The sequence below is a fragment of the Pinus tabuliformis genome, chromosome 5_2, assembly GCF_031772625.1.
Source record: "Pinus tabuliformis cultivar Carrire ecotype Pingquan chromosome 5_2, CPIR1, whole genome shotgun sequence".
Lineage (NCBI taxonomy): Eukaryota > Viridiplantae > Streptophyta > Pinopsida > Pinales > Pinaceae > Pinus > Pinus tabuliformis.
This window is the reverse complement of record NC_142306.1, coordinates 573,155,907-573,227,995: the sequence shown is the minus strand read 5'-3', so window position 1 is coordinate 573,227,995 and position 72,089 is coordinate 573,155,907.

Genomic DNA, 72,089 nt, shown 5'->3' with positions numbered 1-72,089 from the left:
ATCTTCAACCTTGAAGTAAAGGTTTGGATCAAATTCACTCCTAGTGAACCTCAGCTTCATCAGATAGCTTTCAATCCTCTCACACCAGGCCTGGGGTGCTTTCTTCGAACCATAAAGAGCTTTCTGCAACCTATATACATGAGATTCCTGGTCATGAACCTCAAACCCCTCGGGATGTTGCACATCTGTGGTCTTACTATTACTAGAGGGGAATGGTCCCCTTGTAAGCTTTCCCTTGATACATCCCATACTTATACCTTCATTCTCATCTTTGAATTTAGGCATCCCTGTCACCATCTATCTCATATTGGGTAGGGCCTTGTAATGAAGATGGGAAAACCTCTATTGCCATAATTCAGATTGTAGAGGTGTGTTACAAGAAATGGTCCCCAATGGACTTCTTGCAACTTGATATCCCTAAACCCAAGAGTAAAATCATCTTTAAAATTCCTTCTCCAAACACATACCTTTCCAAATCACTGCCACTTTGTATCCTTTGTCTTCCATTGCTGAAATGGACATGAGGTTCTTCTTGAGATCAGGTACATATAGAACTTATTGTAAATGAATCATGTTATCCTGATTCAATTGAAGGGTGACATTCCCTACACCCTTTATGGGATAGGTGGAATTGTCTCCAAGAATTATCTCCAAGTTTGTTTCCTTCTCTATCAGATTAGAGAGAGCTTCCTTGTATCTGGTGAAGTTCCTTGAAGCGCCACTATCAATAAGAAAATTTCTCAAAGTGTCTGGAGGAGAGGTAGTGAAGAGGGATGATATAAGATAATACTCCTTTTTATTATCAGAAACAACATTTGATTCTTCATACCTAGAGTTCCTTGCTTTCTTGAAGGGTCGACAATTTCCTTGATGTCCTGCATTCCTTTTTCCTTTACCATTGTACGTGTCATTCCTTCGATCATTGTTGATGAAGTTTCCCATGGAGTGAATGTGATCATCATCATGTGATGTGTCGCTTCTATTTGGACACTCCCTCGCATAGTGGTTAAACTTATTGCAAACAAAGAACCTGCCTTTCCTTCCACCCTTAGATCAGGGCTTTCCATTGAAGTGACCTTTATACCCTTTATTATTTCTCCTTTTGGCATGAGTGGAGAAAGTAGTGGGGTTTCCTTTATTAGAGGAATTTATTGCTCCACCATTCTTATTTCTTCCTGAATGCATCTTGACATCAATTCTTCAAATCCAAGAATTCGATCATTATTGAGTATAGTGGTTCTAAATATATACCACTCAGGTGGGAGTCCTCCAAGGGTAGTGATAGTAAGTTCCCTATCAGGAATGACTTCTCCAACTGATATAAGATCATTCTTAATCTCAGTGATCCTTAAGAAGTAGGATTGGATATCATCGTCCTTGAGATTCTTAATATTCTTCAACTTATTTTTTAGGAACAAAATTTTATTTGCATCACTAACCTTGAACATGTTCACCAGTCTATCGTAGATCTCCTCAGAGGAGTTTAGATCAGAGATGTAAGCCACCAGATGCTTGTCAATGGAATCTATGATAATATTCTTTGCTTTGACTTCAACCTTGATGTACTTTTTCTTTGTAGAATCCAGTGCATTTGATGGAGGCTCAAGGATTTTACCCTTCACATAATCCAACACTTCTTGTTCTTCCAATGTCAGATAAAGAGACATCTTCCATCCGTGATAGTTAGAATTTTCACGGAGCTTGTCTTTAGTCAGGAAGTGGGATGAGGAACCCATTGAGCCTTTTTTCCTTTCCAAATGTCTTCAGTGATTGCTCTTTCACTCTTGCTTGGGCTTTGTCTTCACCTCAACTTTGATACCATGTTAATTTTTGGTATGTTCTATGCTTAAGAGAAATTTACTTCAATTTTTCTTATAGGCCCAATATAAATTTCCACATTAGAAATCACATTAGCATGATAGTAAAATGTAGATAGAACATAAACATAAACAACAGAAGATAGGCCAAGACAAGAGGACACAAGATGTGGCACCAGCTAGGGACAAACCCCAATGTGGGGAACCGTTGATTAATTCTTCTTATATTCTTTAATACTTCAGCAGAGAGAGAGAAAGTAAAAACATACAAAATAGATATTTATGACAACAATAGAAATTCCATCATTCTATTAATGATGATTGTTCAAAGATGCAGCCCTAAATTCTCATGATAGTCTTCAAACAATCATTAAGAGTGTTGTTGCATATCCTTTGAGGAGCTCATCAAACTAATGGACCTCCACATAATAATTTTGCAACATTCCTCTAATTGCTTACTGCTCCTACTATTTTGGTTAGGGCATAATATGCAGCCCTTAACCTTCCATGATGTCAACAAACTAAGCCCTTCTAGGGCTACGGTCCAACTAGGAGAGTCTCCCCTTTATCCATGCTACCTCCTGCAAGCAATGTACACCTCAATGTTGCCTTGGAACAACCTTAGCTGCTTGCTATGGCTTGCAGCCTAGCAAAGCAGCTAGCTTTAGTTGTGGTCTCCTTCAACAAGTCCAAACAAGTCCTTAACTCATGCCTAGAACAAATTCCTTAGTCACGCTATCACCTACAACAAACACATTGTCTTTCCAAGCTACTTAATGCTGTTAAGGCTCCTTCTAAACTACAGATAAGGGTTCCTTCTTACTGTGGCCTAGGGCTCTTTTTTGACAATAGTTAATACTCCTCTTGGCTATGGATAACAGCTCTTTTTTACAGTTGATTAGGGCTCCCTTATAACAGCAGATTAGGGCTCTCTTTTGATAGTGGATTGGAGCTCCTCTTAGTTGGGGATCAGGCCTCTCTTTTCTGCAGATTTAGGCCTTCTTTGACTGCATCCAGATCTCCATTCCACTGCAGCTATATCTCTTCCTTAACTGCTACTAGGGCTTTCCTTCAACTATGGCTAAGTCTCTCCTCCACCTGCAGCTAGGGTTGCAGCTAGGTGACCTTAGATGACTGCGTCTGAGGCCTCTCTTTAGAATGTGTATTAGGCCTCTCTCTTGTTATGGCTATGCCTTCTTTTGACTGTAGTTAGGGCTACCTTTAAATATGGCTAGAGCTCCTTCAAGATTGTGGCTAGGTATCCCTTCATGACTACATCTAGGGCTTCTTCCTTCTCACTAGGACTGCAGCTAGGTCTCCCACATGACCTCTCTTGCTACCAAACCCAAACGAGTGCAAAGAGATCATGAGAGATGTGTGTAACAAATGCCTTGAGGCCTCCTCTATTTAAATGCAATGTTGAGGTTGAGCTGGGGGTTATTTGGTTGCTAGCCGACCTTGACAAATTGTCAAATAATATAAATAAATTCATATCTCCATAAATACATGTCAGAATCAGATGATATTTAGATCAATCCTACACCTCTTGGAGAGAGGAATCCATGAAAAATATCAGCCACCATAAATAAGATGACGCACATGGAGTTTGGCCCTAGTTTCCAATTTTAACATGAATGAGCTAAATGCCAAGGGAGTGAGGAATATTAGAACACTGCACCACTGTGAAGTTTCGATATTAAGTGTCTTTGATAAGACGATATAGAGAGTTAAAGGAATATGGGTTAGTAGCTACGAGGTTGAATGTAGGAGTAGAGGAGTTGGTCTCTAGATTAATGACCATTGTTAAGGATCATTGGGTCAAGGTAGCAAGGACCACAATCTTCAGGAAAGACTGTTGGGTCTGCCTTGAGGTAAGACAAGCCATCTCTATGCTTTGATGCACGTCTTAGTGATTTAAGTGGATGAATGGGTCGGCTACCAAAGAACAAATGCAGGTCGACAGAGTTGGTTCATGGATTTAGATGGAATAACATAAAAATCTAAGACAAGGCAATGAGGACAATTGTCGATAGATAAGCCATGCCAAAGTATAGCCAAGAGTCCTAGAGAAAATTTAAAGGATGGAAATTTACCTTAAGGATTAGAAACCTTGGCGAATATTACAAATCCATAATATGAAAACTATACAATGCTTGGTGATATTTTAGTAAAAGTATTCAAACTTCTAATGATTTTATATAGTCTCTATAAAATTTTGGTGATTTTTAAGTCAAAATATTTTTTTCTTATAAAATTTGGGCGAATCATTTTTAGGCAAAAAGGGAATTGGAAAATCTTTATTTTGGAAAAAGCATGGAAAATTAGCTCATATGCGAATATTAGCCCCTAAAATTTTCCTTGGCCAAGACTATGCGAAACCATGAATAAACATGGAGAGCCTCAATGATAGGAGTGTTGTACATAGAGAGCACTGTGCCCGATTGGATTATGTAGGTGGAGTGAGAATTAATTCTTAGCATGGAGAAAACAATGAGGTGACCATTCTCTTGGTTAATGCAGTGGCAAAGATGAAGTCAAACGTAACAATGTAATGGAAGATCCATGCCAAGGTACACTCACGCATTATGAATATAGAACAGGAGTGGTAGTATCGATTGACGGAAAACAGAGGAACAAAACCCAAGAGCTTAGATGAGCAAAGGGGTCTGAACCAGCATAGTTTCTAGAGAGATAAGCAGAAATGCTTTGTGTGAGTGAACTATTGTGTAAGGCTGAGAGAGAGCCTGTTCTCCAGTGAAAATTTGAGAGTTCCCATGTGGAGGTAAGAGACCCGAAGTGCTGCGTTATTGTGAGTAAGGCTGAAGTTTCATGTTCTCTGTGAGTAAGGCCAAACTTGCCTGTGCTATGTGAGAAAGGTCGAAGGTGCTTGTTCAGAGAAACAAGGTTGAGAGCTGAGTGTGTGTTGTGGAGAGTAAGAGGCCAAGAGCTGAGTGCATGCGGATGAAGAGAATATAACATAGAGTTGTATGGATTGTGATGAGTGAATGTTTTTTAGTAGATCACTGTGTTGTTGTACAATGAGTAGTGTGAGTGGAGAGAACAGAGCTGATATAAGGTAGAGTGGTTGCCAAATTACATAGAACATTGAGTTCCTATTTGAGTCTGGGTTGGATCCTACATACAAAAAGTTGGTGCTTCCATCTCTTGTTGGTGCCTCTTGCAAATTGGTGCTTGCATAAATCCAAGGATTTGCAAGTTGGTTCTTGTAACAAATTCGTGAATTTGGTGCTTCACATGGTTCTTCTGGTAAGCTGGACAAGTGTCTACAGAAAGAGGAATTTGGTGCTTACTACTAGTAAGTGCTAGCAAAAACAATCAAAGGGAGTTGGTGGTTCCTGTGAGTAGGTTCTCGTAAAATAGATTGATGTAATAGAGTATGTGCTCTTATAGTGTATGAGTTTTTTTTTTTTCTTTTTAATGTTTCCACATAAAACCTTGTATCTCATGTGTATGATGTTTATGGTGTGTATGCTTGTATGTTGATTTCATATTTCTGCCATATTATGTGTTACTTCTCATTAGATGGATGGTTTCCAAGTTTCAGTAAGAAAATAAGATTGGCATAAAAAGTTTAAAATTAGCCTTAATATTGATTCACCCCTCCCAATATTATCATTGTTTCCAAAAAAATATTTTTCCTTTTCACCGTAAAACCACTTAGTCAAATACTTATCCTTAAAATGTTTTTTAAATTGTTCCCAAGTGAATTCTTGTTCATCGATACCTCGAACCGTTTTAATCTCCTCCCACCATAAGGTGGTCTTTCCTTGCTACTGGTGCACACTGCCAACCTGACCTTCAAATTATCATCATATTCATACATTTGAAAATATTGGCTCATATTGACGAGTCGTGCTTTCACCGCCTCCTTTTCTCGATCATAATTTTAGGCTTTGATTTTCTTGAACTCCCCTTGTAACTCTATTTTATATCTTTTAGGTCCTTTCCCACTGGAAACATTATTAGATACTTCTTCATTACTTGCTCAACCTCCCTCAAACTCCGGATGATCTTTTTGCTGTTTGTGAATCTATTCTCTATTACCCTCATCTTGACTGTGATTTGGATTTCGTTGGTGTTTCTTATCAAAGATACTTTTTACGATATTTCATTGTTCTAATGCCACATTTCATTGTTTACCCTTAAATTCATCATTATGTTTGAAGCTGATGCACAGTTTCTAGTAGCATGGAATTTGTGTTCAGACCTTCTCTACCTAGTTGAACACACATTTCTTTGTTACCTTCTGGTATAAATGCTACTTCTAATCTTCCAGATGATCCTCCTTGTCAGGTAAACCCTGCTCCCTGTCACATATTGGATCAACTTAATTTCTCTATGCACCATATATCAATTTTTTTATTTCACATGAACCCTTCAGATCTTAGTGTAGCAACGAGAGATGATCTGATACCACCTGCCACATCTATTTACTCATAAACAGAAAAAAAAATTACACTCACTCTCATTTTCTTAATATTTACCTTATCCCTACTTGTTGTAAAAACTTATCGAGAAGTATGAATAAAGGATCTTAACTCATGGTGCATTAATATCATTGGTCAGATTAAAAATACTAAGGCCTTGATATTTGTTCATGGTTTCCGATTTAATAGTCTGAAGGTACATGATTTTTTTTTTTTTTTAATTTCTGAGTGCTCTAATGTTTGTCCATTACCATGCGAATGGTTATTGCTTGATACTTAAAAACATTAGGAGTTGGTATTCAATTTATTTAATTTGTAGTGGAGGCCAATTGACATGACACCTCCTAGCTGCCACATGTTCTCGAGACTTTGATCCTGCCATCTGGTGGCTCTTCAATTGTTGATTTTTACCCATGCTCATCCGACGATGGTTCGTACTTTACGCTGGTTATGGGTAACCAACTCGTTTTTTTTCCTCTCTGGTGAGTCATTCAAGGGTTTTTCTGCTTTATGTTATGCCTCTCCAACTTCTTGGGAAATTAGGGTTACACCATGTTGTGAGTGAACAATTCCATCCTCCCTTCACCGCTACTATGTTTTACCTCATCATCACTTAGTTATTGGATTATGGCAGTCTTAGTTTCACAATTTATTACTAATTACTAGTAGTTGTCATGTGTTTTTTTTTTTAAATTTATCACTCTGTGTGTCATAGAAAATTGTTTGAGTGTGTTTTCTACATGCATATCACTGAGGCTCCATATTCTCAGTGCTTCGCTCATGAAGGAGGTGATATTTTGAAACCATACCTTCTTTCGTTTAGTGAAGTGAGTTTGTAATTAAACTACTTTGGTATTATAGTGTAGGTATGTAATTTTTCTAAATGCATGTTTGCAGGATTAATTATCCAAGCATCAACATCATTGGTTCTCAGTCGACTATGGTCTTCTTGGAATCAAATTTGTGTTCCTAGGTGCATGTGGTTCTTTCCTTATTGAGGTTCATGTACCATATTATTTCTTGAACCAAGTTAAGGGTTTACCTTGAACACATGTATTTAACTATGCTTATTTATTAGAGTATCCTTCTCGGGTGCCCAGTCTCCAGCTTCGTTTTGGTCACAATATTTTTCTATTATCATAATTTTGTTGTTGTGTTGCCCACAAGAGTTGGGTTTTATGAGTTTGTGCTTGAACAGGGTTGTGATTTTGTCGACATTTGATAGTATTTAACTCTTACAGGATTTTTACCATACCCCAAAGGCAATTTTACTTTGTGTGCCTATTGACACTTATGTGGTTCTTAATGTAGTTTCTTTTCGGTTTATATTATGTCAACTAATTTTACATGTTTTATCCTTATCATTTTCTTGGTTTGCTTAGGTATTATTATTTTGGTGTTCTAGTTGGATATAGAAGTCCCTTCATCAGATTTATAAATGAGTTAATGAATAGTTTGGCAGGATATGGTTAATTGTTTATATTTTTAGACTTTCAATCCATTGCCTATATGCTACAACGTATCCAAACCTCTGAACCTAGAACCACAACCACCTCTTAGCGGTCCATCTGTGATTGGCTTGAAGGTAAATATTGGAATCTCGATTCCGGTTTTTCTTATTCGAGTTAAGTTAATTTAATCTTTCTTTCTGTTAAGCTTTTGGTGTCGTTCTGGTGGTTTTTTATCAAGTTATGTATATGCATGAGTTAAATATGTGAGAGCCCTCTACAATACTTCTTTGTCTTGAATTAATGTATTTATGCCGTTCTGTTCTTTTTCCATGAGTATGAGACTCTTTAAAACAATTTATTTCTCTAAAACAAATTCCTCTTATTTTTTCTTTGAATGTAGCTTATTAATTCAACATAGGGTTTCCTTGTACATGAATACCTAATGGAAACCTTGAAATTAAGAGTGAATTATTTTCAATTTACAACATCTAAATAAATTATTTTTCTCACAAAAATGCCCATTAACTCTCATTATAGAGTGGACCAATTTCTTCATGTTATTTTGTCTCATAGTTGTGTCATTACCTCATAGAGATGGACCCCTTATGATTTCACATATAAAACACACACACACACACACACACACACATTCTTGACATAGAAACTAGACTAGCTAATCATATACATTGATACTCAAAGATATTGTCTTAATGACTATTATATGAAAGTAAATATCTAAGTTCACTCAGACACTTATCTGTTAGCTGAGACTTTAGGCAAGACCTCTCCACTCATCCAATGAGGAATTGGCTATCACATTGAGTTCCTCCCCGTGCTTGTTAATTGGAGAACATTTATCTTAAGGAGAAATTATCAATTCACTAGCATCAAGGCTCTTTTCAGTAGAGCCTACAATTTTCTTCTTTATCTATAGACCAAGTCTAAGATCTCGAGGTTTCCACTAGCTTTAGTCCAAGCTCAGGAATACTCCATAAACAACCTCCTCCACAATTCTCTTTCTTCTCCCTTCTCTCTCTCCCTTAGTCCTTCCACTCTCCAGAGATAAAAGAAAGGCACAACTAGCCTTAACTCTTAACTAACTCATAAAAATAGAATTACTCAAGTCTTATCTCTAAATTCTAAACTCAACATGGAAAATAATAATTCCTTATTAATTAAATTTATTCCAAGTTCAACATTATTCTTTTCATAATTGACCAAGTTCATCTAATAACTGAAAATGATTACTAATATTTCTATGTCACAACAAATCTTATTTATATAATATCATTTATAATATAATATTATATTACATTTTAAATCGTATTCCAATATATACACATATTTAAGTTACTATAGGTATTACCTACTTAAGTATAATTACATTACAAGTAACTAATATAATATTATAAATATGTTTATTTATTTATTTTATTATTATATATTTTGTGTAAATATAATTGTCATTTATATTTTAATTTTACTTGTTTTAATAATAATCATTATAATTTATATATGTATTGTTGTATTATCTGTATTTTTATAGTATTGATTTTGTTATAATAATAATAATAATAATAATAATAACATAACTATCATTTATATTTTCCTAAATAGAAATATAATTATTTTATACACATTTTTTTTAGGTAGACCTAATTCTAATTTATATAATATGATTTATAGTATTATATTAGAAATTATATTTCAAAATAAAACCAACATAAATATAATTAAATTATAGTTCATTATGATAAGGTTTTATATATTTTTATTTTTAATATTGTAATTTTTTTAAATATAGCTCTTATTTATATTTTCATGGATTGAAATATAATTGTCATTTATATAATATAGTTTATAAGATAATATAATAAATATTATAAATCATAATGAAAAATTAACATTTATGTGTAACTATCATAGATTAATTGTTATTTTGGATCTATCAAACATCAAAAAAATCAAATCTAGAATTTGAGATATTTTATGGCTCTCTGAAAGTGATAGATCAAGAACTCCACATATATCAAGCCCCTAGAGAGATCAAATCTCTGAACACCCAAACCTCTATTTTGTGTGTATAATTTTAGATATTTGATCCACTTGAGCTTGATACATCCTAATTTAAGATGGATCTAAGATCATTGAGAGAGAGAGAGAAAGATTCCAATGGATATATGTTTTTCTTCTTCCAAATATGATTAAGGCACATTTTAACATTTTGATATGATTGAGCCATCTATTAACATTTTGACGTGTAGAATGTGAATCTTAACTTTAGTATTTACTAGAGAGAGATATATGCTCTATATGATATGTATATGGGGAGCTAAGATGGATACTTATGAGGGCCTATATCCATCTTAACTCATAATCTATCAAGCACAAAGATGAACAAAGATATCATATTGCAAACTAAACTTTTGTGTGCACAAGTTGAGGAAAGGTTAGCATCTTGATATATTTGATCCATCTAGGTGCTTGATATATTTAGAGTTAATATGGATTGAGGCTAGTTCCACTTGGGGTGACACAAAATTTGTTAAATATCTAAGTACTATGATAACTTTATTTTAAATTTATTGAGTTACCTGAATGGAAAGGAAAGTGTTATCTCCCATAATATTTCTAGAAATATTTACTAGTCAAATAAATAAATGGTTATTGAAGTTAAGAATATTATTGATTATTTTTGAAGTATCTATGATTGATTTCTTTATCTATTTAATATAAGTCACTAAGATTATTTACTAGTCATAATGGTAGCATATTACATTAGGAAGGAATAGTTGACTTCATTACATTATAAAAGAGGTTATTGAATACTCAAACATGTACTAAAAAATTCACTAACTTAACACTCAACAAGAGAGTATTTGATTTTAATTTTGTAAAAGTTTTAACAAACTATGTTATGAGATATAATTAAATCTTCTAATAGTTTGATTGAAATCCACGTTGTGGACTTTGACTACAAGATTAGAAGAAAACTAACAATTTTTAAAGATTGACTTCATGTATGCCTAGGTATAAAAACCCTTTCAACACTTATTTATGTGAAACATATAATATTTATCTAGAAATTAAATAAAATGTACAATAAGCTAAAATAATACAACATTTGAATAAAGTTCAATCAAGGAAGAACCCTTTAGTAAGAAAAAGTTTAAGGAGTACCTACTAAAGCTAAAAAATATTTCATTTAAACTGTGGCTTGAGGCAATATGAATGCAGTTTAAAGTAGCTAGATGTTAGGGTATTATGCTAGGAGAATGGTTGTTCCCATAAGACAAGACAAATTTTATAGGTAAAATCTAATGTTTACATAGTAAAACGAGAGATTCAGGTATATAAAAGGAAAAAGAAGACACATCTACATAGCAAGGGAAAAGCTCCACTAAAATGAGTTATAGAATTAGATAAAAGTAATATTTTAAATTATACATTTTTGCAACTAGACTTAATCCTATAATTAAAAATTAATAAAATTTATTGGTGCAAACTACTAGTAATGATTTTAGTGTTATTACCATTATAAACTATAAATAATAAAATTATAATAGATAGAAAAGAGAGAGAACATTTAATCCAAAGCATATTGGCATGACCATAACAATGATAAAAAGAACAATATTACATTTTATAATGGAAATCATTTGAATTGTTTATATACAAGATTTTAAGTGAGAAGCATTAGCCAAAATTTAAAATACTTACACCAGTATATAAGAAGCTAAATATAGGTTACATTCATATAATTAGTCATAATCTAAGTACTACATCCCCAACCAAGGCAGGAGAATTTGGGCCAATTACAATCCCAACAAAAATTTATACAAATCCTACTTGTAATAAGAGAAGGTTGGCTTGGTTATAAGGGTCCTTTCTGTATGCAGATTTTGAAGGAAAGGCCTATGCAATAGAGAAAGACTTGTACATAAAAGTGAATCATGTCCATGTCAATATAGGGAAAAGACTTCTACTAAAATAAAACCTTCATTATCCTATTAATAATGACCACAAAATAAAAGGAAACCTGCACAACTATTTGAGTTAGAAGAATTTTGTGTTTACTGAGTAAGCACACAAAACCATTGCAGTTAACTTCCTTATAAAATAAAGGTGAAAATAAAACGAAAATATATGAGAGATAATGTACTAACAATTCCAGGATTTGAAATATTTAAGCAAAACAAACAAAATCCCTTGAATCTTACATGTACTACTATACTGGGAGAATCATAATGAACCACTGGGTTAGGGTCCATGCCAATGAAACTTTCTTTGTAAAGCCACAACAAGAAGGGGCTGAGGTTACCAATACCCTTCAATATTTTGTGTACATAAGCTATTTGTAGAAAGGAAACTATACAAACCATTGAAAAAATAACCATATCAATGGGGAAAATAATATAGGAGTTGAATCACCTAACCAAGGATAAAATATATATCCTCACAGAGTAATCATTAAAATCACCACAATGCACTCCACCTACAACAAATATCAAAGGTATGTATAGAGAGATAGGAAAGTACTATAACCCTTGTCAAAGTGAAAGTGAGATGAAAAGAAAACATCATGTCACTAGCTTGAGCTTAGGGTATGTTCATGCCAATCTTGCCAAACATTATATCTACCCTCTACCACCATAAGGGAGGAGAAGGCTCAGAGAGACAAAGGGTTGAGGGAATAGCCCTCAAAGCCATCTTTGGTATAAATTAACAACCTTAGAAACCCAAATCTACATAAATAAAATAAAGAGATAATAAATGTAATTTAGAAAAAACAATGTAGAATGAAATTAGTGGAGGCAAAAACATAATAAAACTAATCATGTGATATATTAGCTGTTAGCGCAGAGTTTAACATAACATAATACTTTTATTAATTTAGGCATCAACCTGCTTAAACTTTCTCACTGCAAATTCATCACAATGTGTCCCATTATATAACTGTGGGATCACTAGACTCCATGGAAATAACAGTGTATAAGATAGAGACTATGAGTGAGCTACAACTCACTTACATTGGAGAACAATAACTTGGAGAACAACATCTAGTAATGCACAAAGATCTAGAACATTTAGTGACAACTAAGAAGACAACTCAACAAACCTATCACATTTCCAAACTCTTCAATTTCTACATTATTCTAACATCCCCACTTAATGGAGAAATGGATTTGCTATAACATAACAATGCCTACTAGTCTAAGTCTCATCTAGGCTTACAAATATGACTCAAATATTGCATCTTGACTTTCTTTGCTTCAACAGGTTGATGAAATTTCTTCTTAGATTTCGTGCTCCAAACTCTCACACTTTCATCCTGTTGATTCTTCTTCCTATTCGAGATCATGAACTATGGATATTGCTTCTTATTGCAACTAGGATGATCCTAGTCCATTTCAACTCTTTCTTCAACAAGTTTATTTTCATCAACAATAGTTTCCTATTTACTTGAGTGTTGCCTCATGAGTTCATAATAATATCTTATTTCCTCTGATATCCAATGTATCAAAATACCATGAACTTCTTCAAATGTATCTACCACTGTTTCCATTTCCATATCATCTGAATCATTCATTGATTTACCATTTTTCTCATTTTCAAGAGCCTTCACCATTAAGCATGTAACACCAACTACATCTTTTAGACCTTCATCAATCAGTTCAAAGGAATTTTGAAGCCATTATTCAATAAGATTTATCTTTGCATCATATTCAGAGATCTTGAAATTCATTTTCATAACATAAATATCCACCATCAAATTTTGCTAATTATTTCTTCAATTCATCAGTTGTTGTTGACTCATCCACAACTTTTTCCTCTGCAATCTCTGCACCTAGCTGTAGATCTGCTACTAAATTTTCACCTTCATCTTTATCAATTTTCTCACTGTACTTTGTTTCAAGAATGTTCCAAAATATTTTTGCAATGTTTACTTCACCTTATTCATGCAAAATACTAGACGCTATGTTTTCGTACTCACTGTACTTTGTTTCAAGAATGTCCCAAAATATTTTTGCAATGTTTACTTCACCATATTCATGCAAAATACTTGACACTATGTTTTCATAGAATGCTGCTATAATAAGAAACAAACTATGCACCTCTACTCTTATCATATAATTTTCTTGAACAAATTCCCATAAATCTAATGAACCAAGTAGTCCCTCCATTTTAATAGCCCAAAGCTTAAAATTTTTACCTGAAAAAGATGAAAAAACTAGCATTAATGGCTTCAATATTGCACCAGTTTCTTGATATTCTTTAGGCTGATTCATGTCTTCATTAATCATGGGTTCCATAGTTGGAAACGTTCCATATTATTTTGCCAATTGTACCCTTTGATTCTTTGACCTCAATTGTTTTAGTTCTCTCTCGAAGTGTTTATTTCTACTTTTGCAACCCACCATTTCCTTTTCCAACTTAAATAAATAAAAACAAATACATATCAACAGTGCACCACTTTAATCTTATCACGTGAATAGATATCAAATAAATATCAATGGAAAAATACTAAATAATCCCATATCAACCCACCAAATATCCAAACCTCTTTTTCTTTTAAGTCTAATGAACCAAACAGTCCCTCTATTTTAATAGCCCAAAGCTTAAAATTTTTACAAAAAGATGAAAAACTAGCATTAATGGCTTCAATATTGCACCAATTTCTTGATATTCTTTAGGCTGATTCATGTCTTCATTAATCATGGGTTCCATAGCTCGAAACATGCCATATTATTCTACGAATTGTACCCTTTGATTCTTTGGCCTCACTTGTTTTAGTTCTCTCTAGAAGTACTTATTTCTGCTTTTGTAACCCACCATTTCCTTTTCCAACTTAAATAAATAAAAACAAATACATATCAACAGTCCACCACTTTAATCTTTTATCACTTTACTAGATATCAAATAAATATCAATAACAAAATACTAAATAATCCCATACCAACCCACCAAATATCCAAACCTCTTACTTTTATTTATATATATATATATATATATATAACGCTTTTTACCATATATATTTTTACGGCACCAACTTCCCAAAAGTCCTCAATAACCATAATAATTTATATACCACCACACTTACCTTATATCTCCATATAATAACAAACTCAAAATAAGGAATACAGATAATAAAAAACTCAAAACAAGGAATACGAATTCACTTAAACCAAAGAGGCTTTGACTTTATGGATTGGATCGCTTTGAAAATAAAATCAAACTTTTCACCTTGACATAGTGGGTAGAATGTGGGTGAATGAAATATTCACTTTTACGTGAATTACAATGCACATGCTCGAGCAAGCTGAATTACACTGTGACTCCAGCAGTTGCATTCATAGATCGGAGTTCTCCGACTCTTATGATAGATTGGCAGATGGGATACCTCAACAGACTGGCCCTCTACAGACGCAAACAGATCTCCACTAGTATCACAAATTAACATCTTCCCTAACCTGAAATTACTTAAACAAATGAAGTTTGCAGTTTCAAACAAGTCTGCAAAACCCGCGGCTCCTCCTCCCAAAGCCAAAAAAAAGAAATAGCCGCCACCTTTATCATCCAAACCTGTAGCTCACTAAGCGGTGTGCGCAACCAAACCGGGTAGAAATGACTGATAGTTTAACCAGCAAATCTCCGACAAACAAATTAATGAACTTTCAAACACTGTTGATAGATAACTTAGATAACCACTGATCCACGTGAAAAGACTTAATTTCAAGAAAAAAATCAATGGTTAAACTTTTTTTTCCCGAGAGAAAAATCGATATAGATTATATTAAGGATATATAAAAATCTGGATACATATCAAAATCTGTGAGACTCAGCTGGTTAACATACAGCTGAAACAGATGACAGATTAAGTGACGAATGCGACAACATATAAACCTATCATTACAATTATGATCAAGCTGGTGGATCCATCCTCAAGATAACAGAGGCACTTCAATAACGAAACAGACCTGTCCCAAAAAGAAGAGTTAGTGTTAAACTTATAACTTGAAAACTTCTCAAACCTGTGCCGCCTTCAATATTAAAAGTATTAAAGCCCTTATTCTCCATGATTGGAAATTGTGGAACGCCATTCCACTTTACACAACCACTACAATTCTCAATTGATGGCGTTGTCTTCAAAATTGATGGGTTTACATGGATGACAAGGGATGATGCAAGCACGATTTCCTACAAAACACCTGCTACCAACAAATTACCTTCACACCCACGGCTCTAACGCAACTTTCATATAGCAGTCCCCACTCTGCATTTAACAAGATTTCTTTGAAACTTGATACACCATATCGCAAATGATGATGCACATAACTTGACTAAATTCTTTCCAAGGGAAAACATACAGATGGCTTCCACCGCTACAATGTCACCCACATAACTTTAGAAACTCCTCAATTGCAATTACATGCATGGCTCTGACGCAACTTTCATATAGCAGTCCTCACTCTGCATTTAACAAGATTTCTTTGAAACTTGATACACCATATCGCAAATGATGATGCACATAACTTCACTAAATTCTTTCCAAGGGAAAACATACAGATGGCTTCCACCGCTACAATATCACCTACATAACTTTAGAAACTCCTCAATTGCAATTACATGCATGTCTGATCCAACCCACCGATAGTCAGCCTCCTTAAATTTTCGTATCACGCGCAAGAGATCCCTCAGAGTGGCCTTCAATTCCTCTAGTGTCCTTTTCCTCTTACTTTTTCTGATCCATGTCATAACGATGAATGTCACCATCGATTTTATTAATTAATTCTCACATCCAGATCTGCAACAGCTACACCCAAATCTGGAATAATCACAGGTAGGTCCAAGCTCGGCACGAGTAAAACACAAAATTATTTTGCAGATATGACCGATATCTGTCACAGATGTCATAGTTATTTGGTGAGGTTCCACTTCCGGGCACCCAAACAAAAACTTCCCTCAATAATCCTGTGTACCGAGTAAAAGGATCTCAGATCCAAATCTACAGACCAAACTTGGATCACTAGCTCAACCCAGAACAAATATAACAATCAAATGTTTCAGTTCTTGGCCACACATTTAAAAAAAAAAAAGGGGTCCACTTTCAGATACAAACACCAACTCAACCTTCGAGCCAGAAAGCACAAACAGATTTTAGCCTTTAGGGCTTCAATACCATGTTAGAAAACACATAGTTTAACACAAAGAAATACTTTTATTAATTCAGGCCTAAGGGTGCTTACACTTGCTCACTGTCAATACATGACAATGTGTTCCATTATATAATTGTGGGATCACTAGACTTGATGGACATAACAAGGTAGAAGATAGAGACCATGAGTCAACTACAACTCACTTACATTGGAACACAATAACTTTTTGAGAAACATCTAGTAACTCACAAAGATCTAGAATATTTAGTGACAACTAAGAGAACAACTCAACAAACCTATCTCATTTCCAAAGTCTTCCATTTCTACATTATTCTAACATTAACTATTAGTCTCCTAGAACACCCATAAAACACCCATAGAATTTTATATCTTGGAAATGATAACCTAACCAATAGTGAGAAGAAGTGAAAAACCAAGTTAGGAAGGGAAAGTGTGGGCAAACAACAAAACCTTGATGTTGCAAAGTAGAGTGTTGACATACAACAAGCAAATTGTGAAATGAAAATGAAGTAGGGCTAGAACTCCTATTCAAAATAATCCCTTAACTCATATATATATCTATATATATATTTCAATTCAAATTAAGACCTTTTAGCATTATTGCATGTCTCATTGGCTCCCAAGTAAACATAAACAATAATGGAGTCTTGCTTTATCTCAATCCATGGTTCCAACCAACACCCACATATATAAATATAGCAACACCCCATGCATCCTGCAATATATTGATGCCTCATGTAGTGCTCTACCAAGCCTAAACACACACGCATCAAACAATCATTAACTCTTCAAAATCCAAAAGATAAAATAGTGAATATTTAGATAACAATTAAGAGAAATTAAGAAAATTCTAGGAGAATCCAAATTTTTCAAGAAGGAGAGCCAAAAAGAAATAGATTAAGACAAAACCTCCACTCCAGTTCAAACAACAAGTGAGTGAAATAAAGCATGAGAGAAAATACCTCCTCATACTAGTTATTGCTCTTGAACTCTTGCACCAAAAGAACAATAATGTAGTGGAGCAAGCCATATTGATTGTGAGGAGATTGCCTCTCTATTGTCATTTGAGATTATCAAACCAAATTTATCCTATTTTTCCTTAGATGTCATTGTATCATTCCCTTTGCATAAAAAATGGGCCATTCAATAACCATGGACTGTGAATATTACATGTCAAGTGAGATCATCAAACCAAATTCTCCTACTAGTCCTCTCATGTGAAATTTTGTCATTCATTATGCACAATAAAACTGTCATTCAATAACCATGGATCCTTAATATTAGTGGTGGTGCATGACCTTGACCTCAACGTGAAGAAATCATTTAAAGGAGTACCTTCAAATGAAATTGTTGTGCAATATATGCAAAGATAAGGATGGTGGGTGATAAATAATACCATGAGAGCCTAATTTCATTTCCCATTCATTAATGCAACTTGGGGTTGAGACATTATTTTCCAACTTATCCTCTTCCAAACATCCCATCCAAGGAAATTCAATGTCCACTTTAATTTTACATCATATTTATGTAGAGGGAGACACATTAAGTTTTAGTGAAAATTTTCTATTTTCCTCATCTTTTAGGATTCATTCCACCCTAAACATAGAAATTACATATAATACTTTAAAAAAGATATTGATAACAAAAAAGTGCTAACCATAGATAGAATAGTGCAGGCAACATAATTTTATATCAAATTTATATAAAGCATAAAGTAATTGAAAGTAAAAAAAATAATTATGTTTTCACTTATCATTACAAAAAGAATGTATTATATTTTATTATTTAAGAATATTTTATACTCATTTAAATATCAACTATAAATAAAATATTTCAATTTCTAGCTAGAAAAATAATGTTATATCAATTGCATATCTAGAAATCCCAAGAGATTAGATTAGTTGGTAATTCTTAGTATTCTCCATATGTATAATTTAGAGATATGCTTTGTGCCTTAATAATACTAAGGAGATGTCGATATAAAAATATATTAATAACCAAAAAATATATTTTAATGTAAACAACTAATTATAACTAAAATAATTAAATTACAAGATCCAACAAAATATTTCAATGTCCACTATGTATATAATATTAAAAAAAATTGTACTTAACATATTTCAACTTAATAAGTAACTATAAAATAATTTAGTAATTTCAGTAGCTATGTTGAATAAAATATTTTTATGTATGCATAAATATACATAGTATTTCAAAAACAAAAAAATGTTTGTTGTATTGTTAAAAATGAATAATATGTGTAATTATTTTACACTCCACATATATATATATATATATATAACATGATTTATTAAATATTGAAAATGATGAAATTTAAAAAGAAAACATTATAAATCCATATTAATATAGGATTTATCAAGTATTGAAATGAATCAAATATTTTTGGAATTTTTCATTTTAAAATAAGTTTTCACCTCAAATTATTTGATCTCTTTCCCCTTTGGCAAATATAAAAGTAAAATGTATCTAATTATTAAAGCAATTAAAAAAAATCCAAAAACTATGAATTATAAATCTTCTCCACAATTTCTAAAAATATATAAAACATTTAAAAAAACATTTTTGTTAGTATATTGGAATAAAAAAGACCTGTAATTATTTTTATACTAAATATATATCTATATATATATATAAACCCTGATTTATCAAATATTGAAAAGATCAAATTAAAAAAAAAAAAATTATAAATCTTTATTAATATAAGATTGATTAAGTATTGAAATAATCAAATATTCTTGGAATTTTGCATTCTAAAAGAAATTTACACCTCATTATATTTGATTTCTTCTCCTTTGATAAATATGAAATTTAAATGCATTAATTCTTAAAACAATTAAAAAGAAAAACAAAAGACTATAAATTATACATATTTTCCAAAATTTATGATTGTTTTGTCCACTTTACATTTCCAATACCTTTAAATCTAAATAAACCACTATAGCTAAAATGAAATATTCACAGCTATTTAGAAAAACCATAAATAAACAATAAAATATTTAATAAAGTCATCAAAGTGGCTAATGCCTATTATAAACGCATAAAAATAAACATTAAAATATTTAAATAATCAATAGACAAATTTGTTAAAGCATTTCTTAATTAAAGTTTTGAAACATTATTTTAAATTTTATTAATTCCGAAAGAAACATAAACAATAAAGGAATTTCTCTTTATCTAAATTCATAACTTCAACTTGACATATAAATATCATCTTTGTTTTTGTTGTTATCGAGCAGCATTTCGAGCAACTCCGATTGTAAACGATGCCACAGCAACAATGAGAGCACCAGAGGCTCGGCACACATTCTTCTCTGAGCGAGGTTATAGCCCTAATCAAACACACACACCAAACAATTTTACAATTTGTTACAAACCATTCACTTAATTATGGAAGAAATTTTACCCTGTGGGGTAGATGTTGCTTGCTTGAGGCACCATCATCTATGGCTGTTATGGGAGATAGCAGGAAGAGTTAATCAAAATTCTCAGCATTAATTTTAGTTTAGAAGCCATTGAAATTAATGGCAAATTACAAAAATATAGAGAAAAGGAAATGAAGCACTAATGAGATGAGATGGTGAAGACCAGGAGTAGGGTGAAAGTATAAATAAACATGAACTCAAATTACAAGAATTAAATATAATATTGTTGTGTTATTTAAAAATATTTTATTGTCAATTATATATAAAATATTTCAAATATTTTAATATTTATTTCAATAATATAATTCAAAATGAATCATCCAAAAAAATATTTCCATATTTATATTAAATAACATAATTTTACATAAAATTTGTGTAAAAAAAACAAAATTATATATATATATATATATATATATATAAGTTTCATAATATATATATATATATATATATATATATATATATATATATATATATATCTTTGATTTCTCTACGCAAATTTTATGTAAAATTATGTTATTTTATATAGATATTGAAATATTCTTTGCATGACTCACAATAAAATATTTTAGACTATTTTATATTATATATACACTAGTTTATAATATGTATTTTATATATACTATTTAATAAAGTCTCATAATAATATATATATATATATATATATATATATATATATATATATATATATATATTGATTTTTTCTGTACACAAATTTTATGTAATTATGTTATTTTATATAGATATTGAAATATTCTTTGCATGACTCACAATAAAATATTTTAGACTATTTTATATTATATATATATACACTAGTTTATAATATGTATTTCATATATAATATTTAAAGTGTATTAATAAAATTATATATATATATATATATATATATATATAAGTGTGTGTTTTTATTAAGATTTCTGTTTTCACTCATTTTTTAATATGCATGTCATATCTAACAATTTAAATAATTAGAACAAAAATTATTATACTTACAGAATGTGTCTGATTGATATATGTTTTCTAGTTCAAAATATGACTAAGGCATGCATTAGCATGTTAACATTTTAATATATATGAATGATAAAAAACTATTTCAACGTGAAATTTGTATATACTAAATAAAATAAAATAAGTTATATATATAATTTTTAATTCATTAATAGATTTTTTAGGAAAATTTGTAATTATATATATAAAAGAGATGTTGTGGGGTCAATTTATATTTTAAAATAATAAAAAAATACTTATATAACATATTAAAAAATATTAATAACAAAAAAGAATGTGAGCTAGAACTAAAATCTAATATTTTTACCTTAATTTTAAATGATTTTTATATAAAGAGAAATTAATTGAAAGTAAAAAAAAAAAATTTTATGTATGAAGAAATATAAACCTTTTACTATTTAATATGGAGATGGAAAATAACATATAAAAATAATATTACATGATGTGTAATAAATATATTAATAACATAAAAATATGATACTGAACTAAATAAAGTATTTCAATATTTATGTTAAATAACAAAAAATTATATTTCAAATATAAAATTCATTTATTATTATTTATAATATAATATTATACTATATTTTAAATCAAATTCCAAAATATACACTAATTAAGTCATTTAAAATATTATATATATATATATATATATATATATATATATATATGAGCTTGGATCAAGAGGATAGCGTAGGGAGTATTTGAGTTGATCTTGAAGTTATAGGTTATGAATTTCTTTTGGATCATATCAAAAATTGCTTCCATTTTTACTCAAAACCTACACTTGCACCTCAAGGGTAGGGTGGCACCACCATGAGTCTTGGCTCAACCTTTGGAGGATTAAGGAGGAGATCATCATGGGAAGCAAGTACAATATCAAAGATTCTATTACCTCGAGTTTTAAGGACAAAATGTGGGAGGTAAAATGAAGATAAGGTATTATAAGGAGGTCATTAACCCCACCCTTCATAATTAGAATTATCTCCCTATGACTAGCACTAAGAGGAAAATTAACATTTCTAGGATTATAACTAACTTTCATGAGCTTCCTAGTGAGAGGCTTTGGTGGTCTACTCCCAAGACTCCTTACCATAGAATTTGTGAGATTTGTGATAGTAAGAACCTTGAAGATGAAAATAACTTACTTTTAGACTACACTACTATTGCCCACATCTCCTCTCAATTCCCTATCATAAGCCAGACCTCCAAATTTCTTGACTTATTAAGCTAGCCCAACTATAGCGTAGCCATCTTGGAAATATTCTTTCAGTGCTCTTTGATCACAAAAACAATATTTTCTTGAAATCCTATTGGTCTTAGTGTACTTTAATAATCATCATCATCATCATATATATATATATATGACTATTATTTTTTTTCCCAAATATAGTTCTTATTTCTATTTTTGTTTTACTTATATTAAGAATAGTGATTATGAAATGTATATGCATTATCATATATATATATATATATATATGGGACAATAAAAAAATATAATAAATTATAATAGGTTTTAAATATAAACCTTATATGGTTGATAGATTATAATTAATATCCATTAAAACCATATCCTAAATTACATTCCAAAATAAACATTATAATTAAAAAGACCATTCACCTCAATATAATTGAATTACAATTATTATACTTCATATATTTTTATTTTAATATTATAATAATTTTAAAATATAACCCTATCTATATATAGATATATAGCTCTCATTAATATAATACAATTTATAATAATATCTTATAAATCATTTTTCAAAATAAACACCTATCTATGTAATTACAAATACTACTTAGGTAAATATACTTAAATTATAATTAATTATTATAATATTTTATATAGTTATTTATTTATTATGAGTTCATCTTTCAAGTACTCCAAAAGATTACATCTTCTCATGTCTAACCTAAAAAACTACCTCACACTTACTAGATTAATTGGCCCACATGTGCATATTGATATACATCTCATATTTTGAAAGAAATGGTTTAGTATTGAGATACATCTTATATTTTGAAAGAAAAAATGATTTATATAAATTAACACTTGCAAAACTAAAATACAACTATCAATAATCATATGTCATCAAAATTTAATCACACATGATCATCTTGATATATAATATTTGAATTATATTAATAATAAAAAATGTTATATATATATATATAAAAGTTTTTAAGAAGATTCCTAAGTCATTCATTTTATAATATGAAGGTGATATGTAACAATTTAAATAATTATAACAAATATAATTATATGTAAAGAAGGTGTGTTATTGATATATGTTTTGTAGTTCCAAATATAACTAAAATATGCATTAGCATTTTAATATATGTGAATGACAAAAATACTATTTCAATGTTAACTATGTATATACTCTATAAAATAAAATAATATTTATATATAATTTTATTTCATTAATAGATTTTTAGCAAAATTATATATATATATATATATATATATATATATATATATATATATATATAAGAGATGTTGTGGGGTCAATTTACATTTTAAAATAATAAAATAATACTTGTATAAGATATTAAAAAATATTAATAAAAAAAATTAATAACAAAAAAATGTCAGCTATAACTAAAATCTTAAATTTTTATCTTAATTTTAACTGAGCTTTATATAGAGAAAAATTAATGGAAAGTAAAAAAAATAATTTAATTTTAAGTATAAGGAAATAAGTAATTATTTTTCTATTTAATATGGAGCTAGCACATAACATATAAAAATAATACTACTTATCTTAAATAATGTGTAATAAATCTATAAATAACATAGAAATATGATAATAAACCAAATAAAGTATTTGGATATTCATATTAAATAACAAACAATTATATTTCAAATATAACTTTGATTTATGATTTATTTTATAATATAATATAATATAATATAATTTTTTTTATCAAATTCCAAAATATACATGAATTAAGTAATTTAAAATATCAACTATTTAAATATAATTAATTTATAACTAATATATATATTATAATTTTTTTTTTTTTAAATATTATGAAATGTATATGTATTATTGTATTATATTTACTTTAATATTATAATTTTGTATATATATATATATATATATATATATATATATATATATATATATATATATATATATATTTATTTATTTATTTATTGAAACAAAATATTATAATAGTTTTTAAATATAACTCTCTCGATGCCCATTGAAATCATATTATAAATTATATTCTAAAATAAACATTATAATTAAAAGACTACTTATTTAAACATAATTGAATTGCAATTCAATATTATTATATTTCATATATTTTTATTTTAATATTATAATATTTTTCCAAATATAACTCATTAATATAATATGATTTATAATAATATATTATAAATCATTTTTCAAAATAAACATCTATTTATGTAATTACAAATACTATCTAGGTAGATATAACTAAATTATAATTAATTATTATAATATTTTATATAGTTATTTATTTATTTATTGTGAGTCCATGTTTTCCACTACTGCGAAAGATTACACATTCTCATGTCTACCATCAAAAATATGTTGGCCTGACCCTTACTAGATTAATTGGCCAAGAGGTGCATATTGAGATACATCATATATTTTGAAAGAAAAAATGATTTATATAAACTAACTCACAACTACTGCCAAAACACTTGCAAAACTAAAGGACAGCCAACAATGATCATATGTTATCAAAATTTACTGGGACATGATCATCTCGAGCGAATCGAACAGATGGTGAGGTTTTGAATTCATAGTGAACATGTCCCTTCATGTGTGCCAACTTAGTTTCTAGAGGGTCATGGTGCCACTAGATGCATTGTTGTCCTCTCCGTAGATTGACCACTCTATATTGCATCTCCCACAAATTTCATTGGATGTGGTTCATCAAGTCGATAGTGTCATTATGATCATCTTGTGGGGCTTGATTAAGCTCGTCCAATGAGCTACACAAATTTTGAAGAATTCTCACACTATCATCCATTACGAAAGTGTTTCCCACAAATGGAAAGGACTAGGGTACATGGTTTCTATGTGCCCATGCTCCTATTGTCACTGTCATCCCCACAGACCTATCCCCTCCATCTCAAAACCCACCTAGCCACACTGAGGATTCATATTCACCTCACTCCCTAAACATTCTTATCCTAAAAGGACCACCCTCTTGATGCACTTGATAACTCTCCTAAAAAGGTTGGGGTGTTCCTTCATCCCATAAGGGACCACAAATAGCCCTTACCCCCAAATTGCACAAAGCTTACCATGGAGACCCCCATATGCCACCACAAATAGAGTCAAGGTGTGTAGCAAGAAAAATACCATGTTATTGTTTCCCATCCCAACCCCAACCCCAAATAAGAGAACAACCACAAACCACCCAAATCAAGACAATGAAAGTTCAAGAAAAATCTCCTTACCATCATACCAAAATAAAACTAGAATAAAACTAGAATTTTGAATGCTTTTACGATCCAAATTCCCAAAGAAATGATTAGTCACCTACCAGTAAACCTCCACATAAATATTCTCCCCCATTGCATACAAAATGGGTGAACTAAAATTCCCTTCACAAGACAATTCCACTACCCCAACAAACCCATCATAACTAGAACTTATAAGCTTAAAATAATGAGTGTGGAGAAAATTACTAGACGGGGTGCTTTATACCGGATATGGATTAGCCAAAGTAGCTCCGAGAATGAATACCAAACACCTGTAGCTATAATATATCTTGGTTTTTCCTCAATACGTCTCCAACCTCTCAACACAATGTCAATTTTATCTTTATCAAAGCTGAGAAACGTGTGCATTCTCTAGTATTAACAACTTATTCTTCCCTAGATTCCCCTTACCAGCCGTGAGATGAGGCATGGGTTATTCTCCTTAAAGTGCTCCACACTATACAAAACATGAATAAGAATAAACATCCTTTCCCTATATCGTTGAATGGATGACCAACCTTACCTATAGTACATGATCTATATGACCATGGTAAATGCCATTAATTGGCCTATAATTATGACTTATATTGTCATATGGGCATGTATGATTTAACCATATCCCTTGTTATTTATGGAAAAAAGAAGATGTAGGATAGTGAACCCATGACACATTCCCTGATGCTCGATGATGTGTCACCCCCAATGGGGTAGTCCTATATGTTTCCAATATTTTCTCCATCTCTTCAGCCCAATTGTAGTTAGCTAATACCATCCACGTGGATGAAAAATCAAAATCTATTTCACCACTACCCCATTTGGCTAAAATATCACCTGGTTTATTGTGATTTATACTAGAGTGGGAATGACACCAAAAGATATCAAAAGCTCCATTCTCAAACTATTCAAAAATTTCATCAATGGTGCCCCATAAATTAGTTTTTGATCTACCTTCTCTGTAATGTAGTAAATTTGGTGGCATTGATGCTAGTATAGTTACATCACCCTACATATAAAATCATGACATGTCCTTGATAATCCCAACGAATACCTATATAGCTGGTAGGCCTAGGATTCCCTTTAAATACACATTCAAAACTCAATTTTATGAATCCCAAATGGGATAGAAAGAAACAATAAGATGCATAACTTACATATAGAACCTGTTGGATTTTCACTAATATCACCATTCCTTAAGAGGTTTATATGTCTCTCAATATTCTCTCTTCTAATTGATGAGTCTTTCAATCATAAACCTCCCATGATTCTAAGAGAATCATTTCTTTCACACTTTTCTTCATAATTTTCCATAGATGGGCCATGGATGGATTTTTATCTTCAAATACGACGTTGTTACATTATTTCCACATGTTCCATAGAAGGAACCCCAAAATTAAGGCTCATGCTCTATTAACCATGGGATTTTAAAATATATATATCTGCCATGATTCGAGGGTTTCTTTAAGGCTATTCAGGGAGTGGCTATGGTGTCCAAATAGATGGAGAACTTCATTCCAGAGTGTCCCAATGAAGCTACATAAATTTAATAGGTGATCTTTGGTTTCCTTCTAAATTTTTCAAAATTCAAAATAAGATGGACTATTGTGTCCTTTCTTTCTAGAAAGAACCCATTTTAACAATTTATGTCTTCGTATTAGCCATAGAAAATGTGGTACATTTGGCCATAATTTCCCTACCGAGATTCTACACCATAGAGGAACTTGAGGAGCTTCTTAATTTCCTTCCATGATGTTATAATCTTCTTTTACGATGAACATACCTTTAGGTTTATGTCGAGGATTTCTAGCTCATTATGGAAGAGATGTTGTGAGTTTAAAAATATTGAAATAATAATTTAAATTAACAAATTGGAAAAAGTAATAACAATGGGCTATAATTTAAATAATTCAATTTGCACCTTATTTTACATAACTTTATATAGAGATATAAAACAACAAAAAGAAAAAAAAATTACATTTCACTATGAGGAAGAAATGTAATTTCTTCACTACATAATATGTAGATGAGTAAAAGAAATTAATTTACATTTCACTACAAGGAAGAAATGTAATTTATTGGCTAGTGAATATGGAGATGAGGGAAGTAGTATTGTTGATATTCCATGACCTGTAATTCATTTTACTTGTAGTTTAAAGTGATATTAAAACAAAAAATATTAATAACAAAAAATATTTTACTATAAACCATAAATAAATTATTTCAATGTCCATATTAAATAACATAATTTTATATCTTCTTTACATAGAGAAAAATAAAGAAATTTAAACTAAAAAATTTCTTATATTTTTAATTTTCATAACTAGGGAGAATTGTAATTTATTTTATTTCTAATAGGGAATTGATGTACAAGATTTTAAAAATGTTAATAACAAAGAAAAGTTTAAGTTCATTTATAAATAATTCTTATTCTATTAACAACTGCATTCTAATTCAACGAATGAGGGATATTCATAATTCTATCTGTTGTAACATAATTTGGTTTTGATAAGTTAGACATTTTATTCCATTTTCAAGTAAGTATTATGTGCAAATTGTTCTTTAATGCCACAATGATCGAAATTTTGTTCAGGTCATACAGAGTAGAAATTTCTCTACAGATCTATCTCTCTACTACCACATAGAAAATTTGTATGTAGGTTAACCCGATAATGCAATATAAATCAAAGTAGAATACTATAACCTACTTCTACTATCAAAGTTTGCGGAAGCTTAAAGATTGAGCTGAGCACATATAACCAGAAGAAGAAGAATCAATTCACAATACACATGAAAATACTTTGGGGAAAGCCTCAGCTAAGAACCCCACTATCTATATTATCATACAAGGTGGAAATACATAGGAATTATACAAAGCCTTAACTCTCACTTCTAGACAGCTCTCAGTACAATCCTCACATATGCTCATAGGCAGTCCAGGCTTCTCTCAAGCCTTCCTCTCTGCCCTCCAAGCTCCTATTTCCTTGCGCTGTTCCTAGTGTATGATCTCCTGTTACCAAGTGTAACACTGATCCCACACACTACTCTAACACACTGTCAGAACTGAGCAATCCTCAAGGAACCTATGTCCTTTTGCATGCATGAGTTTTCTTTATAAGGAAACACATGCAACTGATAGTACACTGTCCTTGACTTTAATCTTAATTGGGTCTTTCTCAGAATAGACATGCATGAGTTTCTAATGAGAGAATCTTTAGTTTACTGGAGTACACTTGTTGAGTGCATGCATGCATCAACTGAATGATAACTCACAACTAGTTCCTCAAACAATTTGCAACTAATTTAACTGGACTTAACTCAGTAAACTGAGTTAACTAATTACAAATCAAATATAACTCAATCTTATCTCCTTAATTAAGGGATAATCTCCTTAATTTAAGTTGTTGCATGACTTCAGAAAGGCTTGTAACTTGAATTTATCCAACTAATTAACCCATAATGAATTAATTAATTATTTCCAAGTAGTTGGTGAGACTAAATTCGATTTTAATTCAAAATTTTAATTCAAGGACAAATTAAAATTGGAATTTCTAGATTCTATTTTTATCATTTCTTGTTGTTATTTTCAACACTCCCTCTCAACAAAAAGGAATTAAACCCAATCCCGATCGTGAACCTTTGGAATGTTATGCATGCAACACTTCTCTCTTGTGTTGTTGCTCCAACAACTCTAGAAACAAAAAACATCCAACCTGAATCAGTATGATGCATTTGTCATCAAAGTTTCTGACTGCTATTGCCTCTGTCAACTGAAAACTTTACGTTTTTGCTAACTTTGCCTTTCTCCGTTGTTGTTAATCCTTCTCTATGCTCTTCAGAATTTGATTGCTCTAGCCTCTGTCACTTTGATCTCTGACTGTACCAATCCCACTGATTCCTCCCGCTACTAAGTACCTTGGGGTCCCGTAGCAAGGTACGATCCATGAGATAAAACCTCTCAATGGACCCTACCCAATTTCAACCTTCTTGGGACTATCACTTCACATCGTCCCACCTCACACCTGGAGGTATGGCTGCATGTGATCCCTCTACCCACTTGGATTATATGCATGAGTGGATCTCTTCACTCGGTCTCCTCTCTGCTTCTCCAATTGTGGCTCCTCCACAATTGTCTGAGACTTCTTCTAGGACTGCATGTTTAGGGGTAATTTACTCTCCTTCTTAACCACTAAGTCTCTAACATTAGCCTTGCTCCTCAAGGCTTTGCATGCATCTTGAACCTCAAGAGAATACAGGTTCTTAACTCGTGAACCGATTTGTTTCACCTGTCTCGTGGTGATGTGTCTAAGTAAAACCTTTCCATTACTAAAGACAACATTGTAGCCTTTGTCCTCCAACATTGCAACCAATACCAAGTCCTTCATCAGTCCAGGCACATACTTCACATTTGTCAAGGTGATAGGAGCTCCATGATCCCTCTAAAAAGAAACCGTGCCCACTCCTGAAACACTATACCTTTCATCGTCACCCATCTCAATGCACATCTTGAGGTCTTTCTCCTCCAAGGCATTGAATAAACTTTTATCACCGGTCATGTGGAATGAGGCTCCACTCTCAAGATAACGGACACAACCCATCATCAATGACACCATGCATGTGATGAGGGTAAATTCCATTTCAAACTACGAGGCTAATGCCTCACCTTCTGATCCTTCCAAGGATCCCTTCTTGGACTTCTTCGATGGGCAATTAGTTGCATAATGTCCCATCTCAATTGAAGTATGATATGAATTCGATTTTCACCTACAACCCTGAACTTCAAACTTCAAATTCTCTTCTCAGTATACTGTTCACAGCTTCGATAAACTTGGCTCTGATACCATGTAGAAATTTCTCTACATATCTATCTCTCTACTACCATGTAGAAAATTTGTATGTAGGTTAACCCGATAATGCAATATAAATCATAGTAGAATACTATAACCTACTTCTACTATCAAAGTTTGTGGAAGATTAAAGATCGAGCTGAATACATATAACTAGAAGAAGAAGAATCAATGCACAATACACATGAAAATACTTTGGGGAGAGCCTCAGCTAAAAACCCCACTATCTGTATTATCATACAAGGTGGAAATTCATAGGAATTATACAAAGCCTTAGCTCTCACAACTATCCAACTCTCAGTACAATCCTCATAGATGCTCACAAGAAGTCCAAGCTTCTCTCAATCCTTCCTCTCTGCCCTCCAAGCTCCTATTTCCTTGCACTGTTCCTAGTGGATGATCTCCTGTTACCATGTGTAACATTGATCTCACACACTACTCTAACACACTGTCAGAACTGCGCAATCCTCAAGGAACCTATGTCCTTCTGCATGCATGAGTTTTCTTTATAAGGAAAAACATGCAACTGGTAGTACACTATCCTTGACTTTAATCTCAACTGGTTCTTTCTCATAATAGACATGCATGAGTTTTTGATGAGAGAATCTTCAGTTAACTGGAGTACACTTGTTGAGTGCATGCATGCATCAACTGACTGATAACTCACAATTAGTTCCTCAAATAGTTTGGAACTAATTTAACTGGACTTAACTCAATAAACTGAGTTAACTAATTACAACTCAAATATATCTCATTCTTATCTCCTTAATTAAGGGATAATCTCCTTAATTTAAGGGATAACTATTGCATGACTTCAGAAAGACTTCTAGCTTGAATTTCTCCAACTAATTAATCCATAATGAATTAATTAATTATTTCCAAGTAGTTGGTGATACTAAATTCGATTTTAATTCACAATTTTAATTCAAGGACAAATTAAAATTGGAATTTATGGATTCTATTTTTATCATTTCTTGTTGCTATTTTCAACATACAGTTTAATCATGACTGAACCCATTTAAATTTTTGTTAAATAGATTAGTGAATGAAGGTTTACCAAATAGTTTAAACTTGGTAAATTAGTAGCTAGCTAGAAATAACATTGACTCAATAGTTTAATCTGAGTCAATGGTGAAATAAGTGATAGGATAAGGTAGATGTACATAAAAGAAAAATGACTTGGGTCTACTAGCTTAAGTGCACCTTGCAAAGCAAGAAGACAAAATGTTAGATTAGAAAAAGAATGGAATGCAAAAGGGTAGGTAGAAGCACTATGGTGGTTAGAGGAAAAACATGAAGATTTTATCCTAAAGTCAAATGTCAGGTATTATTTTCATGTGAAGAATACAAAGGATTAAAGTTGTACTCTAAAGATTAATATATCAAATAATTTTGGTGTATTAATCCATATTCCTAAGTTCTAATACCCAAACTCCCCCCCACTCATATTTTTATCCACTTCCCTATTCATAAGTTTTATTACCCCGCCATATACTCCAAATATTCCCCACTATGAATTAAATTATTTTCTCCCAGCCCCACCGAGCAAACTGTCACCTCACATTAACACTGCCACCTCTCAACTCATCTGCACCCATATCCCAAGATCCGATGACCCATACAACATTCCCACACCCCCCCACCATCTGAACTTTACCATCGAAGAGCGGGGGGGGGGGGGTGTCTGAAATGGGATGTATTCGAAACCACACTCGCCCTTACGTGTCAACACTACAAAATTTCGTACCCCCCCTCCAAAAAGCAGTTTCTTTGCCTCCTGATACCACTCTTCTACCCATTGTGCTCCCACCACTCACCTTCTGCCACGTCATTTTCCTGTTGATTCCGCCAATCACATTTTCTCCCTCCAAAACTAAGTCATTAAATAATTAAATGGTTTAGCCGTTAATCCAATGGACCCACACCACCCTCAATGGAAAAACCAGACTATTATATAATTCTCCCTTTCACTCATTAATTGGTTATTGAAGTCATACACTGCCACTGTTATTGCTTTGTTACAGGTTTGCTGGACCAAACTCTAACATTTTTACCCACCAATGACACTATCCGCTCACTCGTTTTTAACCTATTACCTCTGTTCTTGTCCTCAATTCCTAAGTCCCCTCTGTGTATTCAAACCTGTAATCTAGTTTTCACTACTATCCTTAGCCTTATTCGAAGATGCCTCCGAAGGAAAAGGGACCAGAAGAACCTGTCAATCCTCTGATTTATCCTCCCATTGATTTTCACTACATCCTTTTCGCTAACAAAGACCATAAAATCCATGAAACTCTTTGCGAATTTGACCTTTTTGAAATGTATTGGTGGCTCAAGGAAAAATACATAGACAAATCCGATGACATTCAGTTGTGGGAATCCAATTTACCCCACTACATTTTTCCTGATACCCACAACACCCTAGAATTTGTTACGAAGTGTCATGCATTTTATTTGCCAAGCCAAAGAGCCATCATTTCCCCCACTGGAGAAATTATGCTTACTATCACTCCTCAAGCCATAAACCAGATGATGCATGACCCTACAGTAGAGAATGCCACCCCCTTTTCCTATGAAGCACTTGTTGAATTGCACCAGAAATTGGACTTTTCCAAGAGGGCAAAAAGCCTTGAACGTTTCTTGACAGAAGATGCCCATTGCCAAAGAAAAATCCTCCCTATCCCTCCTCTATTTTCCCTGAGAGAGCCAAGAAATATATCACAGTCATCTCTTACCTCCTTGGCTACTACTCAGATCAGTGGGTAGATTAGGCCATCATAGGAATTTTTTCCATTTTCTCTACTGATTCAAAGCCCTCCATCATGTTTAACTTTAGCCAATTTCTTTTATATTCAATTCATGATTAGTTTATCAAATTCCAGACTAAGGAGGTGCTTAAGTATGCTTCTGTGTTGGTCTATATGTTCTTATATTTTCAGGGAGACAACATCAAGCTTGCTTTACAAAAGTTGGATGCAGAAGGGAACTAGTAGTGAGTCATCTTTTGGACTACTCTAGTGATGAAGGAAAAAAACGAATACATGTACAAATAGTTCGTAGAGATGTTTGTGCATCCAGTAATTAGTCTCTTAAGGAGAGAACAAAATAGAGGATCAGTGAGAAAATTAGAAAGGTGTTTCATCTATCAGACCACGTTCAAACAAGGGATTGGTACCTCTATCAGAATTATACAGAATTGAGACTAATTGGGTGTGAGATTTCCCCTTACAAGCTGCCTAAATTCCTCCCAATGAGGATTTTTTATCTAGAGTACATAAGAAAAATGCTTAATATGGATGAGATGCACTTTGTAGCTACCAAGAAGAAGTCCTAATTCAAAATTAAAACACAGATAGGGCCTTTCATTTGCAATAGTAAGGAAACAGGGGAGGAACAGATAAGATACTAAAAGAAATGCAGTTCAGCCGTAGTTTCACCTGGTCATATGATCCATTGGGAGTCATTTCTAAATTAAGAATGGAAACCAAATCCACTGCCTATTTTCACACAGCTAGACCAGAGATAGAGAAGTATAAAAACTAGCTAGAATAGGTTGATAACACCCTACAAGAGGTAGAAGAGAAATTGGTATCATCCTCCACAGTACAGACTCCAACCATGCACGAGAAAATAGCTAAGGGAAGCAGAGAAGAAGAGTCCCCTTCAGGGACTGAAATTTTTAGTGAAGGATTCAAAATCATGTATAGGAAGAAGGCCAATCTTAGTTCCAAACTAAGCCTCAGCAAGGATTCAAAGAAATAGAACATTATCACCAATAATGAACCACTTTTTTCCTCATTAGTGGGTGATCAGAGCACACTGTCTCCCACTACCTCCACAGCTTCACAAGATTAACAACAAATGAAGACGAGCACATCTACTACAGGGGAGAGAGAGAAAAGTATAATGGACATTTTTAAGGAGATAAAAGTAAGGAATGAGGCCTTGAAGATTAACACCTACAATTAGTTCTGGAAGTAGACTTCTGGTTCTCAAAGAAGGTTGCTATTAGCCTTTGATTCAGATAAAGGTAAAATGCAAATGGCATTCCTCCATGCACATGTTCCCCAGCCCAAGGCAGCATCAGACTACAAGAAAACACCATTTGAGTTTGATATATATGAAATACATCCCATTGACCAAATGGAAATACACAAGCAGACTGGGGAAATGATTTTTTCTACTGTCACTAACACTGCTATGAGTTTGTCTAAATTGCAGGCTGCAGTAGACAATGTTCAATCACAACTAAATATGGAGAAAGTCTCTGCACTTTCCAAAGACACTAGGATCAAAAATCTAGAGGACATGGTGATCAAAGTGGTTTATGGCCCTACAAACATCAATGTTGCAAAAGATCTTGTAAAGAGAAAGAATTTAGACATAGCAACATTAAGGAATCAGTTTAAATTTCCAGCTACAGAAGATCCTCTAGCCAAGGATATTGAAGAAACAAAGGCAAAAAAGGCAAACATGATGAAGCTCATCATGGAGTAGAGTGCATAGTTGAAGAAAACGGAGACAGAGATGGAAAAGATGATTAAAGAAAAGGAGCAAGCTGCCAAAATGATTGTTGTCCCTTTGGAAACACTCCCTATCACAACCATTCCTACAAAAACATCTTCTACAACAAGCACAGGGGATGCTATAGATCAGTTGAAAAGTGTAGTACAAAACATGTCTCTCTAGACCAAAGAGATCAAAATATTTTAGGCTCAAGTCAATCTTCTAAAAGATCATCAAACATAGATTGAGACTTTTCATGCAGCAGGGCTACAGATAGCTCAAAATCAGATAGAGATATGGAAGAAGTCAGCAGTTGAGTCATCTATTGGCTACATAATGGCCCATGTTAAAAAAATCATATGGAACAATATCATTGAAGAAATAGATGAAATCTGGCCATGTATCTAGATTATATTCGAGTAGAAAAAATTGATGGAGAAAGCCAAGAAAACCATTTCCACTATCAATGTTTAATTGGGAGAAATTCCTGCTACAGCTAAGAGCATCATAATGTCCCTCAATTCCAAAAACATATATGAGTTGGATGATCTAGGAGTAGATGAAAGAATAGAAACCATCCTAGAAGTAAAGAAAGTTCTAACAAAGAAGAACTTGGTTGTAAAGCTGACACAGAAATGCCACACTCTAGAGGCAACAATTAATAGGTTTTTCACTAGAATAGATGCATTGAAAAAGAAAGGTCTGCCTTCTACATTTGTGATCAATGACAAATTGATGACCAGGGAAGATTATGAGAAGAATCTTCAAGAAATTGCAAAGGATACAACTAAGTCTTCCTGCATCAAAGGTACTATGACATGGAGATATTTTTATGAAGCTATTAGCAACATAAGTTTTATACAACATAAGATAAAACACATTTTTGTAGTAAATCCAACTTTTTCTTGGTATATTGAGGTAGATGAGATCCACCGTAAGGTAAAAAAGATTGTTATTCCAGATGAAGAGTGGTGGGATAAGTTGTGTGAATTCCAGGATTAAAAGGACAAGTTAGATTCATGAGCACAACACCCGAATAATGGACACTCAACAACTGTTCTCTCCAAAGCAAGGCCAGATGTCCAGGTCACCTCACCACATTCATTACTTTTGATCGCATTATTTCTTTTCTGTTAGTTCAAATTCAATAATAGAATGTCGTGTCACTAAGGTATTAATTGTAATCTTTTTGTAAATTTTGTTTAAATACTTCATTCTGTCGAAGTATTGAGGGTTGAACCCTTGAACAAGTTATCAAGTAGATTTGTCCTATGCTGGAGAATTTTTGAGATAATAAAGGATTATGGATTTGCCTCATATGGTCTGTCTCTTAGTGAGTTGTATTCCATCTTGTATATTCATTATGTTTTCTTCATATAAATTAATTCTTTTGCAATCATTCGATTTAAAATTTAATTGAATATGAGTTTCATTTTGAATCCTCTGTGAAGTTATAATTTAAATAAGAGATTAATTTACAAAACTATTTGTTATTGTAAATTCCTCTTTGAACATAAATTATATTAGATCTCTGTAATAGCTTAATTATATTTTTTTGATTAAGAAAGCACTCTTTTCTTAATTTCTTCTTGTAAATGGTTAAATATTCAGTTTGAATATAAAATCAATTATACCTCTCCTTACTCTACTTCTCCATCACATTAAATTCAAAATAACCATGTGCAGTTAAAGAACATCGTTTCATTTTACCAAAAATCTATCGTTTAAAGCACATGTTTATAAATAGTTCACTGGTCATCCAATCACTCAAAACAACAAAACATTATAGATGCTTTGGCATAACTAATTGACCTTAGGTTATCTCAAAGGACAACATCAGATTGGCGTCGTTGCCAGGGAGCGAAGGATTGAAAGCTAAATTTTCCCTGGGGCAACGATTCTCCATTTCCTTTAAGGTGAATAAAGGATAAAGATATAAGTCAAAATCTTTCACTTGGTGATTCCACTAGTCCAAGCTGGCTCCTTTTAAGCATACTAGATCACGTTCTGATTCTAAGATTGTTAACCCTCTACCAGGCCAAGAAAGAATTATTAGGGGAGCCCCTTTAAGGAGAAGACTTAGAACCCCTTCTTCTTCTTCTTCAACTTTACACACTGAAGAAATCTCATCTGTAGATCCCTTTTCATTTGTGCCATCCCATCCTGATTGGACTGAATTAACTCCTATGGTTTCTAAACTCCATTCTAGAGGTGTAGATCTTCCATTAGCCTTTTTAATACAATCACTTGAGTCATATCAAGTCCCATCCATTCCTATCAAATCACCTTCATATGAGGAAGAATTGGGTTTAAATTTACCTGAATTCAAGCCTACAGACTTCATTTCTCCAACTCCTTATTCTATTCCATCAACCTCTACTAATCTTGAAGAGAAATTTTCTGTCTATTCAAATCCTTTGTTTGATAATAAGGAAGACTTTCCACCAAGAGTTTAGAAGTTGGTTATTAAAACCCCTTTGAAATCATTAAAGAGGTCTCCTCCCTCTTTCTCTCCTCCACATACTAATACCCCTATCAATTCATCTTCATCCCCTTCATCTTCATCATCTTCCTCTTCCTCATCATCATCCACTCAGTCACCCCATACTCCTCCTGCTATTATGGCTTTTCGACCCATTGTGTAAGCAAGGTATGTTGCTCTAGTTCTCCCTGCAAACATGGAAAATTTTCCTTATGGATATCTAAAACATCTACCGAGATTTAATGGAGAACAGGTCCCTCAGTAGAGGATCATGTATCAGCCTTCCTAAATTTTTTTGACAATATGAACATACAACAGGAAGATGTTTATATGAGATTATTTGTACAATCTTTAGAAGGAAATGTTAGGATCTGGTTTAGGAAACTTAGAGCTAACTCTATTAGAACATGGATTGAGCTCATAACTATCCAATGGGGGGTAAATAAATATCATGTCTACTTTCTCAATGAATTTGAAGAATTGAAGAGAAATCGTGGTGAACCAGTTGCTGAATTCATCAAAAGATTTAACAAACTCTATCATAAAGTGTTTACTGATTGTAAACCACCAGTAGCAGCTGCAAAGGTCATATTTTCCAAAGCATTTGAAGATGACTTTGCATTCATGCTAAGGGAAAGGATTTATAATACATTAGAATACATGCCTACAAATATTATAGAGGTAGAAGCTAATAGGTAAGATTCTGGCAAACTTAAAGCTAAATCAGAGAAAGAAGAAAGAAAACTAAAATCTAGGGTTGATGACTCATCTTCTTCCAAATCTAAACTTGAAGATCAAAAAATTGATGAAATTACATCTTTACTTAGAAACCTTTCTAATAGGATTTGTAAAATTGAAACACAACCTAGAACTGCTCAACAAACTGCTATCAGACCTTAAGCTCAAACTCAATTCCAAAGAACTCCTCAAATGAAGATTCTTCAGAGACCAGGTTCTGATCAAAACGTTCAACCACCTTTGTTGATTGATGATAAAAAACCATAGGATACAAGCCCTTTAATCATCAAAGATATCAATAATATTGATTCTTCAATAGTATAAATGGCAATAGTTCCTTCATCTTCACCTCAGTCTTTTGAATAAGAACAAGGAGATGCTCAACTTTCAAAATACCAAACATTCTTTGAATTTCTGATTGTAGAACTAAATAAGAGGTATGATCTAAGACCAAGATCAGGTCTAAGTAGACCTTCAAAATCTACCACTATAATTGAACCTACAATAAAATCCATTCAAACACAAACTCCAACACCTCAGACTACAGAGTCATCCATTGAAACCTTTTCATTTGACAAGACCATTTTGACAACTTTTAATATTGAAAAGGAATTGGAAAGGGTCAAGATTCCTATACCTTTAGATGAACTTTCCAAAAACCCTGGTTATAAAAATCAAGTGTCTAAATGGATACAGTTCTCTAGTGTAGATGTTGAGGGAGATGTTATTAGTTTGCAAGATGAAAATCCCTCAGTAGTGTTTGGCCATAGTTATGATATGATTGATGAAATTGTTCCACCATTTTATGTAACTTTAAAGGCTCATGACTTTCTTTTGTATAACTGCATGCTGGATTCTAGAGCTTCTCATAACCTTATGCCAAAGGCAATTATGGACCAGCTTTAGTTACAAGTTGTTCTTATCATGATCTTTACACCTAGTTGTGACCTTAGCCCAAATACCTGTCAAGAGTATAGTTTTAGACATAGTTGTCACTGATATTCCTGCCAATTTTGGTATGCTCCTATCTAGATCATGCTATGCTAAACTTGGAGGATGACTTCAGATGGACATGTCTTTTTCTACTATTCTATTCTATGGAGGTGAACATTTAAGGTTATATAGGGAAGTCAGATTCCTTCATACTGTTTGTAGGTATGATCAAGCAAGAAACCACCCTATCTATACAGTAGATCAGGATTTTGGTTGCTTTTAGTTATCTTCACAAAATTCATCAAACAATCAACTTGCCATTGAAAATATAGTTTCCAAACCTAAAATTGTAGAATTAGATATCTCGAAACTTTATTTTGATGGCTCTTTCTCAAAAGAAGGAGCAGGAGCAGGAGCAGGAATTGTTTTAATTTCACCAAATAAAGAAAACATAACTGAGTCATGTAAACTTGAATTTGAGGTCACCAATAATGTGGTTGAGTATGATGCTTTTCTTCTTGGTCTTGAGCTAACTAAGAGTTTAAAGGTTCAAAACTTGAGTGCCTTTTCTGATTCTGATCTTATAGTGAAATAAGTTAGAAATTTGTGTCAAACAGAATGCCCAAGGCTTAGGTCCTATAGAAATGAAGCTTGGGACACAATTGAAAATTTCTTCTGAGGATTTAACATAACTGCTATTCCCAGAGATGAAAATATGCATGCTGACTCACTAGCTATCTCAAAAAGCTCTTTCAAAATCCCTAAGCCAGTATTGTTAGAGTACCAAATTCAAGTCAAGTATAAACCATCAATTCTTGATAACCTTAAACACTGGCAGATTTTTGAAGATGATGAACAATTAAAATCTTTCCTTCAAGCCATTGATGAATTCTCAAATATGCAAATTAAAGAATATCAAAAAGATGTTCAAGAATCGAATCACCAAAATCCAAAAACTTCATTCAGTCCTAAAATTCTTGATCATGATATCATCCAATTATCTAATAATTTTATTCCCAAAGGATTAGTTCCATTGGAAAAACTATTTGATAATAATGATGTCTCTAAAAGCCCCTTTTTTAACTCACTTGAAGAAGAAATCGAAGAATGCAATATTGAGACTTTGAATGATGTGAAAAATGTTAAATTGTCATCAACCTTGCCTTTGGATGTAAAAATAAAATACTTGAATCTTCTTAAAAATTACAAATATGTTTTTGCCTGGTCTTATAATGAGTTAAGAACTTATGATACATCTTTGATTGAGCATAAGATTCCTTTGAAACCAGAAGAAAAACCCTTTCAGCAAAAAGTAAGAAGAATCAATCCCATACTACTTCCAACCATTGACAAAGAACTTAAAAAGTTGCTTGATGCTCATATCATAGTAGCTTTAAGGTATTCTGATTGGGTAGCCAACCTAGTTCCTGTCAAAAGGAAAAATTGTGAGATTAGGCTATGTGTAGACTTCTGAAATCTGAACAAACCACCTTTAAAGGATAACTATCCATTTCCAAAAATGGATCATCTACTTCATAAAGTTTAAGGTGAAAATATAATTTCTATGCCAGATGGATTTTCTAGTTACAACCAGATCATGGTAAGTCAAGCTGACCAAGACAAAACTGCTTCCACCACTCCTTGGGGTACATTTATATATGCTATAATTCCATTTGGGTTAACCAATGCTAGAGCCAATTTCTAGAGATCCATGGATCTACCATTTGTAGGTAAAACATCTGAATTTATTTTCATTTATTTAGATGATTTAACTGTTTTCTTTGATCCCGATGAAAATCATTTAAAACACTTGAGCAAGGTTTTTGACAGGTTCAGGAAATTTAGCATATCCATCAATTTGAAGAAATATTTATTTGTTGTGAAGGAAGGGAAACTACTAGGACATTTAATTTCCAAGGAGGGAGTAATAATTGACCCAAAGAGAGTTTCAGCTATTCAGATCCTATCTCTACCAAGGAGTAAGAAAGAGATACAAACCTTCCTTGGAAAGGTTAATTTTCTCACAAGGTTCATCCCTAATTATGCAAACATAGTTAAGGATATAATTGATATGCTAAAGAAAAACAATGAAGTGAAATGGGCAGTTCTTCTAGATATGCTTTTGATCAGATCAAAAAGGCTATATCTAAGGCCCCTACAATAGCTAGCCTTAATTATTCTTCACCTTTTATCATATTTTATTTTGCATCTAAGACAACCTTAGCTGCTATACTTTTACAGAAGAACACAAATGGTGATGACCAACCTATAGCCTTCTTTTCCAAAGTTATGAGGGATTCTGAACTTATGTATGATATTATTGAAAGACAAGCTTATGCCTTAATTCAAGCCCTCAAAGACTTTAGAACCTATGTCCTGCATTCACACATTACAACTTATGTCCCTAATCATGCTGTTAAAACTGTTTTGACTCAGCTTGATACTAATGGAAGAAGAGGGAGATGGATTGCTAGAATCCTTCAATTTGACCTTGAAATTAAGACCACAAAGCTAGTAAAAGGCCAAGGCCTCACCAAATTGTTAGCTGAATCCAAATACAAAGTATTGGGGATAAATCTGGTTTCTGAAATTTCATCTAGGGAGAATCCATAAGAATGTTCCTTAATATCACGGGAGAATCCACAAGAACCTCCTCATCTTATAGAAGGGGAGAACAAACAAGAACCTCTTTCTTCAGATCAAGCCATTCTTATTCACATATATTAGAAATATCTACTCTCTGATTGTACTCTGATATTGTGCAGTTTCTTAGGGATTTTCAATGTCCAGCTAATCTTAACTTGAAGCAGTGCAAAGCCATGAAGCTTAAAGCAATAAAATACTACATTATCAATGCTAATATATACTAGAGATACCCTCTTAATATCCTTCTTCTTTGCTTAACTGAAAATGAAACATAGGTAATTATAGATCAGTTCCATGCAAGGTTTTGTGGTGGACACTATGCCTGGAGAGCAACAACCTACAAAATTTTAAAAGCAGGTTTCTACTGGCCCACACTTTTTAAAGAAGTTGGAGCAAGAGTAAGAAGTTGCATACCATGCCAATTATTTGCAGGAAAATAGAAACTGTGAGCACTTCCTTTGGTTCTAGTATTTGTTCATGCTCCTTTTCTACAATGGGGGTTGGACTTTATAGGGGAAATTCATCCACAATCAAGTAATCAACACATATGGATTTTAACTACTACAAACTATTTACCAAGTGGGTAGAATCCATACCTGTTAAAAATGCAACCGATACTATTGTGATTAAATTCCTTGAAGAAAATATCCTATCAAGATTTGGATGTCCTCAACAAATTGTTACAGATAATGCAACAGCTTTCAGCAGTGTTAAAATGATTGAGTTCTGTAAAAAATATTCAATCCTATTACACCATTCTACACCATACTATCCACAAGGTAATGGGATAGCAGAGCCTTCCAACAAGCGCTTAGATAAGGTCATTCATAAGACTCTTGAAGACCATAAAAAGAGTTGGGACAGCCACCTAATTGATGCAATTTGGGCAAACCAAGTTTCTCCTAAGAGATCAACAAGCAAGTCTCCTTTCCAATTAGTTTATGGCAAGGAAGCAGTTTTTCCTACTCATTTAGTTTTACCTATTATGAGATTCCTTCAGGAATCCTATGAAGAAAAAGATGATTTCTCAAGAAGGATTAATAAAATTATTTAGTTGAATGAATACAGGGATGAAATTTAGTACAAGCTAAGGAAATACCAAAATAAGATGAAAGAACTGTTTGATAGAAAGGCTAGAGAAAGAAATTTCAAGAAAGGTGACCTAGTGATTAGATGGGATACAAGGAGAGAAGATAAAGGAAACCATGAAAAATTTGACAACCTCTGGTTTGGTCCATTTAGCATTGCAGAAGTCAAAGGGAACAATACATTCATCCTACAGAATTTGGAAGGAGAGTATTCCTCATTGCTAGTCAATGGGAAATACTTGAAACATTACATTTAGTATTACTTTTTCATCCATTCATTCATCATTTGTAAATATCCAGAGAGTTCATTTCATTTTTTAAAAATCTACAAGTGAGTATTTGTTTCAGCAAAGACTCCATAGCCCGAGGAGAAGCCACTTGGACTTGTTTGTTATCTGCATCCCACAGGGGGAAGCAGTCCCCAGCTAGAGTCGATGTTGTAACATAATTTGGTTTTGATAAGTTATATCTTTTATTCCATTTTCAAATAAGGATTGTGTGTAAATTGTTATTGAATGCCGCAATGATCAAAATTTTGTTCAAGTCATATAGTTTAATCATGACTGAACTCATTTAAATTTCTGTTAAATAGATTAGTGAATGAAGGTTTACTAAACAATTTAAACTTGGAAAATCAATAGCTAGGTAGAAATAACATTGAATCAATAGTTTAATTTGAGTCAATGGTGAAATAAGTGGTTTGATAAGGTAGATGTACATAAAAGAAAAGTGATTTGGGTCTGCTAGCTTAAGTGCACCCTGCAAAGCAAGAAGAGAAAATGTTAGCTTAGAAAAAGAATGGAATCCAAAAAGTATTTAGAAGCACTATGTTGGTTATAGGAAAAACATGAAGATTTTATCCTAAAGTCAAATGTCAACTATTATTTTCATGTGAAGAAGACAAAGAATTAAAGTTGTACTCTAAAGATTAATATATCAAATAATTTTTGTGTATTAATCCATATTCCTAAGTTCTAATACCCAAACTCACTCCACTCATATTTTTATCCACTTCCCTATTCCTAAGTTTTATTACCCCGCCATATACTCAAATTATTCCCCACTATGCATTAAATTATTTTCTCCTGACCCCACCAAGCAACTTGTCACCTCACATTAACACTCTGCCACCTCTCACCTCATCTGCACCCATCTCCCAAGATCCGACGGCCCACACAACATTTAGGCCCCCCCTCACCATCTGAAATTTACCATTGGCGGGGGGTGCGAAATGGGTGCCATTCGAAACCTCACCCGCCCCTATGTGTCAACACTACAGCAGTTCATACCCCCCTCGGGTGAAACCATTAACTGCCTCCCCCCTCCACAAAGCATTTTCTTCACCTCCTGATACCACTCTTCTACCCGTTGTGCTCCCACCACTCACCTTCTGCCATGTCATTTTCCCATTGATTCTACCAATAACATCCGCTCCCTCTAAAACTAAGTCGTTAAATAATTAAATGTTTTAGCTGTTAATCCAACAGACCTGCACCACCCTCAACAAAAAAACGAGACTGTTATATAATTCTCCTTTTCACTCATTAACTAGTTACTAAATTCATACACTTCCACTATTATTGCTTTGTTACCAGTTTGCTGGACCAAACTCTGACATTTTCACCTACCAGAAACACTGTCCGCTCACTCGTTTTTAGCCTATCACCTCTGTTCTTGTCCTCAAATCCTAAGTCCCCTATGTTTATTGAAGCCTGTAATCCAATTTTCACTATTTTACTTAGCCTTATTCGAAGATGCCTCTAAAGGACACAGGACCATAAGAACCTCTCAATGCTCTGATCTATCCTCCCATTGATTTTCACCACATACCTTTGGCCGACAAAGACCATAAAATCCATGAAACTCTCTGTGAATTTGACCTTTTCGAAATGTATTGCTAGCTCGAGGACAAATACATAGAAAAATCCGATGACATTCAGCTATGGGAATCGAATTTAGCCCACTACATTTTTTCTTGTACCCACAACACCCTAGAATTTGTTAGGAAGTGTCATGCATGTTATTTGCCAAGCCAAAGAGCTATTATTACCCCACTAGAGATTTTTTTTTTACTATCACTCCTCATGCCATAAACTAGATGATGCAAGTCCCTACAGTAGAGAATGCCACTCCCTTTTCCTATGAAGCACTTGTTGAATTGTACCAGAAATTGGACTTTTCCAAGGGGGCCAAAAACCTTGAACTTTTCTTGAGAGAAGATGCCCCATTGCCAAAGAAAAAACCTCCCTATCCCTCCTCTATTTTCCCTGAGAGATCCAAGCAAATTATCACAATCATCTCTTACCTCCTTGGCTACTACTCAGATCAATGGGTAGATGAGGCCATCATAGGATTTCTATCCATTTTCTCTATTAATTATAAGCCTTCCATCATGTTTAACTTTAGCCAATTTCTTGTAGATTCAATTCATGAGTCGTTTATCAAATTCTAGACCAAGGAGGTGTTCAAGTATGATTCTGTGTTAGTCTATATGTTCTTATATTTTTAGGGAGACAACATCAAGCTTACTTTAAAAAAGCTGGATGCAGAAGGAAACCAGCAGTTAGTCATCTTTTGGACTACTCTGGTGATGAAGGAACAAAAGGAATACACATACAAACAGTTCGTAGAGACGTTTGTGCATCCAACAATCAATCTCTTAAGTAGTAGAACAAAATCTAGGATCAGTGAGGAAATCAGAAAAGTGTTGCATCTATCAGACCAAGTTCAGATAGGGGATTAGTACCTCTATCAGAATTATATAGAATTGAGAATATTTGGGTGTGAGATTTCCCCTTACAAGCTGCAAAAATTCCTCCCAATGAGGATTTTTCCTCTAGAGTACATAAGACAGATGCTTAATATGGATGAGATCCACTTTGTAGCTGCCAAGAAGAAGTCCCAATTCAAAATTAAAACATAGATAGGGCCTTTCATTTGCAACAATAGGGTAGCAGGGGAAGAAGCAGATAAGCTACTAAAAGAAATGCAATTCAACCTTAGTTTTACTTGGTCATATGATCCATTGGGGGTCATTTCTAAATTAAGAGTGGAAAACAAATCCACTACCTATTTTCACATAGCCAGACCAAAGATAGATAAGTATAAAAACCAGCTAGAACGGGCCGAGAACACCCTACAAGAGGCAGAAGAGCAGCTGGTATCATCCTCCACAGTACATACTCCAACCATACATGAGAAAACAACTAAGAGAAGCAGAGAATAAGAGTCCCCTTTAGGGACTGAAATTTTCAGTGAAGGATTCAAAATTATGTATATGAAGAAGGCCAAGATTAGTTCCAAACTAAGCCTCAGCAAGGATTCAGAACAGGAGAAAATTATCACCACTAATGAGCCACTTGTTTCCTCATTAGTGGGTGATCAGACCACACTATCTCCCACTACCCCCATGGCTTCACAAGATTAGCAACAAATGCAGACTAGCAAATCTACTATAGGGGAGATAGAGAAAAGTATAATGGGAATTTTTAAGGAGATAAAAGTAAGGAATGAAGCCTTGAAGGTTGACACCTACAATTAGTTCTTGAAGTAGACTTCTGGTTCTCAAAGCAGTTTGTTGTCAGACTTTGATTCAGAGAATGGTAAAATACAAATGAAATTCCTCCAGACACAAGTTCCTCAGCCCAAGGCAGCCTCAGACTACAAGAAGACAACGTTTGAGTTTGATGTAAAAGACATTCATCCCATTAACCAAATGGAGATGCACAAGCAGACTAGGGAAATGATTTTTTCCACTATCACTAACATTGCTATGAGTTTGTCTAAACTATAGGTTACATTAGCCAATGTTCAATCGCAACTGAAGATGGAGAAGGTATATACACTTGCCAAAGACACCACAATCAAAACTTTGGAGGACTTGGTGATCAAAGTGGGTTATGACCCTGGAAACATCAATGCTGCAGAAGAGCTTGCAAAGAAGAAGAATTTAGACATAGCAGCATTAAGGAAGTAGTTGAAATTTCCAGCTACAGAAGATCCTTTGGGCAAGGATATTGAAGAAACAGAGACACAAAAGGCAGACATGATGAAGCTCATCATGGAGTAGAGTTCACAGTTGAAGAAAATGGAGACAGAGATGGAAAACATGATTAACGAAAAGGAGAAAACTGCTAAAATGGCTGTTGTCCCTTTAGAAGCACTCCCTATCACAACCATTCCTACAACCACATCTTCTACAAAAAGAACAGGGGATGCTGCTGATCAGTTGGCACATGCAGTACAGAACATGTCTCTCTAGACCGAAGATATTAAAATATTGCAGGCTCAAGTCAATATTCTACAAGATCATCAAACAAAGACTGAGACTTTTCATGCAGCATAGCTACAAAGAGCTCAAAATTAGATAGAGATATGGAAGAAGTCATTAGCTCAGTCCTATATTGGCTACACACTAGCCCATGTTAAAGAAATCATATGGAAGAATATCATTGAAGAAATAGATGAAATATGGCCATGTATCCAGATTATATTCGAGCATAAGGAATTGATGGAGAAATCAAAGCAAGCCATTTCCACCATCAATGTTGAATTGGGAGAAATGCTTGCTACATCCAACATCATCATAAATCTCCTCAATTCCAAAACTAGATATGAGTTGGATGATCTAGGAGTATATGACAGAACAGAAACCCTCCTGGAAGTAAATAAATTTCTAACAAAGAAGAACTTGGTTGTACAACTGACAGAGAAATGTCACACTCTAGAGGTAGCATTTAACATGTTTTTCACTAGAATAGATGCATTGAACAAGAAAGGTTTGCCTTCTCTATTTTTGATCAATAAAAAATTGATGACCAGGGAAGATTACAAGAAGAAGCTTCAAGACATTGCAAAGGATACAGCTAAGTCTTCCCACATCAAAGACACTATGACAGGGAGAGATTTTTATGAAGCTATCAACAACATAAGTTTTATCCAACACAAGATAAAACACATTTTTGCAATGAAACCCACTATTTCTCAATATACTGAGCTAGATGAGATCTACCACAAGGTAAAAAAGATTGATATTCCAGATGAAGAGCTGTGGGATAAGTTGTGTGAATTCCAGGATTAAAAAGATAGATTAGCTTCACCAACACAACACCTGAGTAGTGGCCACTCAACAATTGTTCTCCTCCAAAGCAGGGCTAGATATCTAGATCACTTCACCACATTCATTCCTTTTGATTGCATTATTTCTTTTTTGTTAGTTCAAAGTCAATAATAGAATGTCATGTCACTGAGGAATTAATTGTAATCTTTTTGTAAATTTTGTTTAAATACTTCATTCTGTCAAAGTATTGAGGGTTGAACACTTGAACAAGTTATCAAGCAGAATTGTACTAAGCTGGAGAATTTTTGAGATAATAAAAGATTCTGGATTTGCCTCATATGGTCTGTCTCTCAGTGAGTTGTATTCCATCTTGTCTATTCATTATGCTTTCTTCATATAAATTATTTTTTTGCAATCATCCGATCTAAAATTTATTTGAATATCAGTTTCATTTTGAATCCTCTGTGAAGTTGTAATTTAAATAAGAGATTAATTTACAGAGCTATTTGTTATTGTAAATTCCTCTTTGAACATAAATTACAATGTATATCTATAATAGTTTAATTATATTTTGTTGATTAAGAAAACACTCTTTTCTTAATTTATTCTTGTAAATGGTTAAATATTCAGTTTGAATATAAAATCAATTATACCTCTCCTTAATCTACTTCTCCATCACATTAAAATCAAACTAACCATGTGCAGTTAAAGAACATACTTTCATTTTATCAAAAATTTGTCTAAGTTTAAAGCACATGTTTATAAATAATTCACTGGTCATCCAATCACTCAAAACAACAAAACAGTGTAGATGCTTTGGCATAACTAATTGACCTTAGGTTATCCCAAAGGACAATGCTCTCCATGCTTAAGATGGATTTATTATGTAATATTTTAGAAAATATTAGTAATCGGAATAATTAAATGTATGCATATATGAAACAAATATGAGGGTGCATGTTTTAACTTATAGCTACATATATATTATACCAACCTAGATCCATCTTAACTTCCAATATATGAAGGGTCGAGAGCAATAAAGTCTATTTTCAATCTAAAATAAGTTTTCATCTCAAGAGATTTGATCTCTCTCAACCCTTGGTAAATCTAGTATCTCGATGGATCTTATAAAGAAAATCAAAGTAATATTTTTGTTTTCATTTTTACAAGGAATATGATAATTTAGTGTCTTCATAATATGGAGTTGATCTATATAATTCCGTTAATAGGCTTTTAGGAAGATTTGCAATTCATCCATCTTTTAATATGGAAGTGATATGTAATAATTTAAATATTTATAAGAAAATTAATAATATGTAGAGAAGGTATGTGCTATTTGTAACATCCCCAGTGAAAAGGAAATATTTAATTTACTTTTACTACAACAATTTATTAAATTGTGGGTTGTGTGGAAGCCTTGTGAAAAAATTAACATTTAAAGTTTTAATTAAAAGTTGGTAATGGTTATCCAAGAAATTTAAAGGGAAAAGTCACTAAGTGAAAGTTTGTTGTTTGTGATTTCAAAGAGAAATATTTTCATGTGCATGAGTGAAGCATTTCATGGATGATTTATGCTTTAGATTTGTCATAATATTGATGGAGTTACAATGAGAATTTTTTTGTAGAAGATTTGAGGTCATTACTGGTGCAAAATTCTTGCATATTGCATAATTGTATGAGTGAGGAGTTATGTGTTGAATTGTTTTCTTGTGAGAGCCATAGATTACATATGTTGCTTGTTGAGTTGTTGAGAGATTTTATGTAGATATGTATTCGGTTTGTTTGAGATGATATTGATATATTGAGGTTATGAAAGAGAGAAAGTTGTTGATTTTTGCATGGGTCCAATTTGAAAAATTATGAAATGTGGCACTAGTGATCAGAAAATTGAGATGACTTAGTGAAGAAGGGATGGTGTTCCTTGTCAATGGGGGTCAGTAGCTTCAGTAGAATAGGTAGCATTCTCATAGTACAATGGGTTTTCGGCAAGGCATTTAGGGGATAGGGGTCTCCATTGGATGGGTTCTCACTTAGTCGATGTCATATGAGAAACTTCCTTGTTGGAGATAGCCAACAATGATGATGTAAATTGATTTGCATGATTAATAAATTTAGAAGCATGGAAGCAAAAACAAGAAAGGGTTGTTTTTTCCCCTAGAAGGGGGTTTTCCACCAAAGATACTTGTGCCTTTTTTGCATGTGATTGTTTGATTGTATTATCGAATTCATGTGATGATCATGGTATTTGATTTCCTAGTTAGTGCATTATATGAGCTAATATTCTAATGGTGTAATGTGTGATTGTGAATCAGTAGTTGGAAAATAATTTTAAAGTATGTACACTATAATTACTGATTCATCCTCCCTTTTTAGTAATGAAAACATTTCCATGAGTTGATATATAATGATCATAGTAAAACATAACTAGAAGCAAGAAAGATAGAGACTTCATGGGAAAGATGATAGATCAGTTTACGCTGGAGAGGGCCAATTCTCAAGCTCTTCATACTCAAAATGAAGAGTTTAAAATGTTGATAATCAAGCTTGGGTTGAATCCAGAGGCTAAAGCATATGTTTAGTCCTTGATCCAATGTGCAGAGTCTAAAATCCATTCTTTAAGGAGGAAACTGAAGATACCTACAACTGGGCATGTCCAAGCTCTAGAGTTGGCCCAATTTGAGAAAGAAAAAAAAATCTTAAATCACGAGCTAGTGGAAATAAACAAGGAGGTAGAAGCTCTTAAGGAACTTATTGCATATTTACAACAAAAGATAGATAAACATGTCTGCAAAATTATAGTTTTGCCAAACTTAGAAGAACCAACTGAAAAACTTACAAGAGCCATGACAGAGCTAAAGATTTCAGAAAAGGAGTTGAAGAAACTACAAAAGAATCTATATGATATAAAGGAGAAATTGAAGCATAAGGAGAGACAACTAAAGATGAGTACAAAGAATGAAACACAACATCACAAGAATTACGAGTTAGCATGTGATGAAATTAAGGAGTTGAAGGAAACTCTAAAGGGGAATATGTCTCTTATTCAAGCAATAGAGATCATCTGAAATGATATTATTCAGTAAGTCAAAGTAGTATGGGATCATATCGTGGTCATGACTGAAGAAAAGTCAATAATTAGGGTCATTGAAGCCATTATTTCGACCGATAAAAGTGATTATCACGAGACTTCATAGTTGAAAAACATGACGATTGATTATCTAAATGCCAAGTATTCCCAAGAATTGAGGGCAACAAATATTGTAGATAGAACATGTGTTGTTTCATATATCAACAAGACGGTGTAGAAAAACATGTATAAGAGGCATGCTTAGTGTTGGATATTGGAGGTTAGAGAATTAGTGGCAACATTTAATTCAAACTTTTACAAGAGATTTCACAAAGGGATATCTTCATGTTGGGATCAACAAGGAAACCTCCTTCCCTGGGAACAGTAAGAGGCATTGTTGGTGGAGGCAAAGAGTAAAATTAATGCCTCTCATGAGAGAACAACAATTTTAAAACGAGAAACCATTGTAAATTACTTGCAAATGGATTTTCAATTTCTATGGTTAATCAAAACTTTCTTCATTCTAATGTCCCTTCCTAATTGTTTTCCCAAGGTGAGGAGAAACCAATTTTGGCAATTTTGTTATTTTTGTCTTACTGAAATTTTGATGGAACAACTTAGGAGAAAGGGGGTCGATGTGCCTTTTAGTGGATTGTGGGGGCCACTCACCCACCCAAAATACAGACCCCTTGGAGGCAGCTCGATTTTCCTAAGTGGGGGATCAAAATATTGTGGGGCCCCAAGGAGAAAGAATAAATAGAAGGAAGTGAGAAGAATTTGGGGCCTTTTGATGATTTGAGAATTTCGTTGTTGCTTTGGCTGTTTAGCTAAGCTACAAGTGTTGTTCAGCACAGGAGATTCCCAAGGAGTGAAGCTCATCCCTCTCTTCGATGGACTTCGAGTGCCACCCTAGGAGGGATTTCTTTCCCATTGGAGATAGAGAGAAGATCACCCAATAGTGGAGTACATTTCCTTGGACAGCAAGGACGCAGTATGGGAGCAGCTCGGGACACAGTGGGAGAGACTGCATGTTTGGTGGACCAAGGGAGTTAGGGAAGTCAGTTGGCAAGGTTGCTGGAGCTATTTAGATTGAGTTGCCATGTAAGAGAGGATAGATTATAGTAGGAAGTCTAGTCAAATACCCAGGTCAAGCTGCTGGTCAAAGGGCCTGCATCATCCTCACTCAAGACTGTGCAGTCACCAGTGGGGGTCACTTGGAAGGAGGCTTAACAAGAGGATTGGGGAGATGGGTTATGGGGAAATTGTTGGGAGTTCAATTTCGAGAGGTTTCCTGAGTTTATGGCAGCTTGTTACAACAACTCCAGTTATAGGCAGTGAATTATAGTATTAGAGGAGGGTCATTCTCCAAGGGGTCGAATTTGGATGTCAAAACCAAAGGAAACCCTTTCTTGATTTTTGTGCGTTTTTGACAAAGATCACAACCCTAAATTTATAGAGTTTTTTGGGTAGTTTTGAGGGGCCAAATCAATGGGCCAAGTCAGCGAGCACTGTAGAAAAACTTGGAAAATCCCGAAGGGGTCGAATTTGGAAGTTCAAAACCAGGGAAAACCCTTTCTGGGTTTTTAGAGAGGAGCACATCCCCAAAGTTACAGAAATTGTTGTGTTGTTGTGAAGGGGTAAATCAGAGCTTGAAGTCAGCGAGCAATGTAGTTTTGAGGGGAGAGCACAATTTTTTGGGAGCAACAAATTGATAGGAGCTAGGCACTTTGTATTGATCACCTGGGGCTTGTAGCTTTCCTTGTGCAAGCCCAGGTGCACCTCATCCAATTTTTATTGTACTCTAGTTTATTTATTAATGAAAAATGAGTTGATTTGGATGTTGATGAAAAATTTTTGTTCATATGTTCCTCACTGAAATAAAATTTTATTGTGAATGTTATTACTTGCCTGTGTTATCATTGCAAATATTCTATTAGGAATATTACAGTGGTATCAGAGCATGATCTTGGCCAGCTGTGGGGAGGCTAGCAAGATCACGGACGAGTTGTTGAGGTAGAGGCAACAATTGGTGAGGTAGAACCAATAGATTCTAGAGGGGTTGCAACGACTGATACATAACCAACACAAAAGCCAAGTACATACATGCACATCCCAGCAATACAACACCCACACGTATGGTCAGTCTGACCATCCTACTATGCCTCATTCCTTGGATGAATAGGAGAAGGACATGTATAGTTCAAGGGTTGGACCATCATGTAGAGGTGGGTAGTTAGAGGATGAGACTTGAAGGTGATTTTGTTGGTGGAGACTTGTCTTTAGACATAAAGAGACATATGATGAGGCTGAACATGAGGTTGAGGGCACATAAGGTTGTGAGGAGCACGTAGATGGACACATCGTGACACAGGAGCCACCCTTGTGGGAATTTCCTTTGGTAGACCTGATTGACACATTGGTGGAGACAATTGGGCACACACCCATAGGGCCATCCATTGACAAGGTGCCAATAGGAATAGAGGTACCCAGAGCTGTGACAGAGTTCCTAGATGATAGCTACATCCAACAACATGGAGAGCACCATGAGAAATGTGAGCTAGATGAGGGTGTTATGCTTGAGGAGGTACCTATGGTGGGGCAACTCGAGACTCTGGTTGAGCCCATGATGGAGGAGGATGGGAAGTCATCTTTTGGGTATGCCATCAACGGGGAGCATATAGATGTGCAAGTAGCTAGCAGAGCCGTATTACTTACATTCAGTAGCTTTCTTCCGGATTACATAGACTCTGGTTGAGCCCATGATGGAGGAGGATGGGAAGTCATCTTTTGGGTATGCCATCAACGGGGAGCATATAGATGTGCAAGTAGCTAGCAGAGCTGTATTACTTACATTCAGTAGCTTTCTTCCGGATTACATAGATGGGGCGTGTAGTATTGTTAGGTTACCTCTCCATATTGGAAGGAGAGTGCCTAAGTTACCTATACAGATTGTATTTGTTGTTTGAGCTAGTGCGAGGAAGCGACATGAGTTGCATAGGGAGAAACAATTGTGTGATTGATTTTTTACATACTCAGGGACTCTTGCATTTGATCCCTCTCATGGGGTTGGGTGGCAAGAGGTATTGAGTTGGTATATGATAGGGCTAATTAGGTTTTTGGATACATCCATGGTCGGAGGCATAGTTCAACATGGGTCATGGTTCGCTAGAGGGGCTCGAGGGTTGGATCATAATTGGGATCCAGGTGGGACTCCCCATCACTCCATGGATTGGGTTAGTCATGGTGTTAACAAGATGGTGGATCCAGTGATTGGGTTGACAAGGGCGTAGGAATATTTCATGAGTTGTCATGGCATGTTGGGTTTACATGGTATTGTAGGATGATTATCCTACTCTGGTAGGAGTTGGTAGGAGGAGGTGGCTTCGGCCTGCAGAAAAGGTATTGTATGGAGACAATGCTCTCTCATTAGGATACTGGACACCAAAGCTATTGAGGATAGGCTCAATAGTGTTATTCACGTTAGCATGTGAGGAGTTATGCCGCTTAGGTATATCTGGGAAGATGACGACATATATCTCACATCGTGGAGTGCTTACCAGTAGAATGGTGGTAGATATGGTGACCCTGACAAGATGGAAGATGATGCCTATGGACTCAGTCTTAGACCTTGATATCCAAGGGTGTATATGGTTATGCAACAGTGAAAAATAGTATGTGGAGGAGCACGAAGGTGCGCAGTGGTGTGTAGGGTTGCATCATGTTGTAGGAACAGCTCACATCTTAGTGCATTCCCTCATAGAGTGACGGACACATCATTACAAGAGGGTACCAGTTGATTTGGGATGATGCAGCAGCTTGTAGCAGGGTCTGACAGTTCATAGAGATGTGTGATTGGGTGTAGTTGTATGGAAGGAGACATGAGGATACATGGTCATATGAAGTAGTGTGCGGGGTTGCACTATGGATAGGAGGAGTGCTACTAGAAGGGACGTTCCTTGAGGAGGATGTCAAGCATGTCATTGGGGTGGAGATACCTAGGTTGGAAGAGTAGATCAGTCATGGGATGGCTCGGGAGCATCCACACATGTTCTTAATCATACCCATCGGAACCCATGCATCTTCCACTCATTGGCACCAAAGGCAGTTGAAGGGAGGCTTGTTGTGTTTGATCCAAACTGATAGTGCGTATAACAGGACTTGAGGGATTTTCTTGAGACGACACTATGAGATTCAATGCCTTAGGGGCACAATAGATATTCTACAGTGGAGGAGCAAGGTTGACGTGTGAGTTAAAAACCACATGTTGGGAGATGAGGTGATCTTTTGCAGGGGTGGCATATAGCTCATCAATAAGCCTACACCTAGGGATCTGGTCATGGGGGATACATGTGCCACTCTTTCCATAAGGCATGTTAGGATCCTCCATGAGTAGAGGACACCATGTATGATTGAGGAAACTTTCCAGTGGGTGTTTGGGCTCCAGACATTATATTGCCACATTATCGAGAGGGTGGATGGCAGACTTAGTGTTGATGGTTGGCAAGAGCAGGATGGATCTACATACACTTTGTTGATTGCAAGTAACATAAACCCTTCTATTAGCTACATTCACGGGATAGCTATTTGGCACATGTGGTTTCCAATGGTCATCAGTAATATGCAGTGGTAGGCACAAGGATGTTTAGCATGCATCATATTAGTTCATGATATATGGAACATATATATTGATTGCATGTGGGGACTAGAAACGAGGCATGAATAGATTCCAACAGCTATTAGAGCTATGTCACAACAGGTGCTATGGGATACAAGGATTCAGTTGATTGATAGATCACTTTGTCTCATGATGATCAGAGTCATGGTAAAGAGTGATCTATCTCAGTCTTGGGATGCCACATGGGAGAGTGAAAAAATCTTACAACACCTAGTTTTGTAGTTGCTTGGGGACAAGCAACATCCAGGAGGGGAGGATTGTAATGTCCATTCCTAATTATTTTCCCAATGTGAGGAGAAACCATTTTTGGAAATTTTTTATTTTTGGCTTAATGCAATTTTTATGGAAGAACTTAGGAGAAAGGGGTTCGATGTGCCTTTTAGTGGATTGTGGGGGCTACTCACCCACACAAAATACACACCCCTTGGAGGCAGCTCGATTTTCCTAAGTGGGGGATCAAAATATTTGATGGCACCCACGTGGGGACCAAGGGAGAAATAATAAATAGAAGGAAGTGAACAAAATTTGGGGACTTTTGATGATTTGAGAATTTAATTATTTCTTTGGTTGTTTAGCTAAGCTACAAGTGTTGTTTAGCATAGGAGCTTCCCAAGGAGTGAAGCTCATCCCTCTCGTCAGTGGAATTCAAGTGACACCCTAAGAGGGATTTATTTACCATTAGAGATAGAGAGAATATCACCCAAAAGTGGAGTACATTTCCTTGGACAACAAGGACATAGTTTGGGAGCAGTTGGGGACATAGTAGGAGACACTGCGTGTTTGGTGGAGCAGGGGAGTTAGGGAATTCAGTTGGGAAGGTTGTTGGAGGTATTCAAATTGAGTTTCCACATAGGAGAGGATATATTTTAGTAGGAAGGCCAGTCAAATACCCAGGTCGAGTTGTTGGTCAAAGGGCCTGCATCATCCTCACTCAAGACTACGCAGTCACTAGTGGGGATCACTTGGAAGGAGGCTTAACAGGAGGATTGGGGAGGTGGGTTGTGGGGAAATTTTTGGGAGTCCGATTTGGGGAGGTTTCCTAACTTTTCAGAAGCAATTTATAGCAGTTCTAGTTACGGGGAGTGAGTTACAGTATTGGAGGAGGGCCAATCCCCAAGGGGTCGAATTTGGAGGGTCCAAACCAGAGAAAACCCTTTCTAGTTTCTTGTGGTCTTTTGTCAAGGATCATAACATTAAATTTATAGTATTTTATAGGTAGTTTTGAGGGGCCAAATCAAGGGGCCAAGTCAGCAAGAACTGTAGAAAAACTAGGCCAATCCCCAAGGGGTCAAATTTTGCAGGTCAAAACCAAGGAAAACCCTTTCTGGGTTTTTCTAGGTTTTTGGAGAGGAGCATATCCCCAAAGTTGCAGAAATTTCTAGGTTGTTTTGAAGGTGTAAATCAGAGCTTGAAGTCAGCGAGCATTGTAGTTTTAAGGGGACAACATAGTTTTCTAGGAGCAACAAATTCACAACAGCTGGGCACTTTGTATTGATCACCTGAGGCTTGTAGCTTGCCTTGTGCAAGCCCAAGTGCACCTCATCGAACTTTTATTGTATTCCAGTTTATTTATTAATGAAAAATGAGTTGATTTGGTTGTTGATGAGAAATTTTGTTCATATGTTCCTTACTAAAATAAAATTTTATTGTGAATGTTATTACTTGTCTTTGTTATCACTTCAAATATTCCATTAGGAATATTACATTCACTTAGAAGGAAACATAAACCAAGGTAACCAATATAGAAATAGTCTACAACAAGATAATGCAATGCTGAATTCCTGACTTGAATTTGTGGAAGAAATGCAAGATTTGGATTTCACTAATGAAGGGTTGAGTTGTGGAACCTAGAGTTTCATCAAGTGAGACTAAAGTTCCACAAGAGTCCCAATTCATTGAAAGATATATTTTATTTATTTTAAATTTCTGGAAAACGTGTCATTTTTGTAATTCAAGTATTAGAAATAGTTTATTCTTTTAACTTTCATGAGGACCGGATAGTTAAGAACTAGTTTTGACAGATGATAGTTTTTATAACTTGGGAATTTCATTATAATATTGGGCATTTAATTATGCTATCAGAGATAAAAAAGAAGGGAAGGTATATCTCATATGCCAGGATGTGTGTATACTTAGATCTTATTGAACCTGTTCCTCATAGCATTCACTTGAGTTGTGAATATATCATAAGAGAACAATTGATTGATTTTGAACAAATTTCCTTCAGATGTCACCATTGTCATAAGTATGGAATTTCTGAGATTGCTTGGAAAACTCCCATTGTGAATTGAACCTGAAATACTACTACACCTAAAATTGCATCAAACAATGATTGCGCCACTGTTAAAGGAAAAATAAGAGAAATTAAGAGACATGGAGAAGGCTCCTCGATGAAAGGTGACCTCAACCAAAATATCCTCACAATTATTTAGCACATGGAGAATAAGGAATCACCTTCCCAATCAGTGCCTCCAACCAACCATTCTGAAGATCCTCCCACTTAGGAAGACATGACCAATCCAAATATGGATCAAGCTCACAAATATCATGAGCCTATAACCAAAAGTATTCAATGAGACCAGAAAACTCCAATCCTAATGGAGGAGAAAGAATAAGAGGATCTAGATCTTCAATAACCGGGCCTCAAGAATGGAGTCATAAGGATCCAAAAGCTATCTTGAAATAGAAGATTCAAATTGTAGAAAGGGTGCATCTATAACATCAAGACCTTCTCCATCGAATCAACACTCAATGTACCCCTTCTAACCATTCTCCCTCCTTATCTTCATAGGTCATTAAACAAAATGCACCGCAAGATCAACCGAGCATGGAAAAAAAGCCCAAGAAAAAGGGCCATAAAAGTAACAGTCAAATTATCCAAGACCTTGGTAAATTTTTGGTCAATTCGAGAAGAGTCACTCCAATGAAAAAATATTTTCTTCCTCTCACAAAATGTCAATGATGAAGAGAATCTCATGTAATGTAAGTGGCTCGAATAACAAACCTAATCACTAGGTCTTCAAAAAAAAATCCTCTAAAAATCCTAACGTTCTTCTGCTTCAAGATACTAAATATTGTAGCAATAGTCTTTCCCAATTTGTTAATTCCATAGGGAGAAACATTGATCTCATAGCCAAATGTGCCTCTCGGGTGTTGGGAGGTTTGCAACCCATCTACTGTCACTCTTCGTGAATCATTCTCCCTTCCTAGGATCCTCATTGCTAGTTTTCAACGCATAGGATCCTCTTAGTAATGCTCATCTCTAATGTCTATGCTCTTGAAATCCCTTGAGATAAAAGAACCTTCCTTACCAATCTCCTAGTGGTGGGTCACCTTATTGAGCACAGTCCTATATTTTGGGGGAAGATTTCAACCTCATTTTCTTTCTGGAGGATAAAATAGGTGGCATACACAAAATTGCACTCATATTCAATTCTTCTATAGACATTTGCAAGCTCATCAATGTTTAAAATTATAATCGAATTCACACATGGAATAACCAACGGGGTGGTCCATAACTGGTAGCATTTAGGTTGGATCACTTCCCTTTAAAAGAATCCTTAATCATACTAGAGATCTCAGTTGAAGCCTCGATTATTCCTAGCCATGGATCTCATCATTGACTGATTATGCTCAATCTAGACTATCCTTGCTCCCCTCGCAATAAGTATTTCTACTTTGAAGCATTCTGGTTGCGCCATCGAGACTTGATCTCTATCATGGAGACTTGGTAATAGAAATTGGCCTCCATTCCTTGGGAACATCATTTATATATTCCAACAATGACACACATACATCAATGAAAAAATAAAGGAGTGGAATGCTAAATTCTTTGGCGACATCTTTGAAGACAAGCTCTAATTGGAAAGGAAAATGAGAGAAGTACCGACCAAAATGAAAAATGGTTTTAATGTATGAATTCTCTCCATTTAAAATACAAGAAAAAAACTTTTTCTATTTTCATAATACAATGTAATCTATAGTTATTTCAAATCTCTCTAAGATTTTGTGTTCAGTCCATTTTTTTGTTCTCTTGAATATAAACATATTTATATGATCTAAAATCCCAATTGAAATTGATATTGATTTATTAACTTTTTTAAAATGTATGCATGTAATTAAAAACCACCATTAAAAAGAGATCAATTTAACTGTCATAGGAATGTTGAAAGGAAAATTGCAGCAAAATAAACATCAATAATGAAGTACATAAGAGAAAATGATACCAGCACATTGATAACAGAGTTCGGTTATATTCAAGCATACCTCTTAGGGCTCAGTCTTTAATGGGTAGGCATTTTTATTCGATGTTTTCAAAATCCATAAAAATTACATACAAAAATTCTTTAACTACAATCCAAACTGACTCTACTATATTCTGCTATGCCTCTGGATCCTATAACAACTTTCAAATTTGAAAAAGACTTCTTGGTTTGCCTGGAATGTATCTCCAAAGTTCCCTTGTCCCACTAGTCTGTCACTGCACAAAAACTCCTTCTACTACATAAAATTAAACTTCTTCTTTGTGTGGTGTGCTGGTATAATATAATAATAGTTTGGAATAGGTGAGGGGATCAAGTCTCAACCTCCCTATTGGTCCATTATGATACGATAACATATATAATTTTTTTAAATATGGTGATGGTTATAACAACCATATCCCACCTCCTACATCCACCATATACGTTTGATCTTATCCCAACATAAAATATGTTACATATTAAAACAAAATACCTTTTGTGATATGGTTTCACCACCATATCGTAACTACTCCACACTATATTTATATATACGAATTAATACCATGCCACATTGAACTATAACATTCTTTTGTGGAGGTTACGATGGTGGATTGGGTTGATAGCTATGGTGGATTTAGATATGGAAGAGAAATCAACAATTGTGGGCTCTGTCCTTTTTTATGCCAAACATTTATCGTGTATCCTTTGAATAAATGTGGAAAAGTATGGATAACAAGCACCACATGCATAGCTCAAGGGTAATACAATGGATTTATAGAGAAAAGGTCAAGGGATCGAATCCCGTCTAGCTCGTTCGTTTGGTTAACAAAATTTTGACCAACCTATGAAGGGAAAAATAGAGAAAAGGTCAAGGGATCGAATCCATTCCAGTTCGTTCATTTGGATAACAAAATTTTGACCAACCCATGAAGGGCATGTTTCGCCCTCTAATATGGTCGTGTGCAGTCTTGTCGTTAGACCATATGCCCAAATCACAAAATTTTGACCAACCCATGAAGGGCATGTTTCGCCCCCTAATAGGGTCATGTGTAGTCTTGTCGTTAGACCATATGCCCAAATCACAAAATTTTGACCAACCCATGGAGGGCATGTTTTGCCCTCTAATAGGGTCGCGTGTAGTCTTGTCGTTAGACCATATGCGCAAATCACACGCTGTCGCTTGTCGAGCTATAGAAGCACCACATGTTAGTGAGAACTATGAGCTTGAAACCTTGACTGTTGGAACCATGTGTTGAACATTGACATGTGGAACCTTGAGCATTGACTTTGACTTTGAGCAGCGGACCTCTCACTTTTTTCCCTACTTGGACCTAAGCTTTTACTTTTCATAACTTCTTCATACGAAGTCAGATTCACCTGTTCAAGTTGTGTTGGATTCATAATGACAAAATCTATGCAATGAAGTTAGTTTCAAAAGAATTTGACAACTTTGCTTTTTGAGAATTTTCCATAACTTTGAGCATATTTTGGATCCTATGGATCATTTTGGATTAGTATATATATAGAAGCATGTAGATAATGGTTTCAAAATTCCTTGTCTAGATCTATAATATATTTTCTCTCTTAAATAACATATATTTTATTTTTGTTTGTTTTATTTTACTCATATTATATCAATTTTCTCTTAAACAATTATTCTGTAATAAAGACAGTGCTCTTGTTTATTCTAACATGCAAATAAGAATGTTATTGGTCCTAAACAACATTTCAAGGAGATCAGTGCCAAAGGAGCTAAACACCAAGGAACTGAGGAATATCATTACATTGCACCACTATGAAGTTGTGATATGAAGTGTCTCCAATAATGCAGTACAGAGAGTTAAAGGCATATGGGTCGGCAGTTGTGCAGTTGAATGTAAGAGTAAAGGAATTTGTTTAAGGATTAATGGCGATTGTTAAAGATCTCTAGGTCAAGGCAACAAGGATCACGATCTTTAGGAAAGAGTATTGGGTCTACCTTGAGGTAGGATAGGCCATCTCTGCACTCTGATGCATGTCTCAATGAATTAAGTGGATGAATGGGTCAACTAACAAAGAAAAAATTCAGGTAAATAGAGTTGGTTCATGGAGTCATATGGATTGGAAAAAAATTCCAAGACAAGGAAACGATGACAATGGTCGACAAATAATCCATGCTGAAGTACAATCAAGACTGTGTGAAACCATGAATAAGCACGGAGAGCCTCAACAATAGGAGAGTTGTACATAGAGAGTATTGTGCTTGGTTAGAGTGTGTAGGTAGACAGAGAAGTAATTCTTAGTATGGATAAAACAATCAAGTGACCATTCTCTTAGTTAATGCAGTGGGAGAGACCAAGTCAGATGAAATAGCCAATTGGAAGAGCCATGCCAAGGTACACTTGTGTAGAATGAATATAGGACAGGGGTGGAAACATCGATTGTATTAGCAACAGAAGAAGCAAACCCCGAAGTTCAGATGAGCAAGGGGGGAGAAGTAACATAGTTGCTAGAGATCTAAGTGGAAAAGATCTGTGTGAGTGCACTGCTATGTAAGGATGAGAGAGATTCTTTTTCGTAGAGAAAGGACTAGAGATCCTATGCAGAGGTAAGAAACCTTGAGAGTTGTGTTGTTGTGAGTAAGGCCGAAGTTGTCTATTTTGTGTGAGAAAGGATGAAGGTCTATGTGGAGATAAAGAAGGTCGAAAGCTGAGTATTTGTTCTAGAGAGCCAAAAGCCAAGAGTTGAGTGTGTGTTGATAAAGAGAAGAGAAAAAAGAGTTGAATGGAATGTAATGAGTGAATGTTGTTTAGTATATCAGTGTGCTACTACATAGTGAGCAATGTGAGCGAAGAGAGCACATCTGATATCAGGTAGAGTGGCTACCAAATTACAGAGAACATTGAGTTTCTATTTGAGTGTGGGTTGGAGCCTAGATATAGGAATTTGGTGCTTCCTTCTCCAGTGTGTGCTTGAGCAGGCTTGGGGGTTGGTTCCTCCTGTAATTTGGTTCTTTCATAAATCCAACGATTTGCAAGTTAGTTCTTGCAACAAATCCGTGAAGTTGATGCTTCACATGGTCTTTTTGGTATGTCGGACAAGTGTTTACAGAAAGATGGAGTTGGTGCTTCCTGCTAGTGGGGGCTAGCAAACAATCAAATGGAATTGGTGCTTCCTATGAGTGGGTGCTCACAAAACAAATTGATATAATAAAGTATGTGTTATTATTTACATGAATAACCACAACAAGATTTGGTGCTTTTTTCCTGAAAGGGTTTCCATGTAAAACCTTGTGTCTCATGCGTATGATGCTCATCATGTGTATGCTTGTATATTGATTTCTTATTGTTGCCATATTATGTGTTGCTAATGATTACATGGATGGTTTCCAAGTTTGAATAAGAAAATCAAATTGGCAGAAAAAGTTTAAAATTAGCCTTAATACTGATTCACCCCCTCTTAGTATTATCATTGTTTCCAACTATTGGTATCAAAGCCAAGTTCCTTTAGGAATAGCTTAATCGCTAGAAGGTAGATCAAAGGGAAACACTGGCTAATCCAGCTTGGCTAACAATAGAAGGAGTTCCGTTTTTAAATGAAGCAGATGATGAACTCGAATATGGAGTCTGGCAGGTTAGTATGGTGGACTATTTATTGGCCTTGGATGTTGATATGTGGCACTCCATAATGCATAGAGAAAAGAATGAGAAGAATGAAAATGCCAAGGAGGTCTTCATGAAAGGGATGTTTAAGCCAGATGCTGATAAAGTAAGGAATTGTGAGTCAGAAATGGAAGTGGTGGACAAACTGCAATGTCTACATGGTGGAGATAGCCATGGGGCTCAAGAAGAGGCTAAGGAGCCCTCCTACTCTAGCAATGGACCAAAACATGGAGAAGTTTCTGATGATCACTCTCTTGTTTCTGATAAATAAGTCTTATAAGAGAGACCATGTTGCTTGGAAGGTATGCTATTGATTTATGATAAATGTAGAGAAATAGGTAATTCATTATCTATATGTTCATGTGAATCACTTGAAGATAGAGAGAGCCATGCATCTAGTAGTTTTAATGAAGATAGACCCTATTTAGTAGAAATATAGAATAATGGATCCTTTGAAGGAGAAGATAGTATATCTCGTGGATAGAATAGGGGTATCACTTCTAGTGATGAAGAACGAATAACCCTTAGACCTGTGGAAAACTCCATGGACACAGAGATGGGCTTATATATTTGTGATAACTGAGCTAACACCTCTTATAGTCATGAAAAGGAACTAAATGAAAGGTTCATTTTTAGAAAGAAGTTGATTTCTGCTCTAAAGGAGATCAAGGACTTATGAGAGGAAAATCTAAAGCAAGAGGAAAAACTAAAAATTATGATATTGAGAATGAAAGGTTGAGCAAAACATTAGTTGATCCAAATTATCAACAAGAATAGGCTAGCAAAGTGAATGGAAAGTTAACCAATGAGTTGGGTGAGAAGGAAGCTTATGGTGGGAGAAAACAAAATGAAGTAGTCTCATTGAGACATGAATTAGAAAATTCAAAAATAGAATTTTCTCAATATCAAAAGCTTAAGGGGAGCACAAAGGCCTTGGATGAGATTCTTGTTAAGAAAGGATCACCACTCGTCAAGGTGGGTCTAGGTTTCAAGGAAAAACCAAGCTCCAATATTGTGAAGGCTGAAGGGTAAACTTCCCAGGTAAAGGGAGTCCAAGGTTCCAACAACAACAAAGAAATAAAGGTTGTTGGATAGCATCAACAACATGAAGATCAACAACAACAAGAGAATTAGAGGAAGTAGAAGAAGTATAAGAAGAAACAACGAGTAGTACAACAGAAGAGGGCTAGGAACCTGGAAAGAATAGTGCATGAAAACAATACAATTTTTCATGGAAGGCATATGAAGAGACATAAGAGGACCCTTCCTTCTCAAGGACAAAGCGTTCAAAGAAAATGTAACCTCTATCATCAAAATCCTTTCTACGAGTATTGTTTTTCTTACAATAATTTTGGGCATAAAGCCATAGAATGTAAATGGAATGCAAGGAAACACGATGTGTTGGGTAGTGGAAACCTAAGAATGCACACAAAGACTAGGATAAGGCATGTTAGCTGTTATAGGACTTTTGAAAAAAGTGTTTCCAAAAAGAGTAACTCCTTTACCTCGTCTTCAATAAGGAAGTACAGAGAGTTAAAGGTGCATTGGTCGGTAGCTGTGAGGTTGAATGGAGGAGAAAAGGAGTTGGTCTTATGATTAATGGTGATTGTCAAAGATCACTAGGTCAGGGCAGCAAGGACCATGATCTTCAGGAAAGAGTGTTGGGTCTACTTTGAGGTAAGACAAGCCATCTCTGTGCTCTCATGCACGTCTCAATGAGTTATGTTGATGAATGGGTCAGTTACCAAAGAACAAATGCAGGTTGACAGAGTTGATTCATGGAGTTATATGTATTAATAGAAAAATTTGAGACAAGGCAATGAGGATAATGGTCCATAGAGAATCCATGCGTAAGTATAGCCAAGACTGTGAAAAACCATGAATAATCATGGAGAGCCTCAGTGATAGGAGAGTTGTACGCAGAGAGGACTATGCCCGGTTGGAGTGTGCAGGTGGACTAAGAATTAATTCTTAGCATGGAGAAAATAGTAAAATGACCATTCTCTTGGTTAATGCAGTGGTAGAGATGAAGTCATACATAATAGCAGAATGGAAGATCCATGCCAAGGTACACTTGTGCATTATGAATCCAGGATAGGAGTGGCAACATCGATTGACGTGCAACAAAGGAACAAAACCTAGGAGCTCACATGAAGAGGGGGTAGGGAAGCAACATAGTTTTGAGAGAGCTAATTATAAAATCATTGTTTGAGTGCATTGTTGTGTAAGATTGAGAGAGAGCCTATTCCCGAGAGAAACTCTGAGAGTGCCTATGTAGAGGTAAGAGACCCTAATAACGACACTGTTGTGAGTAAGGCCAACGTTTCTTATGCTTTGTGAGTAAGGCTAAACTTGCTTGTGCTATGTGACAAATTTAGAAGGTGCCTGTGTAGAGAAAGAATTCTGAGAGCTGACTATGTGTTGTGGAGAGTAAGTGGCCAAGAGCTAAGTGCATGATGATGAAGAGAAGAGAAAAGGGAGTTTCATGGATTGTGGTGAGTGACTATTGTTGATTAGATTAGTGTGTTGTTGCAGAGTGAGTAGTGTGAGCAGAGAGAACAAAGATGATATCAGGCACAGTGGCTTCCAAATTACATAGAACATTGAGTTCTTATTTGAGTGTGGGTTGGAGCCTACATATAGGAATTTGGTGCTTCCATCTCTAGTGGGTACTTAAGAAGGATTGGGGGTTGGTGCCTCCTACAAATTGGTGCTTGCATAAATATAAGGCTCTGCAGGTTGGTACTTGTAACAAATCCATGAAGTTGGTGCTTCACATGGTGCTTTTGGTAAGCTGGACAAGTGTCTACAGAAAGATGGATTTTGTGCTTCTTGCTAGTGGGTGATAGCAAAAAATCAAAGGTTGTTGGTTCATCCTATGAGTGGGTGCTCACAAAACGAATTTATGTAATAGATTAGGTGCTCTTATTTACATCAATAACAACCACAAGCTTTGGTGGTTTTTTCCTGAAATGGTTTCCACGTAAAACCTTATGGTTCATGTGTATGATGCTCATGGTGTTTATGCTTGTATGTTTATTTCATATTGCTGCCATATTATGTGTTGTTGCTGATTATATGGATGGTTTCCAAGTTTGAATAAGAAACAAAAATTGGCATAAAAATTTTAAAATTAGCCTTAATATTGATTCACCCTCCCTCTCAATATTATAATTGTTTCCAAAAAATTCTTTTTCCTTTTCATCATAAGACCACTCATTCAAATGCTTATCCCTAAAATATTTTTGAAAATTTTCCCAAGTAACTTCAATTCATCAATACCTCAAACTATTTTGATCTCCTCCCACCATAAGGTGTCCTTTCTTTGTAGCTAGTACACTACCACCCTAGGCTTCAAATAATTATGATATTCATATATTTGAAAATATTGGTCCATATTGATCAGCCATGCTTTCGCCGCCTCCTCCATTTCTCCACCATAATTTGGGGGTTTGATTTTATTGAGCTCCCCTTGTAACTCTATTTTTTGTCTTTTAGGTCCTATCCCATCAGAAACATTATCAGATCCTTCTTCATTAACCACTCAACCTCTCTCGAACTCCAGATGATTTTCTTGCTATATGTGAAACTATTCTCTATTACCCTCATCCTGAATGCGATTTGGATTTCATTGGTTTTTCTTATCAAAAGGAATTTTCATGATATTTTATTGTTCCAATCACCACATTTCATTGTCTACCCTTAAATTCATCATTATGTTCGAAGCTGTTGCACAGTTTCTAGCACCATGGCATTTGTGTTAAAACCTTCTCTGCCTTGTTAAACCCACATTTCTCGGTTAACTTCTCATATAGATGTTTCTTCTAATCTTCTCGAAGATCCTCCTTGTGGGGTAAACCCTCCTCCCCATCTCATATTGGATCAACTTCATTTCTTTGCAGACCATACATTAGTTTTCTTAATTCGCATCAACCCTTCAGATATTAGTGTAGCATCCTGAGTTGCTTTGATACCACTTGTCACATCTATTTACTCATAACCATAAAAAATCAATTACACTTACCCTCCTTTTCTTAACATTTACCTTATCCTTACTTGTTGTAAAAACTTATTGAGAGTTATGCATGAAGGCTCTTAACTCATGGTTTAATTAATATCAATGGTGAGATTTATCAATGCTAAGGCCTTGATATTTGTTCATGGTTTCACATTTAATAATACGAAGATACATGATTTTTTTTATTTCTCGGGATCTAATGTTCGCCCCTTACCATGCGAATGAATATCACTTGATAATTAAAAACATTAGGAGTTGGCATTCAATTTATTTAATTTGTAGTGAAGGCCAATCGACATGACACTTGCTCGTTGCCACAGGTTCTCCAAAATTATATCCTGCCACCTCGTGGCTCCTCGATCATTGATTTTCGCCCACGGTCATCCGACAATGGCTCATATTTTATGTTGGTTATGGGTAACCAACTGGTTTTTCTCCCACTCTCGTCGGTCATCCAAGGGATTTTCCGTTGTGTGTGATGGTTCAACAACTTCTGTGGGCAATTAGGGTTACACCATGTTGTGAGAGAACAATTCCATCCTCCCTTCACCACTACTATGTTCTACCTCACCATCACTCAGTTATTTGGTTATGGTGGTCTTAGTTTCACATTATATTACTAATTACTCACAATTCTCATGTGTTTCCTTTAAGTTATCACTCTGTCTTCCATAGCTAATTGTTTGAGTGTGCTTTCTGCAGGTATATCACTAAGGTTCCATCTTCTCAGTGTTTCGCTCATGAAGCAGGTGAGATGTTGAAACCCTACCTTCTTTTGTTAAGTCAAGTGAGTTTGTAATTAAACTACTTTGGTAGTATAGTGCATCTATGTAATTGTATTTAATTAATTTTAATTTAAATTTAATTAACGAAATAATATTATTAATTTAATTTAAATTAATTAATTAAATAAAAATAAAAACAATAGAAAGAATTATAAATTTATTACTTAATTAATTTTAATTAAATTAATTAAATCAAAATTAATTAATTTAATTTAATTATATTAATTTTTAATTAATTCTAAATAAAATTTAATAAAATTAGTCAATTTATAAACTAAAACAATTAATAATAACCAAAGGTTAACATTTGATTAATAAATAAATAAATAAAATTAAGATTATAAATTTATTAAATAAATAAATAAATAAATAAATTTATTAATTAGAAAATTAGGGCTAAATAGGACTAACAACGAGAAATTGGTAAATAACAATAAATATAATATAATTAATAAAAAAGAAATTTGGATAGAATTAATTAAAATTAAATTAATTAAATAAAAATAAAAACAATTAAATAAAAACAAAAACAATAAAAAGGAATTATAAAATAAATAAATTAAACTTATTTATGAATCAAACATATCAATTAAAATATTTTTAGGATCTAGGTAAAACAATGGGAATAAATAAATAATTAATTAATTTTTTTTTATAAAACTATTATAAAAATAAAATAATAATAAATATATAAAAATATAAAAATAAAAATAAAATAATAATAAATAAAAATAAATAAGAAATCATATATATAAATGTCGGCTTCTTTATAAAAATTAGGGATCTAGGTTTATTTATACCCAGGTTGGAAGACTCTTCTCTCAATAAGCTTTTATTCATATTCTTTCTGATTTAGTCTTGATGATGGACCCCCTTTGGGGTTTGAAACGTCGACAGAATAAGCACGAAACTGTGGATAATCCGGATCATGCCACTGCAAAATAATTATTATTCTATTTACATATTTCCTAACCGTTGATACAACAAATACATATAAGTACCATTATGGAATTACCAGTAAATGATTGTCTTTCAATTTGTCCACTGTTTTCATTTTGGTGTGCCCTTGAAGCAATGGCTTGTGACCACGATTCTTATATAGGTTAGTCATCGTCTAGTAATCGTACCATGCAACATTTTTTTCATAGCTCATCTACTATTGTTGTGCCTTCGAATCGATGACTTATGAATAGGAATCGAATCCGCTTGCATGATATTGCTATTATGCCCAAACCACGACCTTGGATCCCTGCATAATGATAAATTTCCAGTGACCTTAACATACTGCAACACGCAAGATTGTCTTGTAAGCAGAAATAACTATAATGATTATAACGATTCTGCTATAATGCGGAAAAAGAATAAAAAATAAACTTTAACAATGTTAAAGCTGAACTTTAAAGCGGAATAATTACTTATCGTAAAGAATCGTAAAAACTGGATGCCCAAGAAAAATACCTCCAGCGATTGATGTTTCTCACAAATAATAGCATGCACCTCTACAATAATTTATTGACGTAGAAATGCACCTCACAAGGATTTATTTGTTGGGTACACCTTCTACCTCCTTTGGGAAAAATGTAAACCACTACTGATAACTTGTTCAGCATATAGCTTATAGAAAAAACCTCGAACAAGAAAGCCCTCGAACCAATGCTAAAAAAAAACAACTTTAGCGTATCAATGTTGCGGTGATAAAACCTTTCAATTATACAAATAGACAATGGTAGCGCTACAGGAAAAATGTACCAAACTATCGTGCTAGAATGAATTTTATTGAGAAAAGAACAGGTGATAGTAGTCTGGTTTGCAACGAAAAATGGGCACTATATCTCCAAATATGGGAGTGGAAATCCTGAACAGAATACCCGAGGCCGCAATTGCATGATTACAGAGACAACAAAATGGGGAAGACAATCGCAGAACTGTTATGAGAAGAGATAAATGCCCAAGCAGAGAGTGCTCCCATTCATGAAGATGTGAAATGTAATGGAGACAGGAAAAATCACAACAGAAAACCTGAAGGCACTTCCAAGCTCTGCTCTCTCAACTTGATGGTGTAAAACTGAAGGGGATCGAGATGCAAGCTTGGGGACCAAACAGAAATATATATAGCCAAGCTTCCATCAAGCTTCTGTTGGCTATGTGTCAGGTGTTCCACAGATCATGGTAGACAACTCCAGATGGAGTAATGGACCACTTCAGAAGCTCCCAACAAGAAATTAATTAACTGCAGTTGATTTCCGTAATTTAAGGAAATTAGTACAGTTGGTTTCCAGATATTAAGGAAATAACTGTAGTTCACTTTCGTAATTGTAGGAAACAGTTGGGAAAACTTAACGGAGCTTAACATTCTCCCACTTGGTCCATACTTCCAAACTTAATGTCTCAACTTAGAACCCATTGATAATTTGTATTAAGTAATAGATACATGAATCATGGCGATAAGTCCTCTAATGACGAGTATTATCTTCCATGTATTACTATGTATTTATTCTTATTATAATTTATGTGGCAACAATTTCTTAATGAATAAACCTTATGTTTATTCCTAGTCCTACACAAATGAGTTTTCTCAAATCAAATTAAGGTGCACATAAATATGAGAAAAACATCACAATAATTAAGAATTTCATTAAAATAACATTGTCCATACAATGAGAAACTATATAATGGAACCAAGTCCCATATTCATTACATGATCCTTGAATTTAAATGGTGGCATGCCTTTAGTCAAAGGATCAGCGATAATCAACTCAGTGCTGACGTGCTCAATGACCACTCTCTTTTCTTTAACACGTTTCCTCATAGATAAATACTTAATGTCGATGTGTTTATTTCGACTCCCACTTTTGTTGTTTTTAGCCATAAAAATAGCAGCTGAATCGTCGCAATATATTCTCAATGGCTTAGAGATAGAATCCATAATTCTAAGCCCAGAAATGAAACTCTTAAGCCATACACCATGTAAAGTAGCCTCAAAATAGGAGACGAACTCGGCTTCCATAGTGGAAGTGGCAATCAAGTCTGCTTGGCACTCCTCCATGATACAAATCCACCGACCATCATAAAAATGTATCCTGATGTTGATTTACGTGAATCAACACATCCAGCAAAGTCAGAATCTGAGTAGCCAATTACTTCCAAAGTGTCCGTCCATCTATACATAAGCATGTAGTCTTTGGTTCCTTGAAGGTACCTCATTACTTTCTTTGAAGCTCTCCAGTGGTCTAAACCTGGATCACTCTGATATCGTCCCAACATTCCCATAACAAATGCAATGTGAGGTCTTATGCAGACTTGAGCATACATTAGGCTTCCAACAGCAAAAGCATATGGAATGTTCTTCATTTGTTCCCTTTCAAAGTTGTTCTTCGGGCATTGGTTCAAATTGAACCTATCACCCTTCACAATGGGAACTACACTTGGTGAACAATCCTTCATCCGAAATCTCTCTAAAATTTTATTAATATAGGTTTCTTGAGACAGACCTAAGATGCCTCGAAATCTGTCTCTATGGATCTTAATGCCACTGACATAAGATGCCTCACCCAT